This window comes from Amphiura filiformis, chromosome 13 (assembly GCF_039555335.1).
Source record: "Amphiura filiformis chromosome 13, Afil_fr2py, whole genome shotgun sequence".
Classification (NCBI taxonomy): domain Eukaryota; kingdom Metazoa; phylum Echinodermata; class Ophiuroidea; order Amphilepidida; family Amphiuridae; genus Amphiura; species Amphiura filiformis.
This window is the reverse complement of record NC_092640.1, coordinates 12,226,080-12,298,168: the sequence shown is the minus strand read 5'-3', so window position 1 is coordinate 12,298,168 and position 72,089 is coordinate 12,226,080. Positions and strand designations below refer to the sequence as shown.

Genomic DNA, 72,089 nt, shown 5'->3' with positions numbered 1-72,089 from the left:
AGTGTTCAGGGCACTAAATTATAACTGCGGTGTTTGAGAATACTACCGTGGTGGGACCACTACTCTCATTCCAGCAGTAGGGCGATAACTTGGTAGAGTGAAGGCTACTACCAAACCGTCTCTTCGTCCAATACCTTGCTAGCCATAGACGGGCTGACCAACCATTTCCCCACAACCATGACGTACATACTTACAAGGATGGTAGCAGTTAGACATTCGAGTGGTTAATGATGATGGACAACCAGCATCGCAGATGTCAGAACTGACAGACTGATACAGACGATAACCATGGAGACCGCAGTGCAAGATTGAAGACTTAGGCCATTTTCATTTAGTTAGGAGTAGAGTAGTGTAGTACTAAGATAAGGCAGCATTTACCAATGCCGTTTTTATTTTTTTTACGTCCATGTGCCAGGGACGGCACATTGTGGGAGGGGGCTGTGAAACTGTATTGGTAAATCAAGCCAACACATAATATTATTTTTAGGTAATTCCCATTTCATTTTCCTATCCCCAAATCGCGTGTATCCCTTTAAATTGGATTTCTTGTAATTTTCAGTCAATCAATTATCTCTGTCAGCCAATTAGCGTACGTATTCAATCAATTAACCGTTCAGCCAATTAGCGCGCCGTACGTATCCAATCAATTATCTCCGTCAGCCAATTAGCGCGTCCGACATGCTAGCCGGCTGGCGACCGCATGTCATTCTCGTCCTTGCTGTTTAGGGGGTGGTAGCTGTGTAGTACTGCAGAGGTAGTGTAGGAGTAGGAAGTTAAAGTATAGGTTATGGGTGTGACTAAGTCTTGTATGCTGTAGTCTGGAGTTATGCAAATAAAATATTGTTGAGGATAAGTAAGAAGACCTACTACGTGATGATTATTTGGATGTACCTCTGCTTGTGAAAGATACTCTGAAGGTGGGGTTCTGCCTCCACGACTTGCCCACGTCTCGTACAAAAATTGTCGTGTTCCCATTTTTGGGAACTGGTGTCAACCCGGCCACCTGACGTTCACATTCAAAGTAACCGACCAATCAGGTTTTACATTTAACACACATTGAGACATTCCACGCTCTTCTCTCGGCAATCGGCCGTCCCGCCACAAATAAATGAGCCAAAATGGGGTTAAAATAGACCAAAAGGAAGATGTCACAACTTATCTGTCGACTGAGCAAGGGAGGGAACAGACTTGCCACCCTGCCATATGGCTTATCTCAATTGTTACTGATGAACAGTGGCCAGGGCCGGATTTATATAGGGCCAGATGGGCCCGGGCCCAGGGCCCCAAATTTCGGGGGCCCCCAAAATTGCCCTGTGCAGTGTGCATCTTCCATTTTAGCCATGTTTTGGGCCAAAATATGGTACAAAAATTGCAAAATTTTGCGCGCTTCGCGCGCACTGGCCCACTATATAGCAAAATTCAGCTTCAATTTGAGCTAAAATAGTCTAAGATTGAAATTTTTCGCTCCCTTCGCGCGCAAAAGTCCTAGTTAAATCTACAAACTTGACCACTTGAGTGCACATGCCTTCCTCACGGTGCGTTTGGGGGCCTCTAAGTTTTGGCCTGGCCCAGGGCCCCCAAAAAGGTAAATCCGGCCCTGACAGTGGCGTAGATTTCTTTTTGACATTGAGGGGGCCGGGATGGGGTTGGAAAAAAATTCTTGAAGTAAAGTGAATCTAGCACCTTTTGCCAACAGAATAAGTTAATGGTACAAATGCGCGCGAAAAATGTTACCATATTGAAACTAAACTGGTGAAATATGGTACAAAATGGAACCAATTTAATTGCCACTTTTGTGGCTAAAATGGCCAAATATGAGGTTAATTTGGTCAGAAAATCACATACAGACGTCAATATTGGGGGTTATATGGACCATCCCCCAGCAAAATATTACATCGCCCATCATAGTCCAGTCAAAGTGGGTTTTGACTCACCACTAATTGCAACAGAATATTTTTCACTGCTATAAATGGCAGAGATGTCCCCTGAACAGCATACAAAAAGTATACTAAAATATACTTGGTGGAAAGGTACGGTAGTTTTTGGCGGGAAAAGGTCATACAGGGGTCAAATTTCAAAATCGCTTCAATCATTTTAAAAACTATACCAAATTATTCCTCTAGTCATAAGGATTCAGAAAAAGTATAGTTTGCCATATCTGTGATGTACGGTTCTTGAGTTATAACCGAAAAGGACAAAGGTCAAATGTTTGGGTTCAACAGAGGTCAAAAAACTAAAAATTGTCTGATTTTAACCAAAATGGTCTCAAATTGTTCGGCTTGCAAACATAATTCATTTAAAGAATATTTGCACTGTTCAGGTTGTTTAATTAAATGCGTAACATTGAAAACTAGGTCGGGGTCAATAGAGGTCAATGGTCGATGTCCTCTTTTACCCTGCTACCTAGGTAACGAAACGTCCAAGATATGGCAAACTATTCTTATTTTGGAGTGTTTTTAAAGGAAGAACACATTGAGACCATTTTAAGGAGATTGGAGCATTTTTCGAAGTTGACCCACGTGGAGCCCAAAATTTGACCTTTGACCTTTTTGCTTATAACTTGAGAATGATACATCACAGATATGACAAACTATACTTTTTCTGAATCCTTAAGACTAGAGGAATGCTGTGGTATAGTTTTTAATAAGATTAGAGCAATTTTGAAATTTGACCCCTGTATGACCTTTTCCCGCCAAAAACTACCTTTCCACCAAGTATATTTTAGTATATTTTTGGTATGATGTTCAGGGGACATGTCTAAAATGTATAAAAGTGAAAAAAATTCTGTTGCACTTAGTGGTGGGTGACACCACTAATTTGTTTAGATTGACTGGACTATCATCTACGCCTTTACTGATGAAGGGCGCGTTGCGGAATGGGATGCGCACATAAAATTATTTTGTCGATCTTAACTTGCAAAATCATTAGTTCTTTGTCTTCATCACCCCAACGCACCTGGTCAACATCATTGTAGGCCTAATATACGGACCCAACCGGCACAATAGGGGCTACTATATTACGAACTTATTGTAGTTTTTATCCCCCCTCTCTCTCTCAAGTGATGTGAGAGATACATCTCATACTCTCACCCCTCTTCAACAGATCTCCCTCTCCCTCTCTCCCCTCCCCTCTCTTTCTCCCTTTCCACCTTTCCCTCTCCCTTTCTTTTTTTTTTCTTTAGGAATCGCCAGAGGGTGTCGCACCCCCCCATGGTGACGGGCCTGCATGTATGTGGTTTTTTTGCCAAATTAAACTCGCATTTGGCCATTTTAGCCCCCCCAAATGCCTGTTTTTGTGCGCTTTGCGCGAAATTATTCTGCTTTTACACCATATTTCATCAGTTTAGCTTCAATATGGCAAAGTTTTTCGCGCGCATTTGACCCATATACTTATTCTGTTGCCAAAAAGTGCTGGATTCAATATACATGCAAGCAATTATTTTCCAACCCCATCCCCCTAATGTCAAAAAAAAATCTATGCCACTGCGTATAGGCAACACAGGATACCTATTCAGTCCTATTGAATGCTCTATTTGCGATCAACAAGTTGTAGGTAGTGCAAACTATTCTTTTTTTAGATTGTCCTAACAAAACGGGGAAAAAAAAGACAAATTTTCATCAAAATTGGACGAAACCTTTTATTTGACCCCTGTTGAAGTCCAAATGACGACTTATATTGACCTTTTTACTAATAACCTCAGACTGGTAAGTTCGTAGATAGTTAAAGCTTATTTCTGCATTATTATGACTGCAGGAACATTTTGGAATGTTAGTAACAGATTTTGATCAATGGTGAATTTCAACCCCTGTTTAAACCATGACCTTGGAATTGTCACAAAAATATGATAGTCATGCCCAACTACTTATCTACTGTAGGCCTACTAGTCAATCAATCCAATAAAAAAGGGGAACATCAAAGGTTCATTTTTTAAGTAAAGTATATAGGCCTACCTCTATTAGGCAGTAGGGACACGCCATTTGTCAAGCGCCTTCAAGCGTATGGCCTACACATTAATAAATTTAATATTTAATTTGATAAACTCGATGGCCATAAAAATGATTTTTAGAAATTCATGCGACCAAAACCTTCAAAACATTGTCATGTGGTGGGGTACCATGCGCGTATTTTTTTGGGGGGGGGCTTTGGGGCGCCAGCCCCCCGGGGTCAAAGTAGGGGGCGGCAAAAACGAAGGGGCGGCGGAAGAAGAAGGGGCGGCACAAACAGGGGCGGCAAAAACGAAGGGGGCGGCAAAAGGGGAAAAAGTTTAAAACCATAATAAAATTTGTAAAAAGGATGGTTTTAGGGCGCTAGCTTTTCGGGCTGTTAAGGAAGGGGCGGCAAAATTGTTTCTTCTTCAGCCCCCCGGGGTTGGGGCGACCACGGTACGCCACTGGGTACGACTGAATTATTTTTTAAAAGGCCTTTATTTCAATTTGGCATTTATTTGGTGGTGTGCGCCCTTCAAGTTATGATTGCCTACGGGCTGTCGCATTCATTCTCCAATTCATTTTTTTAATGCAAAATCTCCGACGGAAGTTCTGCAAAGTGGGCAAAATCATCTTCCACTGCAAATAATTGCAATTCGACATGCATGGCAGATATCGGGGATTTAATAAAGTATTCAGGTGAGAGTTGTATGATTTGTTTATTTTGTTTTGGGAAGTTTTTGCAAAATACGGCAGGAACAGGAAAAAAAATTGGGTCAATTTTTTCGGGCTGAAGAAGGGGGGCGGCAAAATTCACCTTTTCTCCAGCCCCTCGGGTAGGAGCGGCCTGGGTATGCCACTGCTTAAGCCTATTTTACATTTGTGATATCAGTGTTTTGGGTACAGCATAGGTTTTGGGAGTGCCTGTACCCTGTTCACTGATTGGAACATGCATTGGTAATTTTCACAGGCTTTTATGCCTAGCGCTGCCTAAAATAATCACAGGCTCACTCATGATCGACCGGGGCCTTTGCGGCTTTTATAGACATGGGCCTAGTCAGATCTATATCTCTCTTCTCCTTTTCTCCCTTTTTCTTCTCTTTTTCTCCCATTTCTCATCCCTCTCTCCCCCATTCTCCTCTTTTGCTCCTTTTTGTCCATTTTGTCATAAAAAATTGACTCCGGTCACCGACATAGGCCTACCGTAAAACCCCGTCTACAAGCATATAGTGATTAGTGTGCTTCTGATGAAAGCTACATTAAAGGGGCATTTTGTGATCCACAGCCTCATCCCCCCCACTTTTCTCAAAAAAAAGTTGAGATTTTTATATCACTGGAAACCTCTGGCTACATAATGTTTATATACAAAATATTTCTTGCAGATTAATTCGTTTTGCAAAGATATCGTGAAATTTGAATTTCGTTCTGGTGCACCAGAACGAAATTACAACGCATTGTCTATGGAGCAGTGTGATACACATAGCTACACATAATCATGCATAACTCGCAAACGCAAAATCGAAATGAACTGAAATTTTGGAAATAGGCTTTTTTCGTGGATATGTACTGAAAAATATCATAAAAAGAGGATGCTAGGATCACGAAATACTCCTTTAATCCAGTCGCCATTATGGAGTTTGAGCAAATAAATTACGGATCCAAGCATATACAAACAAGTATTATTTTAAGACCGATCTATTGTATTGGTATATTAACGCTTGCTTCGAATTAATTAAGCTTTTATATTATAAAAAAAACACTATGCTTGTAGACAGGGTTTTACGGTATTCATGACACCACCCCCCTTCGAAGAAAATGACATCCCCCTTAGGCCAATAGCCCACCTTATTCCAAGTGCTGCCTAAAATAATTACAAGCCCAGTCAATTCTTTGTGCTATCTCTTTTCTTTTCTCCCTTTTTCTTCTCTTTTTCTCCTGTTTCTCTTCTCCTCTTTCCCCCATTCTCCTCTTTTGCTCCTTTTTGTCCATTTGGGCTTATATAAATATGGCCATGAGTAGCCTATATACTGGGCCAAACTGATGCTCAACATGAAACTATGTTGATATCCCTCTCCCCCTTGATAACTGACCCATGATCCTATTAATTGCACTCTTCTTCATCTTTGCAGTGTGTTTTTCATCAGTGAAGAGTTTGGAGGAACAATTCTCACTTAGGCCTGCTATTTGGAATTAAGGTAAGTTTTATTAGATAGGCTTTTGTGTGTATTTTGAAAAAAATTGAGACTTTACCCTGCTCAGCTTTACCAACTTGAATTGCTTTAAAAAAAAAGAAGAAAAAAAGCGCAGTGATTTATAGTGCGCTACACATAGGCACAACGCCTAGACGTTGATCCACAAGCCTCAGCACACTTTACAGGTTGTCGCTGACCACTACGGCCCCACATCATTTAACAAGCATCAAAGTAAAAATGTTGAAAATTGAAAGTTCAATTTTCAATCAACTTAAACCATGACATTTCTTTGCAACTTCTTTAAAGAAAACGATACACGAACGTTAAGCCTAATGGCGCTTTTGGATTCTTAAAAATGTGAGAGCGCCATCCTTGTAAAATCTCAACAGCATTAAGGATACGTGTATGTTAAATTGAGCAACCTGGACATAATGCCTCAGAAAAAAATATCGTGACATGACCCAATACTTTAGGTCACTAGGTTAGTTGCTAGAGCAGCAAATGTTTTTGGGTTTCTTCAGGTATTCTTTCTCAAAGTGTTATTGGACTTAATTTGTAAATCGATTCATAAGAATACGTTATACCTAACTCATTTTGGTAAATCTTTTTATAACATTGTACATGATGCAGTCATGTCTACAGTAGAATTCATCTCGACCTTTGCAGGACTTAAACCCCATTAAAAGCTATTAAACCAAGATAACACTCATTGAAACAGCTCAACTGATTAAATCGGATCTTCTCTGGTTGTGCACATGTGTCTGTTTTACATGTGCGATATCGCAATAAAGCTGGTATTATAGCTTCAGTTGGGTAACCGATTATAAAGGAAACGCAGGGAAACAATGGTATGTAGACCTTTGTTCACGAAATGAGACAATGACCTGCTTTTTGTTAACCAGCATTCTTGAAAATGAGCAACATAATGATTGTTGACTTAACACGGTTTGGAAATAATTTCTTCATATTTTGGTGTTATCTGTCGTTTACATATCCTTCCTAAAACACAAAAGTGCGACCCTCTCCAAACACCTAAATTAGCTAAAAATTTAGGACATGTTACAAAACTATATTTTCTAGAATTTCATAGAATAGTTTAAATGTAGCTTGTACCGTTTTTTTGTGGCATCCTTCAGAACGGAGCGGTCCGTTACCAATATAGCTCAATATTTTCGGTCAAATCTCCATATTTTAATTAACACGGGGAGTTGGCTAGCTATGAGCTAGCTATGCTTTGCCCTCACTCATATTCTACGAAAGTGCGACCCCTTCTGAACATCTAACCTAGCTGTAATTTTAGGTCATGTTAGAGAAATATATTTGCTAGAAGTTTGGAGAATAGTTTAAATATTGGCCGGTTATTTTTCACACAGTGATGTTAACTAGGCAAATGCAATATACTTCTAACATGACTATTTGTAAAGGTCGCGCATCAACGGACAGTAACTGCAGTATGAATTTCTTCATATTTTTTCAATATTCTTCAGTTCAAAATTACACCCTTCTATTGTCTGACCCGTTAGCTCAATCGGTAGAGGGTGCGCCTTGAATGGTGAATGGTACCTGTTCGAATCTTGATTTCTGCGCCCACTTTTATGTGAAGAAGGGTCAAGAAATGTTTTTGGATTTTGTCCCCATTTTACGAAAGAATATTGTGAATTTTTTTCTTATTTTTTTTTTAGATAAATAGGCACTGCAAACAAACGGCAACAAAAACCGCTGACTAAATTTGCTCCACCTGCTACCTATCAATGCGTGATATATTCCACTACATTTAACAGTTAAATGACCTTTGAAAAATAGAACGGCCTCAATGTTTCAATTGTGTTACTACATTACTTTATTCATTTATGCATTATAAATGATCAGCTATTTTTTCTTTTCTTAAAAGTCTTCTTGTTGAGTGCACATAATATGGAAAGCCATTGGGGTATTGTGTGCCTTCCAAAGCGCCTTATAACATGTTCTTATTGTGTTGTGGAATCCTAGCCAGTATTCAATGATAGCTATAGAGGCCTTGCGTTTATCGGTTGGCTCCAAACAAAAGATTTGAACCGGTTTCTTTCCCGTAATCATGGCACAGTGCAGTCCATTCAATCAAATGTTGTCATCAACCTATTTGATCGTTATCATCGTAGTGCATTTTGTTATGTGTGTGAGGTCGCGGTAGATGCAATCATGCTTTTATGGAATGCATTTGAGTAGTCCGCCACTAGATTTACGGGATGATACATCATATGCACAGTCTCTATTCAGTTGGTCGTTGTATGATTTTGTTCGTTCACTCATTCAAATTTTATTTATATCATTTGAAGATTGAGCCTATTATGATACATCCTCCGTGGAACAGTTTCAAACAAATATAGCTAGGGATTATTGGGGCAGAGGTTATCTTTTGAATCCTCTTAGAGGGCTATCATTTTTTTTCGGAAGGGGGTCCCAAATTTACAAAAGTCTCGTCAATAAAATTGTGCACCCCTATTTCGGCAACAACAATTTTATGATCCCAAACCCCATAATTGTATTGAAATCAGTCTTTTTGAATAAAATAACACACTTTCTGTGGTCATCGTGTGACTCCCTACATTTTGATCATAAAACATTTTATGACCCACTGCTATTATTCTTTCCAAGACTTTATGACCCCCAGATATTTGGGACCCCCCTTGAATAAAATGATATACCTCTTATGACCACTGCGGCATAGGCACGGACTTCTCGCACGCGCCAGTTCGTCTCACACACATGACAAATGCCTATACAATCAAATAGGTTCATTACAACATTTGATTGAATGGACTGAGTTACTCTAAAATGAAACGAAAAAACGAAGAATCATGAAAAAAGACACATACAAGATAAAATAATAAAATAATATAAACAATGTTAAAGATAAAATCAAGAAAATAGAGAATAAAATTTCCTCAAATCAGAAAAAAAAACATTGACAGACATCATAATCTGTCAGAAATTACTGCATGAGATTCCAACCATCAATCTTCTCCACAAGTTCTCTTATCCTCGCACTATAGTCTAATGCTCTGCTCACTGGGCCACAACGTATCAGGTGAATGATTACCGTATTATCATAGACAAGTTTGTTCGATCTTGCTCATAATTGTATGTGTCGATAGGTTTCATCCTTTAGCTACACGTACCCTTAATGATCAGTGATAATAGGTAATTTTTGATTCTTAATCAAAGGCTGAATGATGATTGTCTCTTAGTTATGGAATTATGGAATGACAGAATAGGGTGTCAAAAGTTAATTGGACAGTGGACATGGTACCGTAATGATCTGAAAAGATTTGAGTTGTTATGTGCTTCTTATCTCTTAGGGTATTCTTATCTCAGGTTCAGCTAATATCTTAGAAGAGCGTTACTTATTACTTTGGCGATAGAGTTAAACAACAATGTATAATGCCATCCAGCACTCCTTGAAACATGTTGTTTTGGTAAGGTTTACTGTGCTGCTGCCCTCATTTGCTATATGTGTACAAACATATTTCTTGACTAACTGGTTTGAGGGCAGAATATTCAGCTCTGTGGATATAAATCAACTTACCTTTCTGATAATTTATAGTGATCCCGGGATAGTGATATTAATTAAAAAAGTGAAACTCACTACATTAGAAATACTCTGTATTATTTGTGCTAATGCTGTGCCATTATTGACAGGCTCGTCTTGCTACTCTGAAACCCGTCAAATTGAGATTTTGTCATCTTAATCGCAGTGAAAATCATAGGCCTGAGAGAGAGAGAAACGTTTCTTTAGATGTTGGTGGTCACTGGTGCACCATAAAAAGACCATTTTCTATTAGTAATAGTATACCAGCACTTATGCTTCTAATATCTGTATTTATTAAAAAATTAAATTTTCACATGCTTTTGTCACACATAATGGACCAAATTGACATTAATGATATGCAAATTGACATTAATGACATGCAGAGATTTTATATATATTTAAGACAGTTTATGTTTTGTGAGGAGCCTCCCAGGTTGAAACTTTAGAAACAAACACCCTCATTATCATTTTTTATAAATGATTATCACAACACTATGTATAGTTTATACCAATGCTGCATTATTGATAGGCTCGTCTTGCTACTGAACCCCGTCAGATATGAGATTTTGTCACCTTCACAGTGAAAATCATAGGCCTCAGAGAGAGAAATGTTTCTTTTAGGTGGCAATATAAACAAAACATTGTTGGTCACTGGTACACCATCAAAAGACCATTTTTTATTGCCCACAGTGGTAATGGTATACCAGCGCTTCTCATATCTGTATAAGTAAACAATGAACGTATGACATTTTCACACGCTTTTGTCACACAAAATGGACCAAATTGACATTAATGATATGCATGATTCTATGTGATGAGAAACTATAAAGATTTTATATATATTCTAGACCAGACATTTTATGTTTTGTGAGGAGCCTCCCAGCCAGGTTGAAGCTTGAGAACAAAACACCCTCATTATCATTTTTTAATTGTTGAGGAATTTTTAAGCTTAAGCGTACTTATGCTGTTCAGGAATTTACTCCTCTCAGAAAGTTGAGTCACAATTATAGTCCTATATCTGGTTTGTGACCTCTTTATCACAAGTCAAGTCTATTTTGAAGAGTTTAGATGCAAAATGCGATATACACCACCATTTTCAAACTTTTGGTGTTAAGGACACCAACATTTGCCCTATAATATTGACACCCTACTTTAAAAAATCAAATACTTTTGAATGCTTTTAAAAACAGCTCATATTTTCTTATTATGTTCTTTATATTTGACAATTTATATCTGCCTATATCTCAAATCAAGAAAAATGAATACATTGCTTTTTTAAAATTTATTTGAAGAGTGAACCAAGTCATGAGAGATGGGTCACTCTCTATCTATGTCAAGTGATAGATTTTGAGAGGACCATTCAAGAGGACCATTCATTTCTGTCTCTTTCTCTCCTCATCCAAGCCCCCTCTCACTCTCCATCTCCCTTCCCCCTCTCTTCCCCCCTCCTCCCCTCCCTCACTCCCTCCCTCCTTTCTTCCTTTCTAGATTGCTTGCTGTACTTTCTTTACCAATCTTTTAACCCGAAAAATAAAACGCCAGACCGGCCTTATTTGAAAGGTCCTTCCTTCCGTACATGTAAAACATGGTTTTTTCGTCGCCTTATCCCTTACTTTTCGCTTATTTCCGCCATTTGCAATATTGAATTAAAGTTGGACAATTTTCATGTTAACATGAACCAAAATTATTTGAAACTCTGTTTTCTTCAACTCTAATATCCACCTAATTTGGCAGTCAAACGGTGATAAGACCAATGAACTCTGTCTTAAGTTGTTTTTATTCTTATCGATACTAAATTTTCTTAGAATCTTTTAGGTGTACCAGATTTCGCTTCCAAACATCATCTTTGTCTTGAGTTGTTTTTATACTAATCAAAACTTCAATTTCCTACTTCCTCCAGATGCTACAATAAAATAGCAACTTTTATTGGATTCAAACTAAATAAATTGTAAAACAAAAATAAAAACATTGTTGAACATAAACCATATTAAGTTGTTTTTATTCTAATCAAAACAATATTTTGAACAGAATAGCAACTTTCTATTGGAATCAATTAGCAAATTATCCCAGGATAGGATTTCCCTCTCTAGAATGGTATGCTGATATTCTGTCTCAACTATTGACCAAATATTCACTCGGTCGGACATCCGGGAACATTGTCCCCTTCGTCCCCTTTGTACAAGCGCGCCCATAGCAACCAGCTCGAGAAAGGGGAACTGCACATGCGCTGCACATGCGCACACTGGTTTTACAAGGCTATTTCCCCTTTGTGACTTCAGCCCGACCAAGAGAATGGCCACATGAAATGAAGAAAAATCACCGTTTGATTTGATTGGTTAATTTAAGTGTCTATTTGCACATGACTTCTGAGTACATGGAATAAGAAACAGCATTCTGATCACAATACTTTGTGTTATGATCATGATTTCACTATAGTGTGTTCAGAATAAGATATTTAAAATTCCACCGCCACATCAAAACATACCTCTTGGAGGCTTTTTTTCAAAAGTGACATTTCAACCTTATCAGAAAGTGTTAAAATCAAGCTTTAAAATGATACCTCATTACTGAATGTTTGCCTTGCACATCACAGGATGTGATAAAGACAAGGTTCAAATTTTCTTTTATTTCCTTTATAATTTCATAGACATTTTACTTCATATCTTGAAACTATAAAAGCCCCGAAGAGGTATGTTTTGATTATTTTGTAGAAACAACTACAAATGTCTGTATCTTCTGTCTCATGATAGCGAGTACGGACTAAAAACTTTTAAGTTAAACGCAATTAAAGCACTTCAGGCTTAGTCTTTCACATGGTACACCATTGGGTATTGGTATTACAGCCATGCAAAAAATAGACATTCTAGTAAAATTCAGGGTGTGGCTTCAGAGCAAGTTACACATTATGACTTTAACTCCATACAAAATTTTAGATCAACAAACATGATATCGGTACCAGGTGCATCCCTTAATAAATATAAGGAGCCAGTATATCATTTCAGTATTTTTATCAACAAAGGCCTAATTATTGTTTTCTGAAAAACAAAACCATATTTTCATCCACCAAGTCAACTTCCTTGTTACTAGGCCTATTATTTTCTTGTCTCAATAGATTAAATATCATCATTTTTATTATCATATTTTGATAATGTGCAATGAAGCTCACTTTCATAATCATTAACTTCATTAGTAAACTTTTTTGCTGGAGCCATCGTGCCAGAGATCCATCCAGCCTATACAAGTGTATGTTATACAAATATTAACTGTCTATGAGTGTGATGGTCGAAATATAATCACGAGACATAACAATGCATCTTTCACCGAGTGATTATATTTCAACCATTACACGAATTTAAGACAGTTAATATTTGTTTTAAATATCACTCATGCATAAATTCTATTACTAAAATACTATTTAGGGTAGGAAATACATTTTTTCATCAACATAACACCATGTTTTGCCGTGATATACTTCACATTCAGTGGGGTCCACCCCATAACTAAATCGGCGAGTCTTTCTAAAAAAATGATATATGTATATCCCACTGATATTATACTGGGTCCAAATGATGCAACCGGGAAATTGTTTTTGTCTTTGCACCCAAAATTTATATTTTTGCCCCCCCCCCCCCCCACCGACCAAGAAAGCTAGCTACGCCCCTGCCTGTGCACAGTTCAATGGTTTCCATGCATAGTGTATTATTATAATTTATAGCATTGTATAGTGCTAAATTAACCCGTAAATTAAATAGAATTTTGTTATGTTTGGATGTGATTTTGTTAGCATCACAATGTTCTATACATTGCAAAAATTGTGTCTAGCATGGAAACATGTCCTCAGTAGACATGTCTTAATTTAGTGTATTTGTGCAAGTCACATATCATAACCACATGTCTTGTGGTTAGTCATGACTTTATGCATATGAGTCATGTCTAGTTTAGATACATATGAAATTGCGATAAGACATGACTCGAAGCATTAGTGACTTATTAGAAGTCACTTATTCGATAATGTGTCTTTAATTAGGACATGAAGTAAGACATGTCCCATTCTGCTCTTATAATTAAGACATGACTTAAGGCTAGCTTTGTTGATGTCTTGTATAGCTAGTCATGTCTTGGATAAGGACATAGCTCAAAGTCCTGTCTTTCTACAAACCATGTCTCCATGCAAGACATGACTTGCATAAGGACATGGCTAAAAAGTGGCTTCAAAGTCGCGTCTTAAAATAGTGTCCTCAGGTAAGACACAATTTTTGCAGTGTACAGCAATGGATTTCCCACCTCAGAGAAACTTTACTAATTCTGATAATGTTTGTACTGAGATAAATGTATTAAGGGGCATTCTCCAATTATATATTTTTCTTACATATTGCTTTGTTGCTTTTTTACATCTGATTTTTGATAAGTACCCTGATATGCATCCCTAAGCACTACCCTAATGAGTACCCCCCCCCCAATAAGCACCCATTATAAGTGCAAACTTAAAGCCGGTTCAAACCCCTAGCTCCATCATTGTGGTGCAAGAACCACTCTACATGTAGATAAATAAAAACTGAAAACATATTTGTACTCCATTTATCTTTTCATGTCATCAAATCGCCTGTGAACAGTCCGTTTGAAATAAAACGTTTTGATTGGTTGATTGAAGCATTGGGCTATTCCATTTAAAATTCACATTACCCCTGTGGAAGATTTTGGAAATATCTTCAGGGGAGTATGAATTTCAGATGGAGTGAACACATTATTAGCAGCTCCAATTGGAACTCACTCTCCCTCTGTGGAAGATTCAGGTTGAATCTTTCTCAGAGGGTGTATGAAATTCAAATGGAGCTGCCTAATGTGTTCATTCCATCTGAAATTCATACTCCCCCTGTGGAAGATATTTCCAAAATCTTCCACAGGGGTAGTATGGATTTTAAATGGAATAGCCCATTTGATTACTTTCTAAAGTCAACTTTTGAGTTAACTAAGAACTTGTATCAATACATAAGCACTGTTTATGCAGAGAACATTGGTTTTCGTGGTAAAACATAATACTTTCTTATAACAAATCTTTAAAATAATTGAATTGTATTCTTTTGATTCGAAAGAGTTACATTTTCATTGTTGTCATAACAACAAGCTTCCTCCATAATAAGGAACTACATACTAAATTCCAACTTTGGTTACATAGATAAAACAAAGGTAAAGCTTAATATCACATGATTTTACAAGTTTCATTTTCTACTCAAAACTTGCTTTTTTACAGTGTTCGTGATTGGAAGGAGGGCACTCATTATTGTCATAACAATAAGTTTCCTCCGTAATAAGGAACTACATACTAAATTCCAACTTTGGTTACATAGATAAAACAAAGGTAAAGCTTAATATCACATGATTCTACAAGTTTCATTTGCTACTCAAAACTTGCTTTTTTGTGTTGTATATAAAAATATTCGTAATTGGGGGGAGGGGCACTCATTATTGTTATAACAACAAGCTTCCGCGGTAATAAGGAACTTTGTATTAAATTCCAACTTTGGTTACATGGGTAAAATAAAACAAAAGCGAAGTTTCATTTTCTACTCAAAACTTGCTTTTTTGCTGAACAATAAAATAGTCTCACCATATCTTTCTTCCTTACTCACTCAGCAACCTTTTGGTCTTAAATGGGCATATCTCAAAATGCCAAAAATGTATAACCCCCAAGTGGTGTCACATGAAAGAGAAAAAAGTAAGGAATATAATAACAATATTTACCTAACAGGGGGTGACACTGATAAGACCCAGGTCCATATTCAATATTCATATGGGTCCTTTCATATCTCAAAATGGCAAGAAGGTATGACCCTCAGAGTGGTATCAATTGAAAGAGAAAAAAGTCAAAAATATAATAAAAAATAATTTCCCCATCTGGGTGACATTTCATCTAAGAACTCGGTCAATATTCATATTTTGGGTCCTTTTCCTATCGCGTAATGGTAAGAAGGTGTGACCCCAAGTTTTGTGAAATAAAAGAGAAAAATGTAAAGAATGTAATAAAAAATACCCCCCCCACACAGCAAGACCAATCAATATTGGGTGTAAGCTTCCAATTTTATCATTATTATGTTTTGGATCAAATATTTTCGCATTCACATACTTTGATTTGTCAAAACACAAGAATGAGTAAAAGTGGGCAACCACCTTTTTTCAAAAAAAATCAATTGGGTTTGCTGAATTAGAATCTGATGTATGCCGAGCACTAGCAGTATTTTGACTCCATGACCAGGCTTAGGCGATATTTTGATTAATCAAAAATAATCAATTATTTTTTTTAATTGGGTACTCAATTATTTAAAAATGCTGTTAGCGAAATATTGACACTTTTGATTTTATCGTTTTTCTAAGGAAATAGATTATTAAAGCAATTTTTTAGCTGAAACTAAAACCAGAATAACAAGTGAAACAACTGTTAAACACATTTTTCTCCACTTAAAATGCACAGCAATGTTTAATAGTGGGATTCTATACAACAACTGATGCTCAACATATTACAGTCACACGATGTTCAATACATCAAAAATAATCGATTAAAAAATAATTAATCAATATCGATTTTTTTTTTTAACAATCGCCTGAGCCTATCCATGACCCTCCAAAAGAGACCCACAGTGGAGTATTACATGAAGGTAGAACCCCAAATTGCCTCATAGGGAAAAAAATCAGCTGATTCTCTATGCTATTAATCCGCGATGTTGTAAGGCCCGCCTCTTTATAATCGAAGACCAAATTAAAAACACTTGTTTGCATCTGACGTCAGGGCAAAGGCATGGTGTGATTGGTTGCTGACCTGCGCAGTACAGCATTTTTGGTCTGGTTGACAAGACGTCAGATGCAAACTAGTCTTTTTAATTTACTAGATAGTCTTCAATTATAGGACTGATCAAATTATAGATAGATATATCGAGGGTTTGGTGCAAGAAAGGCCTATTTGCAATAGCTGCCCTATAGACAATTTGACAATATTTACATTCTATATTGTACACATATGACACCTGGCAGCTATGGGAGAGGCTATAAGGAAACAAGATGGTGTTATCATAGAAGTGTTAAATTTCATATTGAATTAAAAATACTAGAAAATGTTTTGATAAAATATGAGATGCGAAGAGGAAACATACCTGGGAAAAGCATGATAGTGTTATTAGAAGTGTAAATGATATTAACTTTCTGTTTTATAAATTTTCAGAATTTTATGTAAATGATCTATAAATTGAATTACTTTCATAACATTGTTTGCATTGTAAATACTGTAGATTTTGCAGGTTTTTAATGAATTACTTGCAAATAAAAGAAAGAAATAGGCATGACATTTTCTAATTTTTCTACCCATAAAATGCTGCAAACTATAGATCTAACTTATCATAAGATAAAGAAAGTCTATTCCTTGCCAGAGGTGTCATCACTAGAAATGTTGGACAGTTTGTGTTCTTAAAAGTTCGCTTTATTACAGTATGGCTTTAGGTGACAAAAACACCCTGTTTGGGCCAGACTGACACAGATTTTGTGTTTTGGGAGAATTTGTTATTTAATTTCGCTAAAATCATGTAACATCAGCCCTTATTAGCCATATTTTATTGATTTTGAAATTTCAAAATATGTTTGCAAAAAATCATTAAATTTTTGTCAGATTTTCAAGCTTTCAGTGATATATATAAAAAAAAATAAAAAACTGTCTACCCGTAAAACAAGTTTTGTCCATCCTCTTTTATGACCATATAGGGCTCTGATGAGTGATGACCTCTTAAAAATATCAACCATTTTAATTAAAATATGCACAGAAATAGATGAAGATAATCATATTATATTATGTTTAGCCTAGATGTGACCATTTTGTGACACAATGAAGGGTTTGCATTGTTTCTTAGATTGGCTAATATGTATAATATGTTGCCAAACCCACAATTTAGAAGCCCAAATGGGCACCCTTTTCATTAGTTCACTGTATTTTGACCATTTTCTCTCCTGTAGAATGTTAAGATTAAATTTTGGCTGACATTGAAAGTGGCAACCATGATTTAACATGGTTTCCTGACCCGTAGAAACCATTACAGCACAAGTTTTTGCTGATAACCATATTTTGGGGTGATGTTTCTGGCAACCATGCATGACTATACAGCATGAAGTAGGACATGTCCCATGGGTTAGATTAGATGAAGTTTTATTTCTCATACAGGGATGGATAAAACATAATCAGGTTCATTGTCATGTAGTGACCTACAATATTATGATAAAGATATTGTTGGTTATGTAGGGTGGGGTTAATGATGATAATGAGGATGGTGTTGGTAGGGAAGATGAAGATTATGATTGATGAAATGATGATTGATGATGATGATGTCAGATGATGATGATGATAATGAAGGCAATAATGTTGATATTGACAATGGTGATGATAGATGGTAATATTGCTGATAATGATGTGGAGCATGAAGATGACAATGACAACAATGATGATGATGACTGCCATTTGCTGGTAACCATAAAGCAGTATTCAGACTTTTTATTGTACGTAAAATATTGTATGCAACATATCTACGTTGTTTAACCTATTGCCATTCTATTTCCAGTAATGTTTAAGTTCTAACGAATGTTTGATGACGTAAAATCGATAATATATTTCTACTAGATATTATATGTAACATATTATCGATGTTTGTCATGAGACATTCGTTAGAACTTAAACATTACTGGAAATAGAATGGCAATAGATTAAATAACGATATATGTTGCATACAATATTGTAATGCACAATACTCGGAGTCTGTGGAGCGCTTTAGATGTAGAAGTAATCTTCAATCTTCAAATCATTGTCATAGGGGCCAGTTTCTTGAAGCATGGCTCATGGTCAACTTCCTAAGCTATCAGGCATGAGCCCATTTAGACCTATATACCAGTGCTTAACATTTTCACACCATACCATCACCTAGAAAGATAAATCAATAAAATGGATCCACATTGGTAGGAATAGCCTACTGGCTTAGGAAGCCTGACCACTAGCCAAGCTTCAAGAAATCGGACTGTAGAAATCTAATAGACGGCTACAGAGAGTAACAATGAGCAATGATGATGATAGCATGACAGTACAATTTTAGTCAGAGTATTCAAGCAGAAAAGTAACCAGAAGATGTAGGACACATTTACTGAAATTTAAAAATGTCTCATTTGGCTTCATTGGAAGTATTCAAGTAGAAGGAAGATGATGTGGGCCACATCCCACAGGCCAGATTATGTAGACTTAAGTTACTTACTAACATTGATGTACATAGCAATCCTTACTACACTAGACCCATGCTTACATTATACAGGATTTTGTTGAATAAGAAGATCAAAATGCTGCAAATACTTACATGACCTATATTTTATATCACAAATCCAAAATTTCAAGTTGGATTTTGACCATTAATGACCCATCACATCGAAACAAGGCAGTTGTCAGAAACTCTCTTTTAAAGATAATGAAGAAAAAAATTCCAAGGACAAAATAATAAGAAATTTGCAATTAATTTGTCACATAAAATCATTATTTTTCATATCTACATTCAACATCAATGTGTGAAATGTCATTTTAAAGAAGAAAACAAACAAACAAGCAGTTTGTTAAATTGATAAAGGAATCTTTATATATTTGCCATGTTTTGATGTGACAGGTCGCATTTGCTTAACAACTGAAATTTTAGAGGCAAACATAGTTTTGCTTTGAGAAAAAATTAGGAACCTTCACTCAATGGGGTGGGTCTACATCGCAACTTGGTTGGGGCCTACAGTTAAGCGATTAAGAAGACACCTCAGAGGTTAAACTCAACTGTGACCTGTGATATAGCATCCGCATTAAATTGTAATTTCTTAGGCTTGCATCATTTATTTCTGATCCTCGCATATATTGTGTCTTGCATTGTCTTACGCCCTGCTAGGGTGAAGCATATAGGGTGCTTCCTCCTTCATTTAATTTATTTATAGTTTAAAAGATATATAGTTTATTTTGTGAGTGAGCTGTAACATACTGTGGCTTTTTTCCTTCATGAATTATAAATCTTTGTTCAATCTTAATGTTACTACACTCAGGATTTTCCCAATAAAAGCAGGTCACAACCAAATATCTTCTTTAAAAATAGTTTAGCTACTGAAGAAAGCAGATTTATATTATTTCTGCTATCTACTGAAGACATAATATTGCTTGCTTTCTGTTATCTTTTGAAGAGAGCAGATGATAAGGATTTCTTTCTTATATCTACTGAAGAAAGCAGACAAGTTTATTATATATTTTTTATTATTACCATTATTTCGTCAAATAGTCGCCCCCCCCCTCCAATAAACGCCCCCACCACTTTATTCAACCAAGATGTTTAAAAAATGCCGATATTTCCATGCTATCTTGTGTAGTAAGCTTACCAAGTTGCACACATGATTGATAATAGCGTCACTTTTTGGCAAAAATCTGGATTGGAAACCCGGAAGTGAACCAGAAGTCAGTGTTTCTAGTTCATAGTTCATCATTTCAGTGTGAGTTTTAAGTTTACCTAATGATTTTAACGGGAATTATAGTTCTAAAATTGACCTTGAATAAACGGGGGCGTTTATTTGACGAAATACGGTATATTATATTTATGCTTTCTACTGAAGACGGAATACCGTATTGCTTGCTTTCTGTTATCTACTGAAGATAGCAGATGACAAGGATTTCTTTCTGCTATCTACTGAAGAAAGACAGATTTATATTATTTATGCTATTTACTGAAGATGGAATATTACTTGCTTTCTGTTATCTACTGAAGATAGCAGATGACAAGGATTTCTTTCTGCTGTCTACTGAAGAAAGACAGATTTATATTATTTATGCTATGTACTGAAGATGGAATATTACTTGCTTTCTGTTATCTACTGAAGATAGCAGATGACAAGAATTTCTTTCTGCTATCTACTGAAGAAAGACAGATTTATATTATTTATGCTATTTACTGAAGATGGAATATTACTTGCTTTCTGTTATCTGCTGAAGATAGCAGATGACAAGGATTTTTTTCTGCTATCTACTGAAGAAAGCAGATAGGTTAATTATTATTTATGCTATCCACTGCAGACATAATATTGTTTGCTTTCTGTTATTTACTGAAGGTAGCAGATGACAAGAATTTCTTTCTGCTATCTACTGAAGAAATCAAACAGGTTTATATTATTTATGCTAGCTACTGAAGACGGAATATTGCTTGCTTTCTGTTATCTACTGAAGATAGCAGATGTCAAGGATTTCTTTCTGCTATCTACTGAAGAAATCAGACAGGTTTATATTATTCATGCTATCTACTGAAGACAGAATATTGCTTGCTTTCTGTTATTTACTGAAGGTAGCAGATGACAAGAATTTCTTTCTGCTATCTACTGAAGAAAGACAGATTTATAATATTTATGCTATTTACTGAAGATGGAATATTACTTGCTTTCTGTTATTTACTGAAGATAGCAGATGACAAGGATTTCTTTCTTCTATCTACTGAAGAAAGCAGACAGATTTATATTATTCATGCTCTCTACTAAAGACAAAATATTGCTTGCTTTCTGTTATCTACTGAAGATAGCAGATGACAAGAATTTCTTTCTGCTATCTACTGAAGAAAGACAGATTTATATTATTTATGCTATTTACTGAAGATGGAACATTACTTGCTTTCTGCTATCTACTGAAGATAGCAGATGACAAGGATTTCTTTCTTCTATCTACTGAAGAAAGCAGACAGATTTATATTATTCATGCTCTCTACTAAAGACAAAATATTGCTTGCTTTCTGTTATTTACTGAAGGTAGCAGATGACAAGGATTTCTTTCTACTGAAGAAAGGCAGATTTATATTATAGGCCTATACATTAACTACTGAAGATTATATTGTTTGCTTTCAGCTATCTACTGAAGAAAGCAGACCATTTTATACTATTTATGTTTTCTCCTGAAGATCTTGCTGAAGAGAGACAACAATTTTTGTTATCTATGAAATTTTTTAAATTAAGAATAATAGCTAAATATAGTAATTATTGCCATGTCTATTGCACATAACTTTTTGTCAGAATTAAGAAATAAACCAGATTGCTGAGATAGAATAATTTGACACACTGCAGCCATATGTTGTTTATTCTTATACACTCCTATATCAAAGCATCCAATCAGTTAGAAAAGTATGAGGAGTGCATTGATTGTGTATAATATGCATTCTGTGTACTATGAGCAGTGCTTTCACACATGTTCAAGCGTTATGTAGGATTGATTCATTTTTCTGGCAGGTTGATGCATTTATATTTGGTTCTATTTTCCAACATTTTTAGTGATAATTTTGTTATAAACACAGCAAAAATCATGTGTTTTTTCTTCTCGGGGCTCATGCATTAGACGTATCAGCATCAGTGCATGTGCATTATTTTGTCTAATTTCTCTCCCAACAAGTAATACGCTTTCATACAGCTTTGTGACCACTGTTACGAGTCGTACTTGACTCAAGGCCAAAATCACCTTTTACCCGAACTCACACAAATGCACAACACAAATACACTGTTTAGTTAAGCTAACAAAATCTAAATCTTTAATTGAAAGCACGTTATGATTGGTATAATATTTTACAACAAATGCACATACACAATAATCAAATATAATCACTCTTTAACTATTTAGTACTTAGCCAGCATTCTTCTTCTTGGTGATCATAAAGTTCTTGCAATGCTCTGGACGACTGATGTAATACCGTAGAAACCCGTCTATAAGGAATAGAAGCGACTGTGATGATAGCATATTTCACGCTAGCGCCCTCCACAATATAAAATCATTATGGAATTTGAGCAAATCATTTACCGACACAAGCAGGTATACAATGTATTATTTTGTCTTTATTTCAGCATCTCACGAGCATAGCTCACTTGGCAAAGCATTAGACTTTGGTTCTTTAGATCGGAAGATGGTGAGTTCGAGCCTCATCACGGTCACACAAACTTTTATAAACAAAATATTGTTCAAACTTTTCATTTATATTTTCTTGCATTTTCTAAAGACTCCTTTCGTGATCATTTTTTTTCATATTTAGTTCAATTTATTCTATTGTTTTTCTTTTATTGTTTCTTTTCTTTGTCTTTTTTTCTTGTTTAATTTTATTTTTTCTTTATTTTTCTTTGATTCATATAATATTGGCAGGATAAGGAGAGGAGGGAACTAAAGACCCATTCAGTGATTTGCTCATCCGGACGATCGTAAAAATCATCAAAATTCACCTTTGTCATTGTCATAGATGTGGTAACATAGCCTGCTAGTGGTTCAGCAGAAAACCATGTGACACATAATATACATTTGGCTACATTTTATTATACGATAAATACGTAATTTATTAAACATGGTAACAAATATTCTCTAGCAGATCGGTTATACGATGGTACTGGTAGGCATAGGCCTATTATAAATTCGGGATATTAAATATCTTCCTGACGAGACAGATCTGCGCATGTGGTCAAAGACGATTCCTTACTAGCCACAGACCGTCCGCTGGAATTAGTTGAACATGAACCATTCGCTATGGCTGTTGGTCGGACCTCTCATCTCTCCACATCGATTGTGACCTATAATCCCCGACATTGCCCTTATGAACTCACATCCTCCTGTTTTATTTCAATACGCTGGCGAAGTTACGTAATAATCGGATTAACTACCATAGCAATAGGTGAAAACAATTTTTGAATATACCGCGTTATACACTGATACGTTCAGGCGGTACCTCTTCATTGAACCATATCATGCTGCACCTGTAAGATCTTTGAAAAGACCAGTATTGTATTCAATCTATGATTGCAGACATACACAGTAGGGCCTACAGGTGATGAGTGTAACCTGCTTGTAGCGCAGCGCGATATGTTTTATATATATATTTTCACCTATTGCTATGGTAATTAATCCGATTAATCTATAACTTCACCAGCGTATAATGGCCGAATAAATTCTGACCATCACTTGGCTTGTTGGATTCGTCTATACTACAATTAAGCTGTCGAGTGACGTAATAATCGCAATAACTACCATCAAGCAGATTGCACTAATCACCCGCGTATGTCACCAAACATAGATTGAATACCACTCTTTTCATAAATACTAATCTTACATGGCGAGTGATTAGCATTTCTTTGACAACTATGGTTTAATGCATAGGTGCCACGTGAACGATGAAGTGCAGGGCTATATATGCGAAATTGTATTCATCAATTGCTATGGTAGTTAATCCGATTAATTACGTCACATCGACAGCGAATAGCCTATAGTATGGGTTCAAGTGGAACAAAAAATAGTGTATGTCCATTGCTAGCTATGGTAATTAATCATGTTAGTGTTTACATCACTACTTCGGTGAAGACAAGAGAAGTGTGCCTTCTCTACCAACGCCTGTGATATAACAGGTGCAAGCGAAACAAAATTGAATGACCAGAATAGTTTCCTTTGTCAGATGAATTGATTGAAGTTTTTGAAGACACTCTATTCTTGATGGGACAATAGATTCAAATATGGAATAATTATTATTCCTCATCTATTTTTTTTTTATTGAAAAAACTGCAATTGTGGCAACAGAACAATATTTATTTTGATTTCATTTCAAGTAGAAACAAAAGCCAAAAACGCACCCTACCTACCATTCCTCAAGAATTGGGATGGCACAAAGGTGCAACATAGGTTTTTATTGCAAAGACGAGGACAGACAAGTAGTTACAACACATCTATCTAACCGTGGGTTTCGCTATTATTTAGAATAAATGCTTTTACTAGTTTCTATAAAACAACAAAATTACTAAAAAAAACTATAAAAAAACTAAAAAAAAAAAAAAAACACACCTAAAATTAAAAGTAGAAAGGTAGATTTGAAGAAAGATAAAAAGAACATGTCAAAAGTTAAAATTAAACGAGAATGAAAAAACGGAACCGGTGCCCGGACCATGCTCTCTTCAGCATGTCTTCAGTTCCAAAGTCTGACGCTCTATCAATTGAGCTATACGATCCTGACATACTGAAACAGTCGTTATTATGTCAATACAATTGATTGGTGTTACAACATACTTAGATGGAATGCATAGCCACCCAGTGCCAGTATATATTTGTTCAAACTCCAAATACAACAAGCAACCAATTTTATTGAGGGCGTTTCTTAGGTATATCCTTGTAGACGGGGTTTTACGGTATATCCTTATTCACTTGTCCTGTGAAAATCAGCGAAGTCCAGTGTATACTTGAGTTTATAAATATCCTTGCGTATGAAATCCTCACACAAAATTGGCGTTGCTTTCTCCTTGCGTTATCTCCTTGCGCTGCTTTCTCTAAACTTAACTCCTTGCGCTGCTTTCTCCAAACTTGGTGCTATTTCCACCTTTCACACAATATCTTCAGGAAGCAGGACTGCGATGCAGTTGTCCCCACTTATTTTGACAGTTGCGTTGAATCAAAACACCAGACTTCAGCAAGTCGACAGAAGAATATATATTCCTTTCTTGGAAGAATTACGTTCATTGACGTATTCTAGATCTTCTCCGACAACACTGGCAAATAGTAGTACTTTGACCACATAAAATATTTCTGGTTTGCAATTTCCTTTCTTTGAAGGAATTGGACTGTAAGCATATTAGCTAGCTAGCCCAGATCGACACTATCAACTGTCACAATAATTGTGTTTACATTTTCTTATATATCAAGCATTGGAAAAACCCCATTCTATTATGGGCCATTTACTACCTTCACACTATGCTCAATCTGGGAAATTCCCAAGTCTTACTTATAGCATTAACCTTTCTCATTACATCACTTCCTGAGGGAATCCCTGACATCACTTCCTGAGGGGAATCCGTGACATCATCTTCACTTTACATCCTCAGGGGGTTTTCCAAATATTCCAAATTAGATATGATTCAACATGTTTTGCTCAATTTGAGAGGGGAATTCCCCCAAAATGTCATCACTTATGTAATTTTGTAAACAAAGATAAATCATCAAATTAAATTATTCAGGGCACATCACACCACTGTAATATAACATTTGGCACAAGGCCAGGCGGATCCAATATTGATTACACAATAAATTGAAGGATTGCTCTTACATTAAAATCAAAACATTACTAGAAAATACTAGTGTCCTAATTGTCTCTCACTGATTACCCAATTTAAATTTTACTGTCATCATGTAAATGTCAATAGTCTCTGTCTATGTTATTGTACTTTGAATCATAACAATTAATAGCGTCAGTCACGGCTGTGTAAAAACTGGTTGTCTTTGCATAAAAAAAGATGAATACCATATATTTTTAGTGTAAAAATCAAAATCAAATCATCCATTTTGCTACCAACCTTGCAGCTTGTTTTTAGTCAAGGGCATAGCCACGGGAGAGCCAGGGGTCAAACTGTCCCCACAGAAATTTTTCAGGGAGAAAATGGGGATGACAAAGAGTTAATTGTCCTTAAAATAACTAAAAATAGGACATAAAATTGGGAAATGGGGACGGAAATTTGGCTTTGTCCCCTCATACTAAAATCCTGGCTATGCTACTGTTTTTAGTATACTTATAAATCTCGCTTAGGGCTAAATATCCATCTTTGAGTGAGTGAGAGCTAGATAGCAATGCATTTGGTCATATAATGAAAGTCACAAAAAATAATGAATATTGAATAATGAAAAAGTTACCTCACTTGTTTTCAGAAATTATGTGACAGGAAACTCAAGATTGATTGTCAGTAGGTGTAAAATTGCCACCTTTGGCCTGATTGGATCAAATTATGTCACATAATAAATGAAAGGATCTCAATAAAGGATTCATTACAAGCCAGAAAAATGAAATGAAATGAAAGGAAAGGAAAGGAAAGGAAATAATTTATAGCACAAGCAACCTTTAAGGGATGGATGGGGTATGAACGTTTGAACAGTATTTATTGTGAGACATTTTGATAGAGCACATCAGACATATCAAATTGCATTCTGAATACGAAGAATGTCCTTCTGATATCAAATAATTTTATGGCAAATGATTAAAAATTTATATTTTTTATATTAAACAGTACTCGAAGTAAACTTTATAAATCTGATGATGTAGGTGGGATGAAAAGCCGACGATCAATTGAAAATTTTGACCTTTCGTATTGAAAATATGGAATTTTTTCCCAAAACACCAAAAAAATAGGTGGTTTTGGGAAAAAATCCATATCTTCAATATGAAAGTCAAAATTTTCAATTGATCGTCGGCTTTTCCTCCCAGCTACATACACTTTAAGAATATATCATTAGATTTATGAAATTTACTTCGAGGACGGTTATATATCAAAAATGTGAAAAATATCAAATGTTTATAATTTGTCATAAAATTTGTATTATGTCGTGAATTTCAAAAAATGAAAATTATTTGATATCAGAAAGACATTCTTCAGTATTCAGAATGCAATTGATATGTCTGATGTGCTCTCATGTCCCACAAAAATACTGTCGAAACGCTCAAAACGCTCATTCCAAGATGATGTAAGACACAAAAATATGTGTGACATTATCTGATCTAAGCAAGCCAAATGCTGCAGTTGTGATACAAACCAGAAAAATAAATGTTCCTTGAAATAAGTGATTTTATAAATCCATTATTGGGCAGGCTAAAACCCATCCTCTCTCTCTACTTGAATAGTATAACTAAGTCAGACCCGATCACATTTCACTTAGTGTAATAACAAGACAAAATCAATAGCAGTGAGGTAGGCTCTTCTGTTTAGCTCAAACATATTGAAATGTGTATGCATTACATACTACTATCATCCCAATGTCACCACATACATAATTTCTTTCTTAAATTCCACCTGTAATCTCAAGAACCACTAAACCAAATACTAGGCTTGTTTGTACTCATTTGAATTCATTTTTCATGCTGAGTTCAACTCTGTGAGTGAAATTTTGAAATTTGAAAATTTTTCTGAAATATATAAAATTTTGCGAACTTTTGTGCACAGTGATGGTTAAAAACGTTGCCACAAGGACTGTCTGTGCCAGCCTCTGGTGGCTTTAAGAATGGATTGAATACTGTTAATTAAGCTACATAATGGTCTTGTTCCACAATGATACCATATACTGTTTAATATAGCAGTAATGTTTAGTTAATAAGTAATAAGTGTTTTATAGATTTTGTCCCCTTAGGGGGATCACCTGGGAATTTAGAAAAATATTAATTAAAACTTGTTGTTTTGTCGGCCGTGTAAACGAGGAAGATGTGACATCAAATATAGATTGGCTATGTGTATCGGTATGGGTTCTCTGTTGAATGTAAGTATGCAAAAGGTATCTTTAATTCCATTTTTCCTGGCAGATGGGCGGCAAAGAAGTTAGCTAAAGGCATGGGTGCAATTATCTGTTGAATACCTGTATAAGTATACATAGTAATTTGATTTTAATTTGATTATTTTGCTTGCAGCGGTCAACAATTTTACACTTGAACTTCATGCTGCATGTTGTTTCATGAAAATATATTTCTATAATGACACTTAAATCTTTGGAAATGGGCTATTCCAGTTGAAATCCATACACCCCCTGTGGAAGACATAACCTTAATCTTCCATAGAAGGGTGTAAATTTTAAATGGAGTTGCCCATTCAGGTGACCTGATTTGAAATTTACACCTGCTGTGTGTGGAAGATTAAGGTCATGTCTTCCAAAGGGGGTGTATGGATTTCAACTGGAATAGCCCAATGCTCAGATGTATATATTTGAGTGGAGCCCTTTTTCTTATAATTCGCTCTTAATAAAAGGTTGTCTGTCCTGTATGTTGAACCCTCAAGAGGAAGGGTTCTTAAAAATTGAAAGAACCCCAAATTGGTTCATCTTGTCTTTCCAAAGCACTTGTCATGCCTAAAGTGGTCCTTTCTAACCATTCCAGAACCCTTTTCTGTTATTTGTAGAACAATTTAAGGTTCAACAAACAGGACAACTCAAGAACCATGTATTAGGTTCTATCTAGAACCATTTTTCCAATGGTGTATTCAGGCCTGGAAAAGTGTTAATTTCCAAGGAATGTAAACAAATTTCCCTACAACATATCAGGATTTCCCATGCACCATTTCTTTTGTATTTCTTTATCCAAAAAAGAAACATGATTTCTCTCCAGATTTCCAAATTTTCTGGGAATAAGATTCCTGAATTCCCAATTTTTTCCCTAAGAATGGGAAATATCTGTGTTTGTTGAACAGGAATGATATGATTGAATTGATTCACAATTTATGACAGAGAATTTACTCAAATAACTTACAGCAGGTAAAAATGACATAAATAGGTATAGAATATAAGGAGGCTAAGGAGTGCCATCTGGACCAATCATGACATCAGAAGATCACTTAGAATATATATCTACAAAGCACTTATCCCTCTTGCTGCCTGATGGAGCTAAATCATGGCCACTACAAAGATCAGATTAGTCCTAAAAAAAGGTTTGATTGCCCTTACCTGACCGACCCAAAAAAATTAAAAATCACAGTTGCATTTTTTTAATTAAATCTATCTTTTTTAACAATTTGATGGAGTTCTCAACACTAAATATTGGTGAAATATAGATCTTAAAAGGTGTAGACCCAATATATCCACCTATAGATGTCAATGAATGCTGTAGTCCTATTTAAAACAAATGCATGACTAATAAGTTCATGCAGTTCATGTACATTCTGTTAAAGTTGCTTCATTGTTACTGACGAAGACCAAGAACTGTTTGCTGAAAGTCTTACACAACAGCCTGTGCCTGCAAATTAGCTAGAATTAATAACTGGAAATGTCTCTAATTGACCAAATGGTCCATAGCAAGCTGTAGATACCATGGAATAGTTTGTGATCTTTAAAAAAAAATTGACCTACCGACCCAAATAATTTTGAGCTGAAAGGGCAAACAGACCTTTTATTTTTTTTGCCTTATCAAAATCTTGCAGTATTTGAAATGAAATGCCTCTGGTCAATCCTCAGAGTAAACCTAAATGGATAAGATAACAAATGAACACATAAGATAGAGGCTCAGCATAACAAAGTGCATTACTGAAGAAGTCTCTCAGCGGTGATTGCAATGGTTTGGGCATGTTATTAGAAGGCCACAAGTCCTTGGACTCCCTCTCCAACTTACCATATAATGACTTCAATGTCCCAAGAAAACCAGGACAAATACCAACAAGATGGAAAGACCAAGTGCAACAAGATTCAGGAATACCCGCACAAGAGGCTGGAAATCTAGTGCTAAATAGACCAGTATGGCATGTATGGAGAAGTTTCACTCTATGAGGAGAGCAATGGAATACCTCATCCTGCACTAGGCAAGGAAAGGCAAGGCATGGCACATGATGATATGTTATTTGTCTCATACCAGCTACATGTACTTTAAAACAACTTGATTTTATGGGTAGTATAAGTAACTTACAGATGACCAGCTTTTTCATGGGGTCTTAAAAGGGTATTTCGTGATCCACAGCCTCATCCCCCACTTTTCTCAAAAAAGGTTGAGATTTTTATACCACTGGAAACATCTAGCTACATAATATTTATGTATAAATTACTTGCAGAGTAATTCGTTTAACAAAAATATTGTCAAATTTGAATTACGTTCTGGTACACCAGAAAGGAATTACAACACTGGCCTATGGAGCAGTGTAATGCACATAATCATGCATAACTGGCAAATGCAAAATCGGAATCAACTGAAATTTTGGGAATAAGTTTTATTTGTTGATATCTACTGAAAAATGTCCAAAACAGAGGTTTTTAAATGCCTTTTTTTTTCCAAAAATGTCCAAATCCGGCCCCCAGTCCAAAAAGGTCCAAATTTTGAAGAAAAAAAAGGTCCACTTTTTCAAAATCAGCACCCCCCTTCAAAAAAAAAAAAATCCTGGCTACGGGCCTGAATTCAGTGTTTACTAAAATGCAAAGTTGTGTCGATTCATAGGCATTTAATTTCAAAGATCTGGCCTCCTTTAAAAATTTGGGAAATTAATACCGCATGAAATTATACTTTGACAGTATTATCCTGTCTACAGTAAAGGTATGATTCAAGATTTAATAGTCGGATAGCAGCATCTACAGAAGGAAATTATTCCTATCGATGCATAATTTCATCTGATACCAACACCTACATAAGACAATTATTCATATTGGTGCTGCGTTATCAAATGATTAAATCTTAAAAGAATCTTTAAGTAATTTGATAAATAATTGTAGCTGTGAAGAAAATAGTGCTGGGGTGAAGAAGAGTGCAATGGGCTATTCCAGTTGAAAGTCATACACCCTCTCACGGTTGTTTTATGTGATCATTTATTAATGTTTCTAACAAAACATTACATAAATTTTAATTCTAGACTGTTACAATATCAACAGCTATCACACTAGCTATTTTTTACTTTTTCTTTATCAAATTTTTCATCTTTTTTTGCCTTTTGGGGGTAATTTTTGTTCTATAAACTGTATATTTGTATCTAAATTGAGGGCGCTATTTTAAATTTAATTTAGCCCTATAGTAAGAGTTATTCCTTTCATTTCATGATAAAAACTATTTTGAAAATTTCCTTGCTATATGTTACTCATATGTGACATGATCAAGGGGAATGAGTCACACGTCTGCAATTTTTAATTAGAATCTTTTTTACATTATTTTCTGGCAGTTTACAAATGCTACATTTTGATGCAAACCCCATCAAAATCGGACATCTGGTTACCGAGTTATGAGCAATTAATCAATGGCTTAAAACAGTACGAAACAAAAGAATTTGAACACTGTTTTTGCCAATATCTCAAAAACAATATTAGCGACATCCGACTTATTCCCCTTGATCATATCACATATGATGTTTTAATGCGCCATTATACAAGTGCTTACTCCTTGTAAAGATGCAATCAAGATTTAAGATAAATATCGCCATCAGTGTTCAACTTTGCTTAAAAATGAAAACAGATCTACATGCCATCAAACAACCGTACTCTATGGACGACATGACCTTAATTTCCCACAGAGGAGGTGTAGAACCGGTGGTGGGGGGGGGGCACTTTAATATGAAATGGATATGATAATTATAATAATACTAAATGGTTCTTTTAAGGTGCAAAATCTTCTGAGGAACTCAGAGCACGCAAAAACATGAACAAGACAAACAAACAAAAAAGCAATTAATTCTGTGAATCTGGAAAAGCTTGACAAAAGAGATGGGTTTTAATCTGGCGTTTAAATTGAGAAAGTGTGGGGATGTTACGAAAATTGTTATGAACAATGTTACGAAGATATGGGTGTAGCTGGCACTTTCACAGTAAGGGGCATTCGGTGAGAGCAAAATATAACAAATATGGGGTCATTGGGTGAGAGATGAACCGTTTGGATCTAAATTAGGGGGCATTGGGTGAGAATATGACTTTTTTTTAAGGTGGCTGTGTACTCTCAGACATGCATGTAGTAAAAGTGCAATAACTTTGTAATTATTCGCGCAAAACATAATTATAAAAGTATACATTTTTATGAAGGCAAGACGTCAATAAATCTTAATATAAATACAGATTTGGGGTAAAAACAACAATTTTGAAGAAAATCACAAAAAAGTGAGTTTTGGCAATATTTGTTAGGTACATCATAACAAAAAACACTCTTTCCAAAATATTTTATTTTGTTTTTAGCTCAATCTTGAGGCTCCATTCCAAAAACGTTTTTTTTTATTTTTTGATATTGGCCTTATTTTTTGAGATATTGACCATATAAGGCATCAAAATGAACTTTTAAAATTCAAAAACGCCTATTTGCACAAAATGATGCCCAAAATCGGAAATAGACCAAAATATAAAAAAAAGAAAACCGTTTCTTGAGTCGATCATGCTTTTACGATGATCATATTTTCTTACCTATAGATGCTGTATTTATTGAGTTATCGTGTACCTAAATCGTCATTTTACCGAGAAAATGAACATTGAAATAATGGCCGTTGAAGCAAGAGCTTTAGGTAAACCTGTATTATCCGTCAATTTCTCCGAATTATGTTGAACAAAACTCATTAAAATTCTAATAAAAATAAAAATAATGGTGTCAAATGTGTATTTTAATGTATAAATTACTGTTATACCCCCACTGTCATTAGAAATTGCCTATTTCCCCTCTATCGATCGCTAAAATGATAAACAGAGGGCAGTATCATTCTATTAATAAGAATTAAATACTGCCCTCTGTTGGCGACTTTCGGCGACAAAGCAGCACATCTGCTGAGATCACGGCTGAGATGTTATAATTTGAATGTATGACACTCTTCCATGCCAAATTTGCTAAGCGATTTTCACGACTAAGAGTTACACAAGAGTTACAGTGACGTCAGCAGCATCTTACTTACCATACTAATAATACGAAGGGGTATGCAACGATGTATCACGTGACCCACTTTGACCAATCATATTTCGTGAAATACATAATTTTAAAGAATCAATTTCTGACAGTTTTGTCACGTTCCATGACCTTTTTTCGGCGCGCGTCATTGTGAAAAAAACCGCAAATTTCAAGGTCATCGAGGGGATGTAAACAGAAAACATGGCAGATGTGATATGTTAGCGCTGTGCTAATCACCGGGAAAACAAAACTAAAGGATTGGTGAGTACTGTTGGTTTTATTCAATATTATTATTATTTTAGTAAAATCTAAAGAGGGTGCAGATGTAATTTCAATGGAATTTGGGCATCGGTAAAGTTGATTTTGAGGGCTTTTCGGCGCACAAGTCATGATCAATGGCATTGGATGGTCATAAGCTTACCATACATCCATGTTACTTCATGAATAACAGTACTTCACATTCAGTGTTCATCATGTTCAATGGGTTCAATGTGCGTGTGTCAATCATGCATGCATGGTGTCAGTGTGCATTGAGAACTGTGCTGTATTAATTTTGAGGTTTAAACGCTTGCGAATTTTGCTGGCACATTTAGGGAAGTGGTTTGGACTCCCCTGGCATGCTGGTATATTCAAGGTTATTAATTTTGTCAACAAATGTGGCGACATCACCACATGACCAGGTCCAGGCCATGTAATCATGGTAATGATGTAGGTATGAAAGGTGAATTCAAATTTGCCATCAAACCGCATCATTTTTATACTAGTAGTATTAAAGCCCTTCCTTGAGTAAAGAAAACCAAAACTGAAAACCGTTTTGTCATAGACATATAGCACTTTCCATAGCAAAGTTACATCTTGTCAACTTTGACTTTCATAAAAAAATTCAGCCAACATTTAATGCATCAATTAAATAACGACACAGCATATAGTCTCATGTTTGAGAGTGCAGCTTTTCTCTGTGGAACTCACTATCACAATCCCTCTAAAATTCCATGTGCATGCGATTGTCTCATCACACAAAAAAATCATTTTGGGTCAAGTGAAGTATAGACAACATAAATGTAGGTTTCCTTGAAAAATCTTTTCTTTTATCATGTTATATGGAGTGACACACATTGACGACATCGACGTCGGGGCTGGTAGTACACGCTTTTATATACGCTACATCATGGCAGCCAGGGTCCGCATTAAGAAATTTTATTTGTGTAGCAAATAAGCTCACCAAATTTGGGAGTGAATGCTTATGAATGGTACAAAATTGCTACACATTCCAAAATTGTGTAGCAAATGATGAAAATTGTGTAGCATTTTGCTACTGCTACACACTTATTGCAGACACTGATGGCAGCAACAGGTACGCATTACGCTCGAGCTTGGCCAAGAATTACTTTATTTGCTTGTAGGTCATGCCTGTTCCATGTGATGCTATATGGCATGCAGCTTCTTTTGGTCGATTGAGGTGCCCATGTGATGATGATATATGAATCATGGGAACCTGACTTCCTAATTACATTGTGAGAGTCAAATCGGCCTGTGCAAAAGATTTTGAAGAGTATTTTGAAAATGTCCTTCTCATTTGTTACCAATTATACAATTGCCTGCCCCTTGTGAAGATGCAAAAAGATTTAAGTTAAAAGGTAACAGTTCTTAGCAAATTATTCCAAGACCGTATCATGCATGTGTGGTACAGGCGCAGACAAAGATGGTGCAATGGGGCATATGTACTATTATGTAGCGGGTGCGCAATGACACTGTGCCCCAGGACTGTGCCCCACAGAGGGGGCCAAAATGGATAGTTTTAGTTTAATTGTACCGTTACCGTACCATCATGATTTTCCTCGTATTGGTCCTATGATCAGCTCGTATTCACAGGCAAGAAATTGGGCTGGGACTTTACGGGCGAGGGCCGGGATTATGTTGTAACTCACCCGGGATTTTCCAACCAGTAAAATGGGCCGTGAACATGGCTGTGGTTTGCTAGTAATTAAGGATGCCCACATTTATAGGCTGGGGAATCCTATCACTTGGCCGCATACTTGAGCCGTGGATGTATATTAATATTCACTGAGTCGCCACATTAATGTTACTGTTCATATAAATCCATTAACAAAAACAAGATCTTGGCTGTTGTTTCCACATATTGCATTTAGGCCATGTATTTTCAATTTAGCGCGTCTTTAAAGTTAGCTTGATTAACCAGACCACACTGGCTTCTTGACATGCACATGTGCAAACGAGAGCCTGCTTTACGCTTTTAAATTATTTATGCCAGATGTATTGGTTTTTATTTTTACGTTAATTTTTTAACCACCGCCGATTAATATTTATTGCTGGTAGATTCTTTGAAAATGTGCCTAATTGAAATGAAATCCCTACTCATTATTCTATAGTAACACCATAGAATTTATATTTTAAGTTTAAAATAAAAATTTGGTAAACAAATGTTCTGACGAGAATTTGAAACCTGTCCCAAAAAATAAAGAAAAAAAATAAAATATTTACTCTCAATTTTTCTCTCTGCAGGAAACTTATTTGTTTACACTTCTAGCTGTGATTTCCTGTAAATTTCAAAATGTGTAAAAATCTAGCTTTCATAAGGCATAAAGCCATAATTTGGAATTGCCAAATCAGGGAACCTATTATTCTATTCAAAAATATAAATATTGCGCCTCTACTATGGAAATAATGATGTATATTAAAGTGGCAAATCGGTTCTACCTCAGTAATTATACATCACTGTAGTGATAGTAGTCACTGCTAAAAACTATTATTCTTCTCTTTTATTATATTTGCGTCCAAAGTTTGCGAAAAAATCGAAAACTTGAAATCAAATACGAATTTTGAGTTTTATTTTGATAATTTTGAAAAAAAAAATAAAATAAAAAGAGATAAAAACATGAATTTCTTGATTTTCAAAGAGGACAACGCAAGACGATTTTACTAACGCGCTGCGTGGCAGCTTTAAAACACAGGATTTAATTAAGATGGCGTTAGGAAGATTTTCAACATGGGGGTGGGGTGAAAATTGAAAAATATTTGGTGAGGCACCCTGGGGGGTGCCCAAGAAGGGTTTCCCCCTTGGGAGTCAGAATTTTTTTCAAAATATAGGTCACAAACACCAATTTTCCCTCTATTTTATCAATTTGTTTGTTTTAATGTTTGTTTGCACTAGAGATATTGACATGGCCAAGGAAATCAACCCTGCACTCTTCTTTGAGAATCTGCAACAGAGAATTGAGCGGCAAATTCGAAACAAGAATGGAGTGGAATGGGTGCACCAATGTATGTGGTTATGGCAGAGTCCATTTGACAATTGGAGGGACAGTGTCTTGGTGAGTGCACACAGTCACAGAGCCTCTTACATGGCTTTAAAAAGAAAGAGAGAGTGTGAACTGCCATATGCCAGTACCAGTGGCTATGTGAAGCACTTGCAGCCAACTACACGTACTGCATCCAGTAACAATTTGAGAAATGATATAATAGTTTGCAACTCTCATATACATGCATGTAGGCCTATAAAATGCTCTTTAGTTATGCTGCAACTTCCTGCAAGTGCTTCACTAACACAATTTTAAAAAACCCTCTCAATGTCGGCCTAATTTCTCAAGCAATGTATATTGAGGAGATAGTAGGTGTACAATATACCTTGTTTTGAACTCAAACCTCAAAGTATGTATGCAATACATGCCCAAGTCCCTTCATTGGACCCCCACTCTATACAAATAAACAAAAAGTACACAGAAAATAGATTCAGGCATTTGTTTTTGAATTCAAGCAATATTTTAATACAATTTTTCTATCATTCAATGTATAAAAACATTTGCAAATGAACAATAAAATGTAAAAATGTTACAGTGTATTGATCAAGCTATTTAAGTGTGTAATTTTGTCGTTACAGTGTATTGATCAAGCTATTTAAGTGTGTAATTTTGTCATTGCTATCAGCAGTAGATAGCAAAAAAGGCTAAATATATGATACCATGTAAATTAGCTTATGGCCATGCGTTTTGAATTGGGCCAGTAAATAGGTGGAGATGTTACATGCGCGCAACATTTTAGGGGTCATCTTTTTAATTTTCTCACTTAATATGCAGCCGATGTAGTTAAATTTGGTGTCAAATTAAAGCTTGTGATGAGACCAATACAATAAACCTAAAAAAAGTTGTAAAAGGTTATTAACATTTGAATAATTTGCATCTAATTAGCATAATGTGCGGGGTGGAGGAGGATCAGGAGGAGGAGGATCAGGAGGAGCAAATTTAATAAAAGTGACCCCCAGGGGTCATATGATGCAAGAGGTCCATTTCTTTTTTCACATTTTTAAACTTCACTCTAAACTGCATACTATAACACCATGCAATCATATTCCAGGTAATTTAATTTGCTTTGAGTAGCAATTTTGCATATTTTATTTTACGTTCGGGTTATACATTGAAGTCAATGGGAAAATATGCCTTGAAAGAGGCTGGCGCAAAATCATTTTAATATTATTGAACCCTATGATGTTATATATGTATTTAAAGCTCTGACTGAGAGGAATTCAAATATGGAACTTTTAAATATGTGGGGTGAAGCTAACTTTTTTTTAATTTGTCAAATTTTACATTTTTCCCTAAAATATTTGGTATTTTCAGTTTCATAACTTCTTAGTGTTACACCCTGTGTCATTTTAAAGTGCATTTTTGGATTCCTTGGTTCATTTGCAGCCAGAAAATGTATACTTTTATATATGTTGGGTATAATATGTGAAAGATATTCATATCTAAACGAAAAAACATGCAATTTTCATCTCGCGAAAACATGTAACGCATTACCGGCCCAACTCAAAACGCATGGCCTTATGCATAGTAAAAAACCCTCAAAATTGAATCAAACCTGTCTAATTATGTTTACCAGTATCCAAATTTATGATATATTATATTTAAAACATGTAAACATAAAAATTCTTTAGAGTGCACACCAGTGACCAGTAAATAGGAATCTCCTAAAATGTACATTTCAGAGACAGCAAGCTATTTGTGAGTCGCCATAAGCTATATATTATATAGGGTGATCTAGTTATCAATTTTCTAAAAAAAAACCGATGGACTTCGTATGATTTCTCTGGACTAGATGTCTTCAGCTGACCTTCAACTTGCAGAAAGTGTAAGTTTTGAAGAGCTGAGTCGCTCTGAAGTCAAGAAAATGATGTTTTCCCGGACCATGTTTGTACAGAAAGTCAATGGAGGCTATTTACTGGTGTGCTGTGTGCACCCTTAATATATCAGTGTAAAGCTTATTTTGAGCAAAAAATGCTTGTCCATTATCTCACAAAGTGAAATTGCCGCCAACAGCCCATTTGTGGTGTACAGTCACATAGCAAAAAGAAACATTTTGTCTCAAAAACAAGAGATTTATAGTTATTGTGTCTCACTGATACCATCATATCATCACACATCCTATCTAGCACCTTTGAGAGCAATATGGTGCATTATTGTACTGATTTACCATTTTGTGTTTCAAATTTTAAACAACATTATGTGATGCGATCAAGCAAAATCAGTCGGAACTCGGAAATATTGATTTTGAGATATAGCTAAACAAAGAAAATATTTCCTTTTTTCCTCTTGTTTTGGAAACTCCTTAATTGCTCATATCTTTGGAAATGTTCCGACTGATTTTGCTTGATCGCATCACCTACATTGCACTGGCCTGGGTATATGTAGGACATCATGCCACAAAATGATATGTCTGGTCCTCACCTCATATACTCCCAAAGTAAAAAGTTAACTTTTATGCAGTTAATAATCACATTGCCCATGTTCTTATTATTTCAGATCTTCATGACTAGCTCAGTCAATTGAAGAAAGTTGACAAACATTATACAGAGACAGAGAGAAATTGCTGAGGAACTAAAACAAAAGGTAAAGTCAAGGGTGAAATTAACTGCTTTTCGTACAGAACTCAGTTTTGGAGAAAAAAGTGAGTCATGGACCTGGTTCACCAAATGTTAGCTAGAACCAGGATTTACTCTGAGCTTACCAGGACTCACTTTTGTCCATGTTTTTAGGAATTTAAAATATTTGGAAATGCTATCTAGACAAACCATTGCCAGCCAGGGGTAGCATTAAGGTCAAAGAGTAAAGGGGCATTGCGTGAGCCACAGCCTCATCTCCCCCACTTTTCCCAAAAAAAGTTGAGGTTTTTAGACCACTGGATACCTCTGGCTACATAATGTTTATGTACCAAATATTTCTTGCAGATTTATTCGTTTAGCAAAAATATCGCCAAATTTGAATTTCGTTCTGGTGCACCAGAACCAACACATTGTCTATGGAGCAGTGTAATACACATAATCTTACTATAAATAGGGGAATGTTGTATGTATCTATCTATGTATCTATGTATCATGGAAAGGCTCCGTCAGTTTCGATCCAAATGTCGCCAAATTCATACGGGAGATCGATGAATATACGGGCACGTGTTTAAACTTTATTTGGTTGAAAACGGTCAAGAATTGGCCTCAAAATCAGTGAAAATGTGGTACGTTGCTATGCTGGGTAAACAAAAAAGGGAGTCAGTTGTCAAGCTAGCCAGTGCGAGTCGTACGGGCGTATCTAATGCCAAGCCGCTCGCGTAGCGCAGCGATAGCCAGCGGGTAACGCAGCACTCACGCCATGTCGCAAGCGTAAGAGCGACGAGAGTCGCGCAATGAATGAATGATAATACGGGTGAACGACCGACCGTAGGCGTAATAAATACGGGGAAAAGATGTGTGTTAAAAAGTGCAAACAACATGATTCTACCTGTTCAGTAATTATTCCTGTTATGGTGAACGCTCCCATCTAGCGGGGACCCGCGCGAAGCGCGGGTATCCCGCTAGTCATGCATAACTCGCAAACGCAAAATCGGAATCAACTGAAATTTTGGAAATAAGCTTTTTTCGTGGATATCTACTGAAAAATGTCATAAAAAGAGGATGCTAGGATCACGAAATCCTCCTTTAAGGGATCCAAATGGACCCTTACAGTAAATCCAAAATTAAGGGTCAACGGTAAGCAAATTTTAGGTTCCAAAAACCGTTCAATATATTTACAATTAAAAATTAACTTAATGTGAAATGCATTGTGTAAACCAAATCAAACCATCAGTTGAGCTTAGCTAACATGCGGTTAAAATCTCGACATATTCTGCTCTGTATTTGTCAGGAAATACACAGTATTAACAGTGGCGGCACCAGGAATTTTTTTCAGGGGGGGAATTGGGGTGCAAAGTGAATTTCGTGACAAATTTTGTGCAAATGTTGCTGCAAAAAGCGGAAATGTATGTAATTTGGGTTTTTTGCCTCAAAACTAGGGGAAAGAAATATACCGTAGAGCTGCCACTAAGTATTAAACAATGTCTTTAATGCTTGGTTGGTAGGTATGGGGAAGAAGAATTTTTGTGGAAATTTTATTTATGTAAGTTACTAAAATTCATTCCAAGAGTCAAGAGAGAAATATTCACATGCGATGATGTGACTGGGTTTTCGAAATAACAGAGGACCAAAGAATGTATAGAGTAAAGTGAAGAGGGGTAAGGGGCGCACCATTAGATTTCCAGGGGGGCATTGGAGTTTTTTTAAGAAAAAAAACTTTGCCCACTAGTGAGGAAAAAAAAAACTTTGCCCACTAGTGAGACAAAAAAATTTTGCCTCACTGATGAGTAAAAAAAAATTTCCCCACCCAACTTTGTATACAAATTTACATTAAAATTGAAAAAAAATAAAACAAATTTGGTGCTCTTGGAGGCGAAAAAAAAAAAAATTCTGCCTGACCCAAACTCCCATGCCCCCCCCTGAGAATCTAATGGTGCGTCCCTAAGGTACATGGTGGGGAAATAGTGAGGGTGGTGGGGTAATGGGGTAGGATAAGGTGGTGATTTAGGGATAAAATCATGTTTCACCGTTGTTCGTCACCGATTAACAACGATGCGTCCAAAACAAACTTGTGCTTCAAACTACATATTAATATTTTTAAGTTGCCCATGACATGGTGTATTATTTCTTTAAGGGGGTACTACACCCCTGCCCAATTTTGTGCCTATTATTGCATTTTCTCAAAATTATAGCGCATTGGTGACAAGTAAGATATGTATATTATAGGGGCAAGGACTACAACTACTGCACTGGAAATTTTATTTCAGCACAGACAACAGTTGTGGAGTTACAGTCAAAATTGAGGGAAAACCAATATTTGATCAATAACTACTTGCCCTGAGTTCCTGAATTTTCAGTGTAGTAGTTGTAGTCCTAGCCCCTTTAATATGTACATATCTTAATACCTGTCACCAATGTGCTATAATTTTTGATAAAAATGCAAAAATAGGCACAAATTTGGCCAGGGGTGTAGTACCCCCCTGCATTGCAATGGTTACAAATCATGATGTAAGTCTCAATAATATGTAGTTTGAAGCACAAGTTTGTTCCCAATTCACATACACATCGTTCATCCTGTCAAGTTTGTTTTGATCCAAGCGAGGTCATTTTAAATGTCGCGCCAGTCTAATTGGACTGCTCATGCACATTAGGTACAATTAGTTATTGAGCAGAAAATTGGGTTGCTTGATCTGAGCATGCATGCACATAAATCCGTAACAGACCTGGCTCATTGCACACTGGTGAATTCCGATCCCTGTTGGGTTTTTTTGTCTCAGGTGCTGAGGTAATAGTAGATGGTGATGTGGTTATATAAAAGTGGGTGGCGGGGGTAAGGGTGGTGATGGAGTAGGGTTGTTGCCTTGTCAGGGTAAGTTGGTGGCATGTTAGGGTGGTGGGGTAGGGTTGTCTGGGTGGTAATAGTGGGTGGTGGTGTAAGGTTAGTGGGGTAATAGTGGGTGGCAGGTTAGGTGGTGGGGTAGGGTTGTCTGGGTGGTAATAGTGGGTGGTAGTGCAGTAAAAAAAATTTGCCTCAATGATGAGTAAAAAAATATTTTCCCTACCCAGCTCTGTACAAAGGTATACATTAAAATTGAAAAAGATAAAAGATAAAAATTTGCTTCCGAAGTCAGCGAAAAAAAAAAATTCTGCCTGACCCAAACTCCCTAGCCCCCCAATAATATCCAATGGTGCGTCCCTAGTGGGTTGCAGGTTAGGGTGGTGGGTAGGGTTGTCTAGGTGGTAATAGTGGGTGGTGGTGGTGTAAGGTTAGTGAGGTAATAGTGGGTGGCAGGTTAGGGTGGTGGGGTTGGGTTGTCTGGTGGTAATAGTGAGTGGTGGTGCAAGGTTAGTGGGGTAATAGTGGGTGGCAGGTTAGGGTGGTGGGTGGGGTAGGGTTATTTGGGTGGTAATAGTGCATAGTGGGTGGTATAGTGCAAGGTTACTTGGGGTAATTGTGGGTGGCAGGTTAGGGTGGTGGGGTAAGGTTGTCTGGGTGGTAATAGTGGGTGGTGGTGCAAGGTTAGTGGGGCCAATAGTGGGTTGCAGGTTAGGGTGGTGGGTAGGGTTGTCTGGGTGGTGGTGGTGGGGTAGGGTTGTCTGGGTGGTGTGGTGTAAGGTTAGTGGGGTAATAGTGGGTGGCAGGTTAGGGTGGTGGGTAGGGTTGTCTGGGTGGTGGTGGTGGGGTAGGGTTGTCTGGGTGGTAATAGTGGGTGGTGGTGTAAGGTTAGTGGGGTAATAGATCTAATATTTGTAGCTTATAATTGATGATATTGTGCTCCAAATAATGCACTGATAGAGACTTTATGAAAGATTTTCAAATATCTGTGAAGCCAATGGTGGTATGTAAAGCGCAGGCAAGACTAGTGATTCAAGTACTGTTTATGTGTAAAAAGGCTGATGTAGTAAGCATGCTGACAAGCACCAATAAATCACACAAGATTGGGTGGATTGGTAATTGTGGTCAATCCTTCATAACATATATTAATGTGTTTTATTACACATATGTCAATACAGCATTTATTGGACTCGCTACACTGTGTTTCACGTTTCTAAAACGATCATCAGGCGAAATGTGTTTAATGTGTTTTTACTTTTTCTGTCTACAGAAATTACATTGAATGTGAATACTACTTCAGGCTAGACAGCTGGCAGCGAATGCAAATGTATTCTTTTATGCCAAAGAAGGTACGTAAATTTTAAAATTCAAATTTATCACAAAAGTCTGGTGACTTTTTCCTCAAAATGTAGTCCGGAACAGTATGCTGAAATGGTACTAGATCTAGCCAACACACAGTCACCATCAAAAATGTCAGCCTTTTACGTAAGGTTGGCTTGAAAACAAAGGCAGACCTGAAGGGGAGAATCTTGAGGGTACATGCCACAAAATAGCTTTCCATAGACTTTACGTGCAAAATAGTTTTGGTATAAAGGGTATAAAATAAAAAGGGTGGGTTGTATCACCACTGCCAACTATGTGTACTGACTTAAAAATCTCTTTAATCTCAAATTAACTAACTGCAATGCAATGTACTCTTTATCGAACATATCTCAAGAAGAAATTCCTTTCATCAAAATAGTCAACTTTTTTTTTGATAGGTAATGCTGCACTTTGTTCTACTGTTGATTTTGTTACTGTGAAGGTGCCCCAGCTGGGTCAGAGAGGCAATGTCACAACAACAATTATCTATATATAGCTTGTGTGAGTATAATGACTATCATGATTCTTAAATGATCTTAGTAAATTTTAACAAAATATCACTATAATGTTAAACTGTGATATGTTTGATGCCACCAAGAAATTGATGTATTAAATGATATGTATCTATATTGTAATTAAAAAGAAATAACATCATGCTTTGACTGCAATTATATTTTGACATAAACCCAAATACCACAGTATCATGTCATGTACGTACACCCGGCATCCCGGCCCGGCATGTACACAAGAGAAGTTCTTCATTGGTTGATCACCAGGGCAGTGACCTTCAGAGCCTTATTTCACCATATCAAGATGAGCACTAAATAATTGCTGAATGTATTAATGTAAATGTAATGGCTTATTGTCACATTTGTAAGTTTCTAAAGTGGTGATATTCTCATTTTTCTGTATCTGTATACAGGTTGTGAAAAGGACAGATGACACAGTCCAGGTCAGATTTATGGAGAAAGTAGAGATTGGTAAATCCTTAGATTGGCCACATGGAGCAAAGGGAGATTATCTCTAAAGCCATCAAGTGGAAGATGTTGTTTATCTTTTGCAACCTCCAGCTATTGCAATGAAAGGCAGGGTTGTAGAAAATATGTTGCTGGTCACTGCGCCCTCCGATAAAGCAAAACAAAAGAATCATATTAATCAGACAATGAACATAGTAATGGATAATTATATGATTATATAAATCAAAATAATTTGTACACTGCACACAAATTTTGTTTGAAAAGAATTACATGTACTGGTCACAAATTATGTAAACAGTAAATTTATGCTGAACCTCATATATGTTGCTGTGCGATTACTCTCTATTCCCCATTCCAGAAAAATACAGAACTAATTTTATCAGAATAAAAAAATTATTATCCTAATCCTTTAGTTAGTCCTAACTGGCAATAGAAGTCAAAGTTTAATATTTTTGCAATTTGTCCAAAAACATGCAATTTTGCATGTTTTCTTACAATTATTGTAGTCACAAAATTGTAAGTCTTGGCACAAGTCTAAGCATACAAAATCCCGACAAAATCTTGAGTGTAGGGTAAGAGTTAGCTCTTAATTTTAATATTAGGCCAACAAAAATAAATGTTTGTCTCAAAGCTCACGGGTGGTTTGAAAACAAATGCGAAATGCGATTTTTTTATTATTTATTCCTGACTTCGTATTTTTATGGTATTTTGAACAGAAAAAATCAAATTTTCGCTGAATTTTTCCGGAAAAAATGAAAAAAAAATGAAAAAAAAAAATATCGGCATTTCTTTTTTTTTTTTAAATTGCGCGACTTTTCAAATTTTCGCGCTCTAGCTTTGAGACACTGACCTTTTTTTTTTTTGGCCTTATATGTTATTTTTGCTAATTCACCTTTTCGGTAAATCCCATAACCCTTTGTGAGTACACCTGAGAACTCGTCATTTTGCGTCACGCCGCTTTGCGCCGATGCGCACATCGTTCATGGAACATCGTTAGTGCGCATTGCAAGTCGGCGTGACGTCAAATGACGAGTGTTCAGGTGTACTGCTATAAAAAGGGTTATGGGATTTATTAAAAGATTCAAAATGTGTTTTCCAAAAATTAGAATCAATGCATAACTTGAATTTAGCCTGTAGCCAAGTCTTTAGGCTTAATTGTTGACACATAATAAGAAAATGTTCGAAAAACGCCCCAAAAATGCATGTTTTTGGCCCTTGTTTCCCAATATTGACCAAATATAAAAATTTTACTTTCATTGCCGGTTAGGACTAACTAAAGGATTAGGATTTAGCTATGTTTCATGGATAATTTTCAGGATAATATTTTTTTAATTCAAAAAAATTTGTTCTGTACTTTTCTGGAATGAGGAGTAGTTTGCTGTTTCAATGATATATTTTTTAACGAATTCACTTTGCAGGAACCAGTACCGTAAAAACTCAATAATTAGCAGATGTGCTTACTATATCGAGCACTTTTGAAAACATGAAATTGTATGAAAGTCAGTCCTGCATTTTACCAACTGAGCTAATGGGGTTGAGATACACATTTGCAGGTTTACTTGTTCGTATAACTATGTGAATCGATTATTTTCTCAAAAACCCTTTACACTTTTGTGGATGAGGCTCTTCATGTTAGCATGTTTTATAAGCGCTCTCAAGTTTTTACGGTATGAAGGTGGATGAAAAACAACACCATTATCATATTACGAGGACATGTTCTTAAAACTTATACCCCGAATAGCCAGTATCGGGATAATAAATTTTCTTTCCCTGATCTTATTTTCACATAACAGGACAGGGCTCCAACCAGAGCTCCAACCAAGACATGTGTAATAACCCTTGCCCTTGTCTACCCTGCTGACAGTGGTATTTGAAAATAAGATCAGGCCGATCGGGAAGAAAGTTTATTCCCCCCCCCCGATACTGGCTATTTGGGGTAAAAGATTTTAGGCATGTCCATGTAATGATTAATCACTTTTATGACTCATTCAGCATTTTTCTATTGGAATGCCGGCTTTTATCCGGTTTGGGGATTAAAGGTTACCAGTAGAAAATGATGTCCTCCGTATTTGGCGCGAATGCCGGTTAAATTTTCTCTGCTATTTCGCCGGCATTTATGCTAATAAAACTAGGATTTTTCCGGAGATGAAAGCCGGCTTTCGTCAATAGAAAACCATGTACAGCTTCCGTATTCGGTTTGCCACAGTGCAGTGGAGTACTGAAGCTTTGAAAGGTTTAATCACGATGTGGGGTGTCAACCGACAAATATGCAAATGACATCAGCGGTATGCGGTATTTAGCGCAGTAGAAAATGACGGTGAACAGGAATATTCCGGTTTAATCTCTAACCAGAATGATTCTTTATTATACCGTAAGTTCAATAGAAAAACGCTGATTGTAAAGACCAATTAAAAATGCCATGGCCTCTTTCTATAGGGCTTCGAATGCTTTGAAACAAAATCAAGGGTCAGAATTTTGTTGATTACTCCGAGAACCCAGAGAGATTCTTCTGAGAGATCTGTTCCAAAAACTCAATAGGGTTCATGTAGTGACTGCCAAAATTCTACCCCTAGATGTCATGGAAGTTGAAAGGTCACCAGCTTGAAAGTGAAACAGACTGGGAAATTGTCGAGCATATTGTGCAGGTCTAATATATCATAATGTGCTTTTTATTCTGCCATATCGTTTATTGCTTGTGGACATTCTCCCATCTCCTTCATTTCCAATTTGGTATTATTTATAGTGACCACGACTACTCAAGCATTGTCAAGTATTAAACTATTATTTAGCTCCAGGCATATATAGTGGCATGCTTTGTGACTTCAGTGACACATGCCGATTCATTTATGTGCATCTCACTATCCTAAGTAGTTGTAGAAAAGGATGCAAGTGAAGCATGCAATTTTTTTTTGCCATTCAATTTTTGGTTTATGTAACCAAAAATCAAGTTAGTATCTTAGACTTTCAAAATAAGATAGAACCTTCCAAAATTGTAGATATGTTTTGTAGCTTAAGATTGTAAAGCTCATGTTCATTTTAGTAATTTCATATTAAATACTTGCTTCAATGCTCGAGCAGTTTCGGACCTATTGTTAGTGGGTTAGGGGCAAGTCTATGTGGTCCTTTGACATCATGATGGAAGTCAAAACTACTATATAGCTCATCAGGTGGTCGCACAAGACCCTTCGCCAACTATATGAATTAAACAATATGAATTGAACACAAAGGAAGTTTCAAATCTTGTTAATAATATTAGTGAATATAGTGAATATATCAATAACCAGTGCTCGAAATAAGGATTTCTCATTTTGTACCTCAACTTTCAAGTTGGAGTGCCATTCATCCAATATTTAAGTATTAAACCACCATAGTTTATTACTTACTTATGTATTCTGTTTTGCAAGTTATATCATGATATGCAATTTTTGAGGTGCAAATTACGATACGGCTTATTTCGAGGGCGGCTGATATTAAACAAAGAGTTAACAAAACATTCATATTAGAAAATACAAATTCTTGGTGAAGTTGTACAAATGTACAATAATGCAAAAATAAGATCTATCAAAACAGCATGCATTTAAATCATAAAATTGTTAAATTTTAAATCTGAAAGTGTAATATTAAAGCAATTTAGGTATTATTCACTTACAACTGATGATCAGTAATTGCTTTAAACAAGAAAAGATCCTAGAACTAGGAACTAGGACAATACGATTTTTATGTGTCCCAGTTATGCTAACATGATTAAAAAGTCGAGATACATAAAATGTGCATTACTAATCAGTTTTTATTTCCTAGATTCAGTTATCCAATACAAAATGTAGCAAATGGTCTGTAATAAAAAGAGTTTGATCCAGTGAAGGTATTTCTTGTTTGTGATTTTTTGTCATGTTGGAAATTTCATATTAAAGTAAAACATTTTGGTTTTAAACATATCTAAGTTCTTGAAACATGTCAGGTGGGAAGTTTAAAATGATTATGAAATTATAATATTTTGCAGTAAACCTTTGATGAGAGCGTATTTTAAGCATACATCACATATTTACTGTGTTGAAACACACTAGTCTCTGATTGGCTGCTGAGGTGATCTACTGTTGCCATATGGAAATTTATGAATGAACTTTGCACCACACACGTTGTTAGCTCTGACTTTGTACTAGTAACATCACGGTATAATATTTTGCAGTAAACCTTTGACAAGCGTGTACTACCGTGATGTTGCAAAGTCAGAGCTCACGATGCGTACGGCGCAAAGTTCATTCATACCGTGGAATCATGGCATATTGCCTATCTGCGTCAGCAAACACACAAATAGCACAAATAGTGCAAGCATACACAAAAGAAACTGTGTAAGATGAGCGATGTTGCCAGGTCTGAACGATGGACCTGCGTCAGCTGAATTTGAGTACGCTTGGAGGGCACAGGCATGGAAAATTCCAATCTGTGTGTTTATTAATCTGTGTGTTTATTAATCTATGATTAATTTCCACTCGGCAACAGCAGAACGCCTAAGCAGCCAATCAGACAAGCGCATTTCAACACAGTAAATATGCAATGTACGCTTAAAATACACTTTTGTCAAAGGTTTACTGCACATAAATTATAGTAGATGCTTGTCAAACTCAAAGGTTTACTACAAAATATTATATAAAAATTGGTAAAAACGGTATCAAAATTGCAATTGCTCATACGCTGAAATGATATTTAGGTTATGAAAGTTGATGCAGGGAATAAAATCCCTGTTTAGGGTGTGAAAACAGGCTTGTGTTACCCGTTTAGGGTATCATTTTAGACAAGGATTAAATCCTTGTTTAGGGTGCTTTCGCTGGTGGTGTATTGAAATAACTTACTAATAATGCAACATGTTGGTTGTACGACCTCAAACACCAGAATCGATTCTCGAGAAAACGAAAATAATATGATATGAAAATGCAGTACTTTTAATTAAACGTGAAACAATAACACTGGAACGTGCAGGAAAAAAAATCATGTCATGGTTGAAAAATCAACACCATAGAATATATATATACGTAAAAAAATGTTTCTTAAATAACACACAAAAACACTTCTGATGAAGTGTTCAGTAGAAGCTGTGCCACCCGCATGAATAAGAATTTTAAATAATGATAAAAGGAAAAGAAATGAAAACACTTATTTATCTGTAGATAAAGCGTGCAGTTTCACAGGAGTGGGGAAATTTAAGTCTGGGGAAAATTTGCTTCCCTTTCGGCCTGCCAAAAATATTGTCCTCCTCCCCACGCACATGTCAAATTTTGGGATCTCAATACCATAGCATTGTGTAAATATATATTCGCTCTTTGCAAGGACCCCAAATCGAAGCTCTCCCGGATCTGTAAAAAAAAGAAGGCTTTTGCAAAGAGTATGCGGCATTTTTTGCGGCGGGTAGAACCCCCGGGGGCACTACCATATATTGACATACGTCATGTGCCCACAAAAAGACCCCGACAAATCCTATACCCAATGACCCCTTTTTTTTCAGTAGCCTACACTGAATGACCCCCTTTCTTTAACAAGTAGTCCTCAAAATTTAAATTTCGGTGCGCGACACACATTTTGAGCAAAATAAATGAGTTTTGTCTATTTTGTACTGTAAAACTGGGTAAAAAGCTATTTTTGATTGTCGATGATTTGAAATTTTGGGCGCTCCCATACAAAATCACCCCATTTTTGAGATTGTCGACAACGAATGACCCCATTTTTCAGAAAATTTCTGCACCAACAGTACGCTTGTGGGCACTTTCATATTCGAGTGCCTCCCCGCGGTAGAACCTCATTTTGAGATGATCGCCGAATAGTGAGAGCAGCGAGCAGGAAAATTTGCTACTTGTTTCACTGTTTTCATTTTATTAAAAGGCACCCGATGAATGTCAAAGCCTGCAATGAATGTGTGCAAAAATCGCTTGCCCCTTGGCTTGCCAAAATTGCTTACCACCCCCCCATTTGGCTGGCTAAAAGATGCTTCTAAGTTTTTACCATCCCACAGTGCTCATAATTATTGCACAGTCCCTTATGTAATATAAATGCTGAAATGGACCTCGACCACGCTAATCATCTATCTACCCGGGATCATCCAGCACTCAAAGGTCGGATCTATATAATTGTGATGTCATATTTAGTGACTAGCAAGAATAAAATGCCTTTTTGTGGAGAAATAGCCAAGGAAACACGTTAATCACGCTATTTTGTGATAAAGACCAGACTCGCAGAAACACACACAAACACCATAGAATGTATATACAAATCCTAAGTCTGGTTATTAATACACATCGAAAAAAAAATATAACAGGAACAGAATTAGGGACGGACCATTTTGATATGAAGAGTAATCTGAAAGTATTTTGGACCATGATCCGGATGAAATTTGGTGGGAAACGAAAAATCTACATTTTGCCTTTGAAACCCAAGGATATTCTAAGTCCAAATCAAAATGTTTAGATTTTTCACAATGCCGAACACATTACAAAATGTACTACGTACGGTTAACTTATTAACTTCATTCATAATCATCACTTTCATTCATAACCATCACATCACTTTACAAAATAATAAAATTTTACTCAAAATTCGCAAAAATAAACAATTTCCTTTCCAAAAATCAAAAAGGCTAAAACAGTACAACCAATAACATTCGAAGTGCAAATCACAATTTGCAAATATGGTAGAGTGCAATCCAAATAGCAGCCACCACTCGCAGTTTGTTCGGCGCACTAACATTTACCTGACGGCGCAAAGGTCAACTTGAGTCTTGAGATGAAAACTCCATAAGTAAGCTGACGCTTGTCCTTGGAGAATGTGCTGTGCAGAAGTGCCTCGGGTGCTCAAAAATTACATTGGTGCAAGCAAAAAAACCATGGCTGCCTACAGCTTCTGGTGGGTGGAGGTGGGTTGCATCTCCCTCAGCACTGGAAGGGCCAGCGTCTGAAACTGTTGAATATTAGTAACCACATTTTGTGTTTTGGTAAATAAATACAAATAATTGGATCACATGTATTCATGTGGGCATGAATGTCCTAAATGCGATGCGTGCGATCCAATTATATTTTGTTAATTGTGAAAACGCGAATGCAAATCGAGGTAATTAATATCTCACAATTGACCACAAAATGCGTAATTGTTCAAAAGTAAACATTCATAACCTCATTAATAAACGCGATGCGTGCTATTCAATTAGAGGTTAATAACTGCGCATCGGTTATTTGGAGGCATTGTGAAAAATCTAAACATTTTGCCTTTGGAACCGAGGAATATCCCGAGGGCAGCCCCGAGGATATTCCGAGGTCCAAGCAAAATGTTTAGATTTTTCACAATGCTTCGACATATATAACCGATGCAAAGTTATTAACCTCATTCATAACTTTCGTCACTTTGATCTTTTAACTTTACAAAATAACACAAAATTTTCCTCAAAAGTTTGTAAAATAAACAATTCTTACATCTTCCCTTTCCCAAAATCGATCAGGCTAAAACAAAACGACCAATAACAAAAGTGCGTATCAGAATCTGTGCAAATATGGTAGCGCGCAATCCAAATCTGGCAGCCAGCGCGCAAGCAGTTCGTTGGACGACAATATGGCACGCAGCAGAAGTCAATTGTGTGCGACATTGGAACAATTACGCATTTTGCGGTCAATTGTGAGATATTAATGACCTCGATTTGCGTTCGCGTTTTCACAAATAATAAAATATGATTGGATCGCACTCATCGCGTTTATTGTCTCGCCTGAATGTTCAGGGAGAGACTTAGTAATCACTATGGTGTGTGTGTGTCCGTGTGTGTGTGTGTGTGGATGTGTGTGCGTGTGTGCGTGTGTGTGTTCGGAAAAAGCTTGTGAACGCGTTATCTTGAGAACCGTAAGTGCTATGATGATGAAACTTTATAGGGGGTAGCATGACCAGAGGGTGTCGACCTGATTAGATTTTGAGCGCAAAATATGGTAATTAAGTACCTAATTTGCATAATTTATGCGTAATAAGCAAAATACCTTGTGAACAGATTATCTGGAGATCCGTATGGGGTACAGTGACGTAACTTGGTGGGGAGTAAGCGTGGCCAGATGTTCTCGACCTGATTAGATTTTCAGCGCAAAATATGCTAATTAAGTACCTAATTTGCATAATTTATGCGTATTTGATGCGTATCAAGCAAAAAAACCTTGTGAACAGCTTATCTGGAGATCCGTATGGGGTACAGTGGCGTAACTTGGTGGGGAGTAAGCGTGGCCAGATGTTCTCGACCTGATTAGATTTTCAGCGCAAAATATGCTAATTAAGTACCTAATTTGCATAATTTATGCGTATGTTGATGCGTATCAAGCAAAAACCCTTGTGAACAGCTTATCTGGAGATCCGTATGGGGTACAGTGGCGTAACTTGGTGAGGAGAAGCGGGGCCAGAGGTTCTTGACCTGATTAGATTTTGAGCGTAAAATATGGTAATTAAGTACCTAATTTGCATAATATATGCGTAATAAGCAAAATACCTTGTGAACAGATTATCTGGAGATCCGTATGGGGTACAGTGACGTAACTTGGTGGGGAGTTGCGTGGCCAGAGGTACTCGACCTGATTAGATTTTCATGAGGTCAAAGGTCACATACAAGGTCTAAGGTCAACTGAGGTCACCAAATCTTTTAATAATTAATTTTCAACTGTGCATCACATATCCCAATAACAGCTTGATCGGTCATGTAATTAAGGAAATATGACGACTTTAAGATAGTCGCTTTCTTTGTAAATTATAGCAAAGTAGCACTTTCAATGAGTGATAACTCGTAAAGGAAGCATCTTTCTGTTTTGATTTATTTGATGAAATAGTTCTTTGGTATTGCCAAATTTGATTTTTCAGCGCAACATACTTTTTCCAATTTCGTGAGGTCAACGGTCACATACAAGGTCAAAGGTCAACTGAGGTCACCAAATCTTTTAACAATTAATTTTCAACTGTGCATCACATATCCCAATAACAGCTTGATCGGTCATGTAATTAAGGAAATATGACGACTTTAAGATAGTCGCTTTCCATGTAAAGTATAGCAAAGTAGCACTTTCAATGAGTGATAACTCGTAAAGGAAGCATCTTTCTGTTTTGATTTATTACTTTGATGAAATAGTTCTTTGGTTTTGCCAAATTTTTGGAAGGTCATTACGGGGTCATCCGAGGTCACTCAGGGGTCATCTGAGGTCAAGTTATTAAAAACTCGTATGGGCATGAAACTTGGTGGGTACAGTCATCATTTAAAGCCACATTTTTGGAAGGTCATTTTGGGGTCACCAGGGGTCATCTGAGGTCAAATTAGTAAAAACTGTCGTATGGACATGAAACTTGGTGGGTACAGTCAATATTTAAAGCCAAATTTTTGGAAGGTCATTTTGGGGTCACCAGGGTCATCTGAGGTCAAATTAGTAAAACTGCCGTATGGACATGAAACTTGGTGGGTACAGTCAACATTTCAAGCCAAATTTTTGGAAGGTCATTTCGGGGTCATCTGAGGTCAAATTAGTAAAAACTGTTGGATGGACATGGAACTTGGTGGGTGCAGTCAACATTTAAAGCCAAATATTTGGAAGGTAATTTCGGAGTCACCAGGGGTCATCTGAGGACAAATTAGTAAAAACTCGTATGGGCATGAAACTTGATGGGTACAGTCAACATTTAAAGCCAAATTTTTGGAAGGTCATTTCGAGGCCACCAGGGGTCATCTGAGGTCAAATTAGTAAAAACTGTCGTATGGGCATGAAACTTAGCACGAGGGGTACAGTCAACATTTAGAGCCCAAATTTTAGAAGGTCATTTCAGGGCCACCAGGGGTCATCTGAGGTCATATTAGTAAAAACTGTTGCATGGGCATGAAACTTGGTGGGTACAGTTACCATCGGCCAGATAATCGTGCCCAGCCGATAACCGCCAAATTCATTTACCTCTCTGCCAACAGTTATCGCAAAAGCAGGCGGTCACAAAAGCAGGCGAGACTCGTGGTTCGAGAACCGCCTTGTTAATGAGGTTATGAATCACATTTAGTTATTTGTAAAAACGCGAACGCAAATCGAGGTCATTAATATCTCACAATTGACCGCAAAATGTGTATTGTTCTAATGTTGCACACAATTGACCGGCGTTTGCGTGTTGTTTCTTAACGCGCAAACAAACACCGTAATCACCGCTTGAGTAAGCTCGCGTACTTGTTGATCGTAATTATGAGAGATGCAATTATAGGCCAAACTTTCCCTCTGGTGTGGCACTGGCGTCAACACGTTGAGGCAGCTGTTTCGCTGAAATTCGCTCGCGCATATGCATTCTGGGTTAGCGTCTTTAAGGTAATTAGTGTCTGTGTACATAAGTACGCCAGCGTTGTGAGTGAACGCTAGCAATTTGAGGATGCGCCAATTAAATGCACACTGACGTCACTGCCGCATCACACATGCAAGGAGAAAAATGGTATTACATAGACATAGTACCGTACTACTAAATAAGTAATTCTTGGCCAAGCTGGAACATGCGTGTTGCGTCCATGTAGGGTAAGGGTACTACATGTATAATGGGATTTCAATTGAAAGAAAACACAGCTTTCAACAGCTGTATGTGACACAACCGCAATTGTATATCGCATATTTCAAACAACAAGGCAAACGACGAGTGCGCTGGCATGGTAGGATTCACTTCCGCGATAACGCACACACGCTGGCATACATCGCACCATGACCATGTACGTAAAAAATCGTCACGTTACGTCAGGCTGTGTTCATTCAATTGAAATTCCCAGTGCAGTATAAGCGTGTACACAATCAGAAAATGCAAGGCGTGTGTATGCTTTCTTCTCTACGGCGCTATAATGCGCATGCTTTCATAGCGTTTCTAGCTTGGCCAAGAATTACTAATTTACCTGTAACTTAGTTTGTTCGGCTTATTTATACAAGGCGGAATTTATTTGGCTTTTGTTACGTACTGCGCATGCGTCAATAAAGTCCCAACTCAGCCTCGCGTAAATTCACATAGCGTGCGCTAGTCACGCAATTACACAATGGCACAACTAGCGTAAGTACTAGTAGTAACAGTGTTACGAGTCATATTTTTTCCGCCTTTATTGTAATATAAGCCGAACAAACTTCAGTACTATAGCTAAAATAATAGTTTCTCGATCATGAGAGAATGAATGTACTGCGTGCACTGCGTAATGTTGCAAGTTTAGTGGAATGACATGATAGCGCGATCGATTGTGCACGCACAGGAAATGCAGCGCTACCCAAAGGGTGTGTGGAAGGCATTGTACGGCGACGCAATTGTCATTGCGTGCCTATTGAGCTCTCATAATCGAGAAACTATTATTTTAGCTATAGTATGCGTACACGGTTTTGTTATGTTTTTATGCTTAAAAGCTTACTTTTCTTTTTAAACAACTTGCATGACATGCAAATGCAAGACTCAAGACTTCCAAGTTTGATTACCGTACTGCAAAATCCGGGCCTACCCTGCAGGCTGGTGTGACTTACAGTGAGACTGTCGAAATGCACAGCATCCATGCATTCACATATCAATTATCATACACAATGTCATGAATGTAAATTAAAAACAGTCATGGCAGTTGACGTTTGCCTTGTCATAGTACATGCATTGCATGTCATGATATCCACGTATCATTCACAATCACAGATCACATTCATATGGATTGAACTGGAGCCCAGGACTGGAACTTTTTGCAGCGATTTGCTCACAATTGCCATCCATTATTTCCACAACTGTTACCAGCTATTTGTCTCGTATTCGCTGCATTATCGTCACCAAATACCTTCAAATATCAATTTTTTTCCGTCTCGATCGTGCATTCGAAACAATTTGGGTCAAACCAGGTTAAATAATAAAAGAATCGACATGACCGATGACCCAGGTCAAGCAATTTGAGTGATGCAAATTCGTGACATTGACGTTTTAACACCATAGAATTGAGAAAGGGACCGATTACCTCTCTCAAATACTACCAAAATTCCATGTAAATTCAAAATTCCCACTATTGCAATTTTGAATAGACATCCGTAGATGTAATATTACTCCGCAACGAAAGGAAAATGTTTTCAAAATACTTCCAAAGAAAGAATTATACCCACCTTTCACTTGCAGGACTACTGCATTTTCTCTTCCTTGCCTCCATCTTTACTGCAGTACCGTCACGCCGATCAGCTAGCTTTCAGATCAGCAAGATCTTGCTGACGTCACTGACATAGCAACGCAAAATTGGTATAGCAACGTGTGACAGAATTAGCAGATAAAAATCTGTGCCGTTGCACACCCATTCGTATTTAGCAGTAAACCCCGATAGAAATTGATGACGTCATCGTAATTATTCCTTGATTTCATCGGCATCAAGATTCTGGTCTCAAAACTCCGAGGCTGGAATTTGGCGATTAATCAACAACAGAGGGCGCTATGTAGAGTAATTAACGACAGGGGTGAAAGATCAGCTTCACGATATAAATCAAAGAAATACGATTTACTGAGTCATTGGCGATGACTGTATTTAAAATCATTGGTGTTTTTTTTAATCATGATTGTTTCAACGTCATGCATACGTATTGTAACACACATTTGACACCATAATTAATCAGATATTATAATTATTAGTATATGTTCTACAAATTGGAGAAAAATTAACGGACAATACAGGTTTTCCTATTGCTCATGGTTGAAGTTTAAAGTGGTCACATTTTGCACTTTCATCGAATCTCACAGGAGAATGTGACAGTTTTCGTTTTTGTAACTTATATTACGTGAACATCGGGTAAATCCACAGCCTCTTGAGAAGTTTGAGCGAAATCCATTCATAACTTGATATTTAAATCGGGGAAAGAACTTGAAAAAACCCACATTTTATCAGCTAAAACGGAGCCATTTGACCACTAGGTTTTTGTGAAATCAGTGCTTCCGTGGTGTTTCCATAAGATGCGCCGCGCATGCAGATAAGCGTCGCGTATGCGCCGCGTATTTGTGCGTTAACAAATTGCGCGATACATAACGCGATGAATTGTTGCTTGTGGCGTGTACCTTGCTGGTACAACAAAGATTTTCTTTCCTTTTCAATTTCAAACACGAGTGGAATAGTGAAATAAAATCCTTAAAATATTGCAGTTGGAGTTTACAAATCTGGATTTTCATTCCTTGTATTTATAAAAAACATAACAAGGTACAAACATATCAAAAAAACTCAATTTTGAGAAAGAAACAATGGCTAGAGTACACAGCCGCGTTAAATAGGATCTTTGAGTGAGAGCCAAAAAAAGCTTCAAAAATTGAATTTCTAATTCTAAATGACTTTCTTATTTGAAACAAAAGCAGTGATAGATGACCATGATGACCTTTTGCTGTTCAAATGGAAATATAAGGGTCTTTAGGTGACCAGGGATGTGAGAGTCTCACATCCCTGAGGTGACAGATCAAAAGGAAAAATAAGGGGTCCTTGGGTGACAGAGCATGATAAAAAATATGGGGTCTTTGGGTGACAGCAGTGCTGAAAAAGGGTGTCTTGACAGCCCTAAATAGTAAATAAGGGTCACCTCTGAAGTGGGAGTGCCCCCCCGGTTATAGATTTCCAACGGAATCACCCAGGGGAATCACCATTTTAGATAAGTTGATGACGGGGATAGCCAATTATTAACATTCCTTGCTATATTATATAGGCCTATCCATCTCCTGAGTAAACATGTAATGCTAATGTAGTGTTTATTAATTATGTGTTACTTAAGGGCTGGGGTATGAACGTTTGGACAGTATTTATTTTGGTACATTAGAGCACATCAGACATATCGAATTGCATTCTGAATATGAAGAATGTCATTCTGATATCAAATAATTTTGATTTTTGAAATTCGCAATGTAATACACATTTTATGGCAAATCATTAAAATTGATATTTTTGATATTTAACAGTACTTGAAGTAAACTTTATAAATCTGATGATTTATACTTAAAGTGTATGTAGGTGGGATGAAAAGCCTGACGATCAATTGAAAATTTTGACCTTTCGTATTGAAGATACGGATTTTTTTTCCCAAAACACACAAAAAATTAGGTCTTTTGGGGAAAAAATCCATATCTTCAATATGAAAGGTCAAAATTTTCAATTGACCGTCGGCTTTTCCTCCCTGCTACATACACTTTAAGAATATATCATTAGATTTATATAATTTACCGAGGACTGTTATATATCAAAATGTGAAAAATATCAAATTTTATAATTTGTCATAAAATTTGTATTATATTGTGATTTTAAAAATGAAAATTATTTGATATCAGAAAGACATGCTTCAGTATTCTGAATGCAATTCGATAGGTCTGAGGTGCTCTCATGTCCCACAAAAAATACTGTCGAAACGCAATAAACGCTCATTTTGGATCCCTTAACAAGAATGTGTAGGTGGGATAATGGGCCATCCAGTTGAAATCTACACACGCTATGGATGACATGACCTTAATCTTCCCCATAGGGGTGTAGATTTCCAATTGAGTCACCCATTCAGGTAACCCCATTTGATTAAGGTTACATTAAGGTTTCTGAAAGAGTATATTATAGCTTTATTTATCTGTGAGTAACCAATCGCAAATTATAAGCAGAAAGGACCATGACTCCACACGGGTGATAAACTGGGAAGAAATGCCCTAATTTTCCCAAAAATTGTCTCAAATTGTTTGTCATTTATTTGAAATATTAATAAAGAATATTTTACTATAGCTTGGTTGTTTCGTTACTTCGTTAACATGGTGAAAAGGTCACTATAAACATTGACCTATTTTGTGATGTTACTCATGTTACAAAAGATCCTGGCTATGCAAACTATTCTTATTTTATTTAAAGAAAACAAACAATTTGAGACTATGTTGGTAAAAATGTGAGCATTGTTCTGGTTTTAATCCCATGTGGAGTACGGTACTAAATGTGATGTTAATCCATCTTGAAAGGGGGGGGGGGGACATTTGTGGTGCAATCATACAAAATGAGTGCTTTGTCCAGCAAAATAAAAATTTTAACTTAAAGGCCCATTCAGTGATTTGCTCATCCGGACGATCATAAAAATCATCAAAATTAAGATTTTAGTATCTTTGTCCTTGGCATAGATATGCTAACATAGCCTGCTAGTGGTTCAGCCGAAAGCTGTGTATGTAAGATAAAATAATGCATTTACATGAATCTGTAATTTTTTGCCAACATTTTCACTTGAAAAATACCAAATGACAATTTGAATGACTTATCCTTCACTTTTATGTCAGAGCCTTATGTTGATGAAAAATTCATCACAGTTGGACTTTTCAGAGATGTGGTCATTTTAACTTGAATAGTCAAAAAGTGGTAGATAACATCTTAGTCAAGTTATCTGGATATTATTTGCTACAGTAGATAGATATCAGGGAAATGAAATGGCATAAACCTGTTTAGAGGGGAAATGACATAAACCTGTTTAGAGGAGAAATGGCATAAACCTGTTTAGAGGGGAAATGGCATAAACCTGTTTAAAGTGGGGAGGAGGAATAGACTAAATCCTCCAGTCTCGAATATACGCACGGCCGCTACACTGTGCTGTATACGAGGACTGAACACCAAACGTGTTCTGAGCGTGGAGGACTTTTGAGCTCATTAATAAAAGCGCGTGCGACTTACAGCTTGGGCTTCAAGCGTCGCATGGCGCATTGCCATTTAAGGAAATTTCCGCGGGTAAATTATCTTCCGACTCGCCCGTGAATAAAACAACTGTTTTTAAAGGAATTTTAATGAATTTTAAACTTGTTCTTTTTGTATGATAATTGCTTTCTTTCCTGCGATTTATATTCCCTGGCCTATCAGTATTATATAATAGTATAAATACTGTTTAGTTTTAAATAAGCCTATTGCTTCAGTTATTGTTATATTTTCCTTTCACCATTCTGATTCTGTTTAATACTCTGACTTCTTCAATTTTCACTCGGCCATTATGTCGGTCCGGTTTTAATTGGGCATATTTTTGCTTTGTTTTCTTTAAACTTAGGCCCACGTTCAATTTTGTGGTTCATCATCGTGTGTAACAAATTTCATGCTAATTAAACAGCCCAAACTAGCCTGTCCGAAGCCGCCGAACATGATATCAAATAAAGTGCTTGTGTGTCGCCCGAAGGCTCCATTGTTTTTTGTGTTTTTGTTGTTCCCGGATGTTGTTGTTGTGAACTTGTTGTTTTTTAATTACTTCAAAATGGATGGTAGGCTTGTTTCTTATTTGCAGTTACAGTGAACAATATTTATAACACAGTCCACGCTTATATATGCCGCGCCGTAGAGAATGTACAGCCGAGTTTTACGGTGCACCCACAGTAAAATAGAAAGTCAAATGAAATGTTTTAAATTCGGTCGCATAATTTTTGTTGCGTGGTGATGCGACTTGATCTAATATTTTATTGTATTTCATTCATGTATACAAATTTAATACCGGTACCTGTCAAGACCATGTCAAAATCAAGAAAAATGCTTAGCCTTCTTTAAAGGGGCATTTCGTGATCCACAGCCTCATCCCCCCACTTTTCTCAAAAAAAGTTGAGATTTTTATATCACTGGAAACCTCTGGCTACATAATGTTTATTGTTTATGTACAAAATGTTTCTTGCAGATTAATTCGTTTTGCAAAGATATCGTGAAATTTGAATTTCGTTCTGGTGCACCAGAACGAAATTACAACGCATTGTCTACGGAGCAGTGTAACACATAATCATGCATAACTCGCAAACGCAAAATCGGAATCAACTGAAATTTTGGGAATAGGCTTTGTGGATATGTACTGAAATATGTCATAAAAAGAGGATGCTGGGATCACGAAACACTCCTTAAACAGTAGATTTTAGAGTTTGAAAAAAAAAATCATTTGAGTTTGTTTTTATTAAAATGAAAAGAAATTAGAAATATTTGTATTCCCAGGTACATGTACATCATTTGTACATGGTCGTTATTTATCGGGTTATTTAGGGGGCTGTCATTTTCTTTGAAAGGGGGTGGGTCATGAATATACTGGAGGGTGTCATAGCATTTTTAACCAAAAATAGGGGGGGGGGTTATAATTTTTTACACCAAAATTAGGGGGGTAGTCGGGTTATAGAAATTACGGGCTGGTGACCCAAAATTTTCAAGCGTTATGCTGGCAATCTTTTTAACTTACGATCAAAATGTATGCACAATCTATAGTTATATGATATGATTCAAAATTTTGGCGCGCTCCGCGCACCTTTTACACTTACGGTCAAACTTTTAACGCGCTCCACACACTTTCTTCACATTTAAGTTTTTGCGCGCTTCGTGCCTTGTGGGGTCATGAATATGTCGGTGACCGAGTCAATTTTTTTACGACCCCCTATCGCGAAAGCTAAATTTTTACAACCCCTATCGCGGGTCAAAAATTTTATGACCCCCTTCCGCCTATACAGACTGAAGACAAATTATTCATGGCCAGAAGTAAGGCGCGGAGCGTACCCAAATTTTAGAGCGGAGTGCGAGAAACACGTTAAAATTTTGATCGTAAGTGTGTAAAGAAGGAACGCGGAGCGCATAAAAATCTTGCATTGTATAACAAAAGATTGCGCACACATTTTGGTTTTGCAGCTAAGGAATGCCCGCACAGCGGGCAAAAATGTTGGGTCACCAGCCCTTAATAATTCTATAACCCCCAATTTTGGTTGTTAAAAATTTTTGGTCTCAAAATTCTATGACCCCCCAGTATATTCATGACCCCCTTCTGAAGAAAATGATAGTCCCCTTAGTTCCAGTGATGAATAATTTGTAGTCAGTCTGTGTAGGCGGAAGGGGGGCGGGCATAAATATTTTCGACCTGAGATAGGGGTTGTAAAAATTCAGCCCGCGATAGGGGGGTCATGAAAAAATTTACTCCGGTCACCGACATAATTCATGAGTCATGACTCCACCCCCTTCCGTAGAGAAAATGACAGCCCCTAAGCCTGGGGGTCATGAATATACTGGAAGGGGGGGTCATACAATGTTAGACCAAATATAGGGGGTTATAATTTGTTAACATAGGGGGTTATAGAATTATTGAAGGTTGGTGACTAAAATGTTCAGCGCATGCATTCTTTTTATGGGGGTCATAAAAAATTTGCCCGCAATATAGGGGGTCATAAAAATTTACATATTCATGACCCCCCCCCCCCTGCCGAAGAAAATTACATCCCCCTTATTACATTTAGCTATCACTCCTATTAAGACAAACAGCAGGGCGTGTCTGGCATTTTGATATGTTAAATTTAAATTTTGATATTAAATTTCCATAAATAGTTGACTTTCTTTCCATGAAAATAATGGAAAAAATGTCATGGCCATGGATGCAGCTCATGCTAGCATACTAACGCTCGGGGGTGAATATGCTAGGACTTAGTTTTAGTATACTACCGGTACTACAGTCATGACTTGCTAGTATATTTTAGGCCAACAGGGGCTAACGTAGGGCAGGGCCTAATTATACTATTTATAGTCCAAACCTCATACGGGAGAGGAGAGGACATCATGTTCAACTATAGGCCACAATTGAATTGTTGTCATGTTTTTGCTTACCGCTTTTTCTTTTGTAGGCCTGCAGCTTCTGACATGATGACACATTCAACATTGTATACTCATGCGGTACATGCCATTGGCGGCATTGGTGCTTGTTCAGTCTGATCTCGGCAAATAGTACTCATGTCCATGTCCATGTCACAGTCAGAATACACAGTCAATAATAATGATGACATGGCCATGGTAACACTGTCAACATCAGCGTAAAACTCCAGTCAGTGCCAGTACCATGTCCATGAGTATACCTCATGACTTTGGACATGTTGGAAGTTGGAACTAGCTTACTAGCATGCAACAATCCCGGGCAAAAATCATGACATCAGGCACAGTCTAACAGATAAATTATAAAAGCAAATCAACTGATTTCTCCAGGTTAGCCTCGCCCTAGGCCTCGCTGTGCTACGGCTATCCGCTAAATGTTTTGTTGGTACAACATTCTGCATGAATGATGGAGAGTCTTGCATGGAAGTCTCAGAGTTTTGATCATTACACGATTGCAGTGACACGATATTTTCAAGTAGCAGTATTCTATTCTCTTACCAAGTCAGATGCTAGGCCTGTCTACAACTAGACAAGTACAATCAATCATTCAATGTGATGCCATGTATGCCATGACATAGGCTTCATGGCCTAGTTGGTCAGAAGTAACACGGTTTGCATGTACATGCACATGGTCATGGTGCATTGAATTGTCATTTTTGCACGGCAACTTGAGATGCAGACAGAAAGACACAGTCACTACCGCAAGAATGAACTTGTTTTATACTAGAATAGAGTTGATTAAAATTGTCGTCACTCAGCTGGGCTCAGACAGTACGTAAAAACAACATCATCACCATGACATGTAATAAAACATGTAAAAGTATAGCATAAGCATAGTGTACACACATGCACATTGCGGTTGCACACACATGACACAGCCACAGCAGCACTCATGCACTCCCGGCAATACTATCCACACAGATTCTTCCAAATCAGATTATGTACAACTCTTTCTTCACTTCCAGTTTAGTCCAAGCGATGTTTGAACACTTGCCGTTCATTATACCTTGTTTATTATTCCACAAATCGGTATATCATGTCCAAAAATCATTAAAATGTGTCTTCCACACGGCGCCGTGGTTGAATTTCGCATCGGTGTTTAAAATTCGATTTAAATGGCGCTGATTTGAGTGATCTCTGGTTATATTCCATATATGGACTGTATAAGTCCATATATGGATAATAGGGCGCGCTTGATATTTCATTGTACCAATTAGAGTTAGCGTTTTATGCGACCCTGTATATACAGGGTCGCGCATGAAAAAGTCCTCCATAGAAAATGCACGGATCGTTCTCAGGCCTCGAACGAGCCGCCGCCATGTTTGTCCGCCATTTTGCGAGTGAGAGGCCAGGGACTCAGGCTAGGAGGAGGAAATGGCATAAACCTGTTTAGAGGGGAAATGGCATAAACCTGTTTAAAGGGGCAGGAGGAAATGGCATAAACCTGTTTAGAGGGGAAATGACATAAACCTGTTTAGAGGAGAAATGGCATAAACCTGTTTAAAGGGGGGAGGAGGAAATGGCATAAACCTGTTTAGAGGGGAAATGGCATAAACCTGTTTAGAGGGGAAATGACATAAACCTGTTTAGAGGAGAAATGGCATAAACCTGTCTAGAGGGGAAAAGGCATAAACCTGTTTAAAGGGGGGAGGAGGAAATGGCATAAACCTGTTTAGAGGGGAAATGGCATAAACCTGTTTAAAGGGGCAGGAGGAAATGGCATAAACCTGTTAAGAGGAGAAATTGACCCACAATTAAGTGCAAAACTCCTCAGTTGTTCAATATCAGTGACAGGGCTAAATAAAACCATTTCATATGAAGTCCATCCTAATATTATTTGTTTGATTCCAACCTATTTCAACCCCCCTCATCAAGCAATGTTGAAGCAAACATGTACAGGGTGGTCCAAAAACGACTTTACCCAGTTTCAAAGATGAATCTTTCAAAATTGGAAAGTCTGTTTCATATTTGTCTTTTATATTCTAAAAGGCCATCTGTCTAGAAGTACTTGGTGAAAAAATTAATGAAAAATAATTTAAATTAAAAATGTGGCACAAGTTTTAAGTTAAAGGTTCAAAATTAAGTTTGTCCACGCGCAATCCTATAGGCTGCGTGCTGCATCAAATCACTTGCAATTATAGAGTGTTTTACCCAACGGGTAAAATATGTTTGCATGGCTTGTCAGAATTGCTACAAATAACAGTTTAAAAAGAAATGGCAGCTACTATCATGCATAGACCAGGCAGTGGCATAGCCAGGATTTTGGAACCGGGGGCACAACTTGTAAATGTACTGACGGAAAAAAAATTTCTGACAGAATTGTGTTGACTCAAAATTTTTTTGGCATGGTTTGAAAAAGTGAAGAGCAAAAAAAAAAAGGATAATAGCTCTCCTTTTTTCTGTCACCCTGGGTAAAAAATAGTCTATTGTTAACCCAATCTTTTTTCACCAACGCCTTCCGTCTACCGACGGCCTTACATGAACCGACTGCCATGACGAGCGGGGGGGCACCAGCCCCCTGTCACCCCACTGGCTACGCCACTAAGACGAGGCCTATATTTTTAATGTCATAGAAGAGAAAGAGGTTTGTTCTGTTATTCTGTGGAAGCTAGGCAGGCACACATGTTACCAAAAACTCTCCATTGCATGTTGGCTCACACTGCATTCCCTATGACCTAACTAGTCGCATCACTGCAAATTGGGTAAAGTTGTTTTTGGACCAGGGAGAAGTGACAAACCAACTCTTTCAGAATGGACATTTAATTTAAATGTCCATTAGTGTAAATAGTGCTGACTGTATTACTTATTAATGTTCTAATGCCCAGTAGCTTTTTGGCAAGGGGGAAGGAAAGAAGGAAGGAAGAAAGAAAGATGAAGGGGAGAAATCTTTTTCTCTCGGATATGGTTTGGAACCACCGACCCCTCGGGTACCAGAGACGTGCACGGGCCTACCTTGCCACGGGGGTGTAGGTTGCCCGGCCAAGCTTTCCGCCGCCACATGACTGTTCGCATGATAACGCAATCGCATCACGTGGGATGCCTGCCCATGTATATGCTTTTAGAACTGAGGTTTTTTGATGTTTGGTATGGTTCAATGAAAATGCATGAGTTATTACTTTTGAGGGTTACACTAAAAGAAGCACCATGTTTGTATCTTATTAATACTTTTCTTTAACATCTTTGAATTGTACTGTTTTTAAATCAGTAGGGAAAAGTTACATACAAGGAAAGACATCATCTCCAATATTCTGAAGGGCGGATTTTGATCAAAGACCCACTTACATAAAAAACAACGATGTATTGAAAATGAAAGTACCTGATAGAGTATCATCTTCAATATCAAGTAACTCTCCCGGAATTATTCCTAAAAACACATTGTACATTGTACATTTTATCTATATAATTTGAACAGTTTGAATTTCCTGTGTTTTCATTTGTGGTGGTACCGCCCCTTTATCACTAATATTGTATTATTTGAATTTGAACACTTGCTATTTAAGTTTATGCATTTGTCGGATGAACATTCATCGTCAGGTATCTACTGGTCTGTTCATTTGAATTTGAATTGAACGCTTTCTGTTTACTGTCATTATTGTTGGTGTAGCCTCCGTCGTCACGAATACTTGTCAGTTCATTCGGATTTGAACACTTTCTATTTTGCTGTGCAGTTATTGTTTGTTGATTAAATCACCAACATCTTTTATCTACTGGTTGACTCATTTAAATTTGAACACTTTCTATCTTCACCACTACTTATCTACTGATTGGTTTATTTGAATCGGAACACTTTCTACCTTCACCACTACTTATCTACTGATTGGTTTATTTGAATTGGAACACTTTCTATCTTCACCACTACTTATCTACTGATTGGTTTAATTGAATCAGAACACTTTCTATCTTCACCACTACTTATCTACTGATTAGTTTATTTGAATTGGAACACTTTCTATCTTCATCACTACTTATCTACTGATTGGTTTATTTGAATTGGAACACTTTCTATCTTCACCACTACTTATCTACTGATTGGTTTATTTGAATTGGAACACCTTCTATCTTCATCACTACTTATCTACTGATTAGTTTGTTTGAATTGGAACACTTTCTATCTTCACCACTACTTATCTACTGATTGGTTTATTTGAATTGGAACACTTTCTATCTTCATCACTACTTATCTACTGATTGGTTTAATTGAATCGGAACACTATCTATCTTCATTACTACTTATCTACTGATTAGTTTATTTGAATTGGAACACTTTCTATCTTCATCACTACTTATCTACTGATTGGTTTATTTGAATTGGAACACTTTCTACCTTCACCGCTACTTATCTACTGATTGGTTTATTTGAATTGGAACACTTTCTATCTTCACCACTACTTATCTACTGATTGGTTTATTTGAATTGGAACACCTTCTATCTTCATCACTACTTATCTACTGATTAGTTTGTTTGAATTGGAACACTTTCTATCTTCACCACTACTTATCTACTGATTGGTTTATTTGAATTGGAACACTTTCTATCTTCATCACTACTTATCTACTGATTGGTTTAATTGAATCGGAACACTATCTATCTTCATTACTACTTATCTACTGATTAGTTTATTTGAATTGGAACACTTTCTATCTTCATCACTACTTATCTACTGATTGGTTTATTTGAATTGGAACACTTTCTACCTTCACCGCTACTTATCTACTGATTGGTTTATTTGAATTGGAACACTTTCTATCTTCACCACTACTTATCTACTGATTGGTTTATTTGAATTGGAACACCTTCTATCTTCATCACTACTTATCTACTGATTGGTTTGTTTGAATTGGAACACTTTCTATCTTCACCACTACTTATCTACTGATTGGTTTATTTGAATTGGAACACTTTCTATCTTCATCACTACTTATCTACTGATTGGTTTATTTGAATTGGAACACTTTCTATCTTCACCACTACTTATCTACTGATTGGTTTATTTGAATTGGAACACTTTCTATCTTCATCACTACTTATCTACTGATTGGTTTATTTGAATTGGAACACTTTCTATCTTCACCACTACTTATCTACTGATTGGTTTATTTGAATTGGAACACTTTCTATCTTCATCACTACTTATCTACTGATTGGTTTATTTGAATTGGAACACTTTCTATCTTCATTACTACTTATCTACTGACTGGTTCATTTGAATTGGACACTTTCTATCTTCACCACTACTTATCTACTGATTGGTTTATTTGAATTGGAACACTTTCTATCTTCATTACTACTTATCTACTGATTGGTTTATTTGAATTGGAACACTTTCTATCTTCACCACTACTTATCTACTGATTGGTTTATTTGAATTGGAACACTTTCTATTTGCTGTGCCTATATTCATTTGTTGGTTAAGTCTTCATCACCACATACCTACTGATTGCTTCATACGAAAGAAGCTATGTAAAACTAGTCATGACTTAAAGGAACATACAGTGAAGAAAATTCTAACATCTTAAAACATTCAGCATTCATCAGTGGTGTATGCAAAGGGAGGGGTTGGGGGGCCTCTGCCCCCCACTTTTGTTTGTCAGTCAATCGGGGGAAATGCACCCAGTATGGTGAGCAAAGGGTGCAGAACATTTTTGAGCAGTCGGGGGAATCAAGACAATGGCCCCCTAACTTTTAAAAACCTGAGGATGCCACTGGCGTTAATGAGGTTTGGACATAACTGTTTGACTTTGTTTTTAATTCAACTTTGTTGACTTTGTTTGTAAATTAATATTCATCATGAAGTCCTCTCTGATCTACATGCTTGTGGTCCTTGCTTTCACTGTGGCAATATCATCTGGTAACTCTATCTACCCAAAGGGTCTGCCATGTAAGGTATACTACAGCACTGAGTTAGACTGTAGCAATAGGAAACTCACAGGTATTCCACCTATAGATGATCACAATGTCATGAGTTTACATTTGAGTCATAATCAACTTGAAAATATCAAAGAGAAGAGTTTCATCCATCTCACTTCACTTCAGAATTTAGATGTGAGCCACAACAATATATCCAATATCAACAATGATACATTTATTGGATTGAATAAACTGGAAACTCTAGATCTAAGCAATCAAAACTATCTTAAATTGCATGGAAGTCCATTTCGCTCAACTGCATCATTGAAGAAGTTAGATTTTACTTCAAGTGGTTTGACCAGTCTACCATCATCAGCATTTAGTGGATTACATGAGTTGAAAGAACTTATCATATCCTCTAATGAAAAAATACGGTCATTGCCTGGTTTTATTTTCCATGGTTTGACTAATCTGACTCGCTTGGATCTATCCTTCAATGCCATATCAAGATTACCAGAGACAATATTTGTAGATCTCATCAGTCTGGAATATTTAGATCTATCCATAAATAACATAGCAAGTTTACCAGACGCATTGTTTGTGAATCTAACTCATCTAAACTATTTGGCTTTGTTTAGGAACAGGTTAAAAACTACTCCATGTAAAGCAATAGAAGGTCTCCCAATGCTATCGACACTCCTAATTTGGTACAATGAATTTAGCTATATAACTTGTGATATTCGGAATGTGACTAGTCTTAAAGTGTATGGTGCATCATATGATGATTATAGTCATCCATATGATCCAGATATTATTGAATATTGGAATGAAACCAAATGGTCGGAACTAATCACAAAGTTACCAGCTTCACTATCTGATCTGCGGCTACTTGTATGTCCTAATACAGAGTTTCAAGCAGTGCTGGCCGAGTCATTGAAAGCATCTGTGTCATCATTGACAATTAAATGTCGTAATTATCCTTATCAACATCAAATCATAATTGCAGATGGTGCATTTAATATGTTTCCATACCTACAACGTTTGAATATTGCGGCCCAATTTACTCTTGTTCCTACTATACTATCCAAATATGCATTTCAAGGCTTATCACGCCTCAAGTTTTTGGAACTTAGTGGAGCTGGTCTAACTGAGTTTCCTTATGAAGCCCTGGTAGTGGTTGCAGACTCCCTTAAACACTTGGATTTGAGCTCTAATAACATACAGGTAATTGGCCTTGATACGGACTATCCAGGTGTCATATTGAATTCCCTGGATATCTCAGATAATCCCATTTATTATATATACGATGGGTCATTTGGCAATCTGACTCATTTGTATTTGAATGATATAAGCAACATCTACAAACCTGCTCTGATTGTGTTTGACATTTATACCACCATTGTGTCCCTCAGATCCATCATTATTTCAAAAGCTGAAGCAACCACTGAAATAACGACAGCTGGTCATCCATTGTGTAGTTCATTTCCTGCACTTGAGAACATTACCTTCAGTAAACTTCAATTCAATGTTCATTTTTCATTTGTATGGGGTAACTGCTCACATCTCAAGTCACTTATCTTATCTGACTCAGAAGGAAACATATTTGACGTTGAGGAAGAAATTGTCAGTTTTCCTCACCTTGAAACGCTGACATTAACCAACTGCAAATTGTCATCAATTGAGCAATTTCTTCTTGAAAGTACCAGTCTACAGAAGTTAGATATGAGTAGCAACAATATTGAAGATATTAGTGGAAATTACTTTTCTGTACTAATAAACCTCAAATACATGGATCTCAGTCATAATGGAATAGTAAGCTTGCCAGAAAATCAATGTCATCACTTGACAAATCTCACTTACCTTAATTTGGCTGGAAACAAACTTACCAATTTGGATTCTGTGAAAAGTCTCTATGGTCTGCAAACACTCATTGTATCTGGTAATGCATTAACTACACTACCTGCCTTTCTGATGAAAAACCCATACCACTTGAAGCATGTTGAATTTGGAGACGTCTCATTTGCTTGCACCTGTAATATAATACCCCTGCAACATTGGATACTGACAGATACAAAAACATACATAGATCCACAACCTCCATACCAGTGTAAGTCTCCTGCAAGCAGAGTGAATCTTGGTATTACCGAGTTTAGTTTAGACTGTAGTCTGCATCTTGAAAACTACATTGCCCCAAGTGTGTCAGGTTTAATTGTTATTGCTGTAATAGTTATTGTAACTTATAAATATCGATGGCGCATACATTACAAATGCTGGACTTTGTGTTGTCAGAGAAGATATCAACGATATATAGATAATGATGATGATGCTGATATCAATAGCGATGATGATGAGGATGTTGATGCCCCATATGAAGCACCAATCATGCGACGTCGATATCATGCTTATGTTGCCTACCACAAAGATAATGAAGCATGGATAAATGATCAACTCATTGCAAACATTGAAGATGGACCAGAACGGTTCCGGCTTTGTCTTAAAGAAAGAGGTGACATTCCAGCAGGACGTTATATTCTTGATGCCATATGTCATGGTATTAAGCAAAGCCGTAAAACTATCGCAGTTTTATCAGAGAATTTCATGGATGACGGATGGTGTCATTATCAGCTACATTTTGCACGAATGCGAATGGTAATAGACAATGCTGATGTACTCATTCTTGTACAGATTGGGGAAATTCCTGATTGTAAAAAGACATTGTTGCTTCGTCAGTTATTATGTTACAAGGAAGTATTGAAGTGGCCTGAAGATCCTGATGGACAGCGGTTGTTCTGGAATCAGTTGAAGATGAAACTACGTGAACCAGCTCGAGTCGATCGTAGATTTGACGCGGTATGATACGGAATTAGTGACAAGCCTTTCTTGTCTTGTGTATGTCATTGTGTATTGGATTCACCATCTTCTAATATTTCGATATTTAAATTATGTTGCTATAAAGACTTGAAGAACACTAGTATTCATATTAAAATTGACTATTATGTGTATTGTATTTAACACACGGCAGCTATGTGCCATTGTACTAGCATTCACAAAGCGACGTTACCAGTTGAATTGGACCTCTATGATGAACATTAACCATGTCTAAGCTGTGATTATTGTATATATTTAACACATGGCAGCTATATGCCATTGTACTTAAGACTTGATTTAGTATTCACAAAGCAACATTACCAGTTGAATTGGACCTCTATAATGAACATTAACCATGTCTAAGCTGTGATTATTGTATGTATTTAACACATGGCAGCTATATGCCATTGTACTTAAGACTAGATTTAGCATTCACAAAGCAACATTACCAGTTGAATTGGACCTCTATAATGAACATTAACCATGTCTAAGCTGTGATTATTGTATATATTTAATACATGGCAGCTATATGCCATTGCACTTAAGACTAGATTTAGCATTCACAAAGCAACATTACCAGTTGAATTGGACCTCTATGATGAACATTAACCATGTCTAAGCT

General features: G+C 36.7%; 1 long non-coding RNA gene across 3 annotated transcripts; it reads left to right on the top strand.

The window, feature by feature from the left end:
• Nucleotides 1-32,924: 32,924 nt before the first annotated feature.
• On the top strand, nt 32,925-44,258 carry LOC140168012 (uncharacterized). Of its 3 annotated transcripts, none has more exons than XR_011861123.1 (5): nt 32,925-33,316; nt 38,872-38,958; nt 43,058-43,136; nt 43,548-43,650; nt 44,072-44,258. It is a non-coding gene; the product is annotated as an uncharacterized lncRNA (long non-coding RNA). The 3 variants fall into 3 exon arrangements; XR_011861124.1 differs by lacking the exon at nt 32,925-33,316 and adding an exon at nt 36,374-36,387; XR_011861122.1 differs by lacking the exon at nt 32,925-33,316 and having other exon boundaries at nt 37,901-38,958.
• The last annotated feature ends 27,831 nt before the right edge of the window (nt 44,259-72,089 follow it).